General features: G+C 43.4%; 4 protein-coding genes across 4 annotated transcripts; 2 read left to right on the top strand and 2 right to left on the bottom strand.

Annotated features, from left to right (window-relative positions):
- Positions 1-6,881: 6,881 nt before the first annotated feature.
- On the bottom strand, positions 6,882-8,570 carry LOC133045149 (elafin-like). The gene is made up of 3 exons (XM_061127352.1): positions 8,458-8,570; positions 7,279-7,620; positions 6,882-7,042 (listed from the first exon to the last, which is right to left on the bottom strand). The coding sequence occupies exons 1-2, from the start codon at positions 8,537-8,539 to the stop codon at positions 7,280-7,282; spliced, it is 423 nt and encodes a 140-aa protein (XP_060983335.1). The 5' UTR covers positions 8,540-8,570; the 3' UTR covers positions 6,882-7,042; position 7,279.
- Positions 8,571-20,827: 12,257 nt separating this feature from the next.
- LOC133045148 (WAP four-disulfide core domain protein 5-like) lies at positions 20,828-28,056 on the top strand. Its single transcript, XM_061127351.1, has 4 exons — positions 20,828-21,079; positions 27,051-27,191; positions 27,285-27,425; positions 27,798-28,056. The coding sequence occupies exons 1-3, from the start codon at positions 20,995-20,997 to the stop codon at positions 27,422-27,424; spliced, it is 366 nt and encodes a 121-aa protein (XP_060983334.1). The 5' UTR covers positions 20,828-20,994; the 3' UTR covers position 27,425; positions 27,798-28,056.
- A 14,340-nt stretch (positions 28,057-42,396) lies between these two features.
- LOC133044306 (elafin-like) lies at positions 42,397-43,656 on the bottom strand. The gene is made up of 2 exons (XM_061125700.1): positions 43,575-43,656; positions 42,397-42,737 (listed from the first exon to the last, which is right to left on the bottom strand). The coding sequence occupies exons 1-2, from the start codon at positions 43,654-43,656 to the stop codon at positions 42,397-42,399; spliced, it is 423 nt and encodes a 140-aa protein (XP_060981683.1).
- Positions 43,657-55,898: 12,242 nt separating this feature from the next.
- LOC133044480 (WAP four-disulfide core domain protein 5-like) lies at positions 55,899-63,164 on the top strand. Its single transcript, XM_061125861.1, has 4 exons — positions 55,899-56,187; positions 62,162-62,302; positions 62,396-62,536; positions 62,909-63,164. Exons 1-3 carry the CDS (start codon positions 56,103-56,105, stop codon positions 62,533-62,535), a joined length of 366 nt encoding a protein of 121 aa, XP_060981844.1. The 5' UTR covers positions 55,899-56,102; the 3' UTR covers position 62,536; positions 62,909-63,164.
- The last annotated feature ends 8,006 nt before the right edge of the window (positions 63,165-71,170 follow it).

Raw genomic sequence — 71,170 nt, 5'->3', positions numbered from 1 at the left:
GAGTGTCAGCAAACCCTTCTCAGGCCACGGTCACGGCACTGGTCTGTTTCAGGTCGTGTAGGGAAGGTAACACCAAGACATTATGCTTTTCCTCTGTGCATCTTCACCGCTCTCCTCCAGTTCTGCTGGGCCTATCCTCTCTGAGATACAATTCAAGTTTAGGAAAAATCCCTTCTGATTGGCTTGACAAATCAGCTACTTAAAAGCCTGTACTCTAAATCTCATGAGCTTTGTTTTCAGTCCCACTTTGTGACGCTGAAATATTATTCAGCCAGCTTATCCCTCACCCAGCCTTCTCATCTTCAGAAACTCGGGGCCAGGACAGCAGCCAAAAGGAGCGAGAAAAGAAGCTCATCTGCAAAATATCTCAGGATCACTTTTTCTCATTCCATGGTGATTTCCACCAACACGCTTTATTATATTTAGTTCTGCTTCTTTCCTTTTTTAAGAAAAACAAAACAATTAAATTTTGTAATTTTTAAATAGGACTTTTATGTATTGATTAGATCTTCTACTGTTTTTCTATTCCTGATTTTAGAAATTTTATGGTTTTATCTTTATTATTATTTTCCTTTTAGTTGTCCTTTGGCTTACTCTGTATTTTTTTAGGTCTTTATGTTAAATTCTTGATTTTTTTCCAACATTTCATTCTATTATTCATGTATATAAATGTTATTCAGCCATGAAAAAAATAAGAAAATCTTGCCATTTGTGACAACAGAATGGACCCTGAGGACCCTAGGCTAGGTGAAATCTGTCCGAGATAGACAAACAATATGTGCACTGTTACATTTATTGCCGCATTTGTCACAAGAGCCAAGGTACACAAACAACCTAAGTGCCCATACAGGTGAATGGATAAGGACGATGTGACATATGTAGATCCATATATAATGGAATATTACTCTGCCATGAAAAAGATGAAAAGCCTGCCACCTACAACAACATGGATGGACCTTGAACCCATTATGCTAAGTGAGATAAGTCAGACAAAGACGAGTGTTGTATGATATTACTTATATACGAAATCTAAAAAGCCACACTCATATAAACAGCGAGAAAAATGGTAGTTCCAGGGTATGTGGAGGTGTAAGAGATAGATTATTTGAGGGTACAAATTTGTACAGAGTAGGAAATAAGTCCTAAAGATCTAATCCACAGTAGACTGAATATGTGGTATAATATTGTACTATGATCTTTAATTTTGCTGAGACTAGAACTTATTTCATCCACTAAAAAAAAGATAATTATGTAACATGATGGAGGCAAAAATTATTGATACAATGGCAATCATATTTCAATATATGTGTATCAAGTTAATATGTGGCACACCTTAAACTTACAGAGTTATATGTCAAATATATTTCCAGTTAAAATAAATAAAATAAATGTAAAAAGAGGAGCTGTGACAAGGCAAATAAACTGATCAGAACAGCTCAATAGAAAAGGGAACAAGGACATGAAAAGGCAGCTCATGGAGGGGGAGAAAGTGTTAACCCACACCTGAATCGATATGGAAGATGCACCATCTAATTGATCATGAAACGCCAGTTCGAAAAACATGGTTTCCACTGCATTTTACTACAATATATTTGATTCACTAACAACTTTGGGCAATTCTTTCCCTCCTCTGGGTTTTAGTTCTATCAACTGTAAAATGAGGATACTGGAGAGATTGTTGCCAAGGGCTCCATCAGTCCCTTAAACAGTGAAAGAGGCTGAAAGATTCTACAGGAGCTGTTGTTCTCAATATTGTGAATATGGAAAACACAAGGAGTCGAGATCATTGAAAAGGAAGAATAAGGGGGAGCCAAAGACCCCATTGAGAATAATTGCCTTGACATAGAGGATAATTGCCTTGACATTGAGGATAATTGCCTTAACATTGAGAATAGCTGATTCAACAAATTTGTAGAGGATCATCTCAGCCAAATTGCTTCCATCTGCACCATCTTCTCCATTTCTGTATGTTTCCATCAACATATTTCCGTGTGCTGTCCCATCACTCAAGAACATTGATCTCATCTTAGGGACTGCCCTGCATGAAACAGATTACGCAGTACTGAACACACGGTCAGGAACCCGGCTCTACATGCTGGTTGTGGACCCAGCTCGAGAGCACTCTGTGACTTTGGAAAGCCCTTCATCTTCCTCTCTGAGCTTCAAGTTTCTCATGTTTAAGTAAAGAAGTGGTTCATGATAATCTCAAAGTGTACTGCCTGTTCTAACTAGATGGAAGGCTGTGTGATCAGGGACTTGCCAAGAGCTGATAAATACCGGGTGCATGTTTCTGACGCCCAGGACTGGCACCCTGAGAAGGACGACACACATGCCCAGTGGGAAGTGAGCATCGCTGGTCCTGTTCTGGATAGGGCATCAGAAGCACTCAGAGTTTCCTGTACCCTTTGAGGGATGCGCAGTTGTTCTGCCTCAGGGATGACCAGGAAACCTCAGAGACGGGCAGAAGGCTCCCAGCCTCTGATGGGCGCTCCAGGTTGTTGGATGCTAGATGCAGCAGGTGGAAGTAGGGAGCAAGAATGAGTCCTCCCACTGGCACTGAACATTTGATGTTTGTTCTTCTCAAGCTACTGTGCATAGCTCAAAGGGCTGTGTGTGTGTGTGTGTGTGACCTTAACAGTGCCTGAAGTCACAAACCCACTTTCTGACCCTCCCCCTAACATCCTGCCTGGAGTTATTCACATGTCAGATATGCCTGTATTAGGTTCTAGGTTATTTGGAGTTTTAGTGCAAACAGCTTGAAACCCTCCACCTGCTCTGGGCTTCTATTTTACAGATGGAGTCAGTGAGGTTCAGAGAGTGTGTGGAACTTCTCTGAGTCTAAGTGGATTGGGCACAGTACTGCCTGCTTCTGAATCCAGCAAGGACAGAGAATAGCAGGTACCTGGAAGGAATATGAGGCTGGATGTCTCAATAGGAATGAAAAGACTCTCTTCTCTGCCCAGGTACAGGCTCCCGAGTCAGCAGAACCTGGTCCAAATGGGGACATGGAACTTATGGATACTTGGTCCAGAGACATGTTGCCCCATTTGGGCCCCTTATCATGATGTGAATCCCTTATTTCTTTGAGTGAATAACTCCCCCTTGACACTATACATGAATAAAATTTTTTAATGCCAGTGCACTCCACGTGTCAGAAGACAAATGTCCAGGCATCAGTCGGAATCAGAGAAATTTACATTTATAAGAGTTTGATCAAATCAGCAAGTTCCAAAGTTAGGTAGAATGAACATTGGTCTAGGAGAGAGGGAATCAGGTCTTGGTGGCCCTGATTTGCTGAGTGAAATTGGTAAAAGCATTTCTTCCTAAATTTCTCCTTGTACAACTGATATAAAACAAAAAGGGAAAGTACATCTACCCACAGACTTTTCTTTTTTATATAATTTTATTTATTTATTTATTTTTGGCTGGGATGAGTTTTCACTGCTGTGCATAGGATTTTCTCTAGTTGCAGCGAAAGGGGGCTACTCTCTAGTTGCGGTGTGGGGGCTACTCTCTAGTTGCGGTGTGCAGGCTTCTCTGCGGTGGCTTTGCTTCCTGCAGAGCATGGGCTTCAGGGCACACAGGCTCAGTGGCTGCAGCTTGTGGGCCTATTTGCCCCACTGTATGTGGGTTCCTAGATCCCGGCCCATGGATCAAACCCATGTCCCTTGCATTGGCAGGTGGACCCAAATGAACCACCAAGTGAGTCCCCTCCACAGACATTTTATTGTCCCTGACCCCTTGCTTCATCTTTTGAGCTATTTAAAACCCTAAAAGATGATTCTTGAGAGTTCCTTGGACAGCAAGGAGATCAAGTCAGTCAGTCCTAAAGTCAATGCTGAAGCTGAAGCTCCAATACTTTGGCCACCTGATGCGAAAAACTGACTCATTGGAAAAGACCGTGATGTTGGGAAAGACTGAAGGCAGGTGGAGAAGGGGGCAACAGAGGATGAGATGGTTGGGTGGCATCACTGACTCGATGGACATGAGTTTGAGCAAACTCTGGGAAATGGTTAATGATGAGGAAGCCTGGCTTGCTGCAGTCCATGGGTTCACAAAGAGTCGGTTGTGACTGAGCGACTGAACAACCCAACAACAATAACTACCACCCCTTCCTTGGATTGTTTTGTTAATCTGGTGCCAAAATCACCAAGGGAGGCTGTGCAGGGGCAAAACTATTGCATCCTTGAAAGTTGCTATGAAAGTAGAGCTTTAATGTTCTCACCATAACAACAACAACAATAAAATAGCATTACCTGAGGAGAAGGATTTATTAGCTATTCTTATTGTGGTAAATATTTTGAGTGTATACATATATCAAATCACCAGGTTATACACCTTAAACTTGTACAATGTTATATGTCAATTTTATCTCAATAAAATGGAGGAAAGAGACAAAATAAATGGGGAAAATATTTCTGTCTTCACCATACAGAATCTTCACATTCTGGAACATGTTAATTCTTTATGCAAGACTTTTTTATTTGCTATGTGAATACTTGTTTACATTTCTTTTTTACAGTTCTCCCTTCTGTCATTAACTTTATTTGTTGAGTGGTTTCATTGTGTTGGTATTAGTATTGGGAATTTTTCCCATTTTCTGATTATTGCTAGTTTATAATAAAAATAAGACTCATGGGAGTTCCCCGGGGGTCCAGTTAGGACTTGGTGCTTTCACTGCCATGGGCTGGGCCTGGGTTCAATCCTTGATTGGGGAACTGAGATCCCGTAAGCTATGTGGTGCAGCCCTATCTTAAAAATAAAATGGGATTTAGTTGCACCCCTATGTTCATATAGCCCTCTTCAAATAGCCAATACATGGAAACAACCGAAATGTCCATCAATAGATGAACAACAATAAAACCAAAAACAAATGGATAGATAAAGAAGATGTGATATACACAAAATGGAGTACTATTCAGCCATAAAACAGAATGAAATAATGCCATTTGTAGCAACTTGGGTGAACCTAGAGATTATCACACTAAATGAAGTAAGGCAGAAGGAGAAAGACAAATACTATATGATAGCACTTACATGTGGAATCTAACATATGACAAAAAGGACGTTATCTATGAAACAGAAACAGACTCACCGACACAGAGAACAGACTTATGGTTACAAAGGGGTGGGGGTGGGGAGGGATGGATTGGGAATTGGGGATTAGTAGGTGCAAACTATAATACATAGAATGAATAAACAACAAGGTCCTCCTGTATAGCACAGGGCACTATATGCAATATCCTGTGATAAACCATAATGGAAAAGCATATGAAAAAATATGTGTATGGATATATATATCTGAATCTCTTTGCTGTACAAAAGAAATGAACACAACATTGTAAATCAGTTATACTTCAATAAAAAGTTTCAAAAAAACTAGGACTTATCATCACTAACTAGCTCCGTGTCATTGGGTGATTAATGATGCTTTCTCGGCTTCAATCTTTTGTTGTTGTTGTTGTTGGCTGTGCTGTGTGGTTTGCAGGCTCTCAGTTCCCTGATCGAGGATCAAAGCCACATCCTCTGCACTGGAAGTGCAGAGTCTGACTCATTGGATTGCCAGGGAAGTCCCATGGTCTCAATCTTTTAACAAAATTAAAGAGGTGTATGTGACCCATCTGAGGGAGTTCTAATGAGAAGTAAGACAATACTTTTGACATGTTTAGTACAGGGTCTGGAAGAGACAGAACACGAAAACAGAAACCGTTCTCACCACCAGTGGTGTATTATGTTTCTCAGGCCAGAAGTTTAGGCCCTGCTCTAGTCTGTGCTCCAAGATGCGTGGTCCAGTCCATCCCCTGGAGAATCAGAGGGGAACCCTGACTCCTGGGGCTGGCGGTTGTCTAAGGGACACTGGGCTATCTCTTGCCCCAAACAAGGCCTCTGCTCCCCAACTCCCCTCTAGAATAGCCCAACACACACACACACAAGGAAGAGATGTTTCAGCACCAGAATATCAGGGCTGAACTGACATTCATTACTAGACTTCCAGCATAATTTCACCCAACTCCCCTCAAACTGAAGAGACAAAACTGAGGCTCAGAGAGAGAAAGAGATTTATCTGGAGTCATCTAGCAAGTTGGGAGGACCCGAGAGCTAGAACTCAGGTCTCCTGGCTCCCAAGTGGGGTGCCCATTGAACCCCAATGCCCCTCCCACTTCTTCCTGGAGAACTCCATTGCACAAGGACAGTGGGGCATCAGGTCATCCAAGGTTACCCAACATACGCCTTCCCGCTGTCTTCACTCCTCCAGTCTACTCTACCCCAACTTGTATGTCCTCAGAGAACTTTATTCAGCAATGAAATGGAGGATCGATGTGTCTTGCCTCCTCATTCACATCTTGAAATAGAAAGCTGGGAGACGATATTGCTTCACCCAAAGGAATTATGTGTTAATGGGGGTCATCTCAGGCGTGAACAGGTGAAATGCTTCGAGAGCAGGGGTTTCCTGGCATCTGTCTTTCTGTCTTCTTGGAGGACACAGATTTATGGGAAACATTAGAGAAAGGGAACGAGGGAGTCCGAGGTTTAGCCAGGAGGGCTGGCTGGTCACACTGGCAGGGTTGATCATAGCCAGGTCAGAAGTGGAGGTCAATGGGAAGGTTTGGGGTCTTTATTTCCCTGGTCCGAGGCCAGAGGCCAAATGTCTAGGTTTCCATCTCCTGGTGAAATGGAGGCTGTGGTTCTTGGGTTGATTTTTTGATTTCTACAGTGAACCCTAGGAACAGACCTCTTGCTCCAGCCCCTGCTCTCCTTCACACCCTAAGAACATCTGCCATGGGTCCCACTTCACTCTCCACCAGGGACAGGAAGTCTCAAACCCACACCCAGAGCTCTCAGGAGCCCAGAAGTGATAAGAGCCAGAAACAAATGGAGTTGAAAGCAGTCTTTTATTGGAAAGTTCATGAGGGAGGCAGTCCATGCTCAAGCTTGGGCCTCCTGAATGAGAGGAAGAAGGGGCAGTCTGGGAGAGGGTCGTGCGACAGGCACCGGGGCCTACCTCCCTGGGGACATCACAGGTGCAGCAAGAAGACTCTACCTGGTAGAAGAAAAGAGAGTCGGAAATGTGAGTCAGCAGGTGAAAGACTCAGAGGCAGTGGGAGGCAGGACCAAGTCTACATGTCATCCTTCTCAGGACCCCAGTTATAGCTTCTGAGACCCCTCAGCCTCTCCATCACCTTCCCATGTCCTTTCCCCCACTAGCCTAGGATCACCCTCCACTAGTCAGCCTCTCTGTGCCCTCACGGGTCACCTTTTCCTCCACCCAGTTCTCACCTCACCGGGGATCCATACAGGTCTTCCCACAAAAGCCTTCACAGCACTTCTTGGCTCCTGGGCACTGAGCATCTCTCAGACACTTGTTAGGGGGATTCCACAAGGCGCACCGGATCAGAACCCTGGGGCAAGTGCCACGCTTGAATGGAAGGCTGGCTCGTTCTTGTCCTACAATTACATCTTGTCCTTTGACTGGATCTTGACCTTTCACTGGACCTTGACCTTTCACTGGATCTTGACTTTTCACTGGATCTTGTCCTTTGACAGGCGATTGACCATTGATTGGACCCTTTCCATTGACTACAACATTTTCTTTCTTAATGCCTTGACTTTTCGGACTACCTGTTGAAAGAAATATCCCCACATTTAGACCAATGGGTCTGCTTCAAAGATCTAGTCTTTCCTCCAGGTCCAGCCACTGCTCACTGCAGTGTCCCTTAAGCTGAGGGACACTGAGACAGAGGAGGCTCACCCGGGCTAGCTGGGGTCTGCACTCTCAGATGGCTGTTCCCTGGGCTTTGGGGAAAAGGTCTATAGGTCCAGGTTTCCTATGGGTGTCCGTTTCTTCCCCTCACCCTCCATTCTGAGTCCTGGGCCCTCATGAGAGGAGTGACTTTCAGGAGATGAGGACACATGGTCATCTTTGAGGAAACTTGGTGGAAGGGCAAGGAGCTGTGAGACACATGCCAGGAGACCTGAGCTCCAGCCTGGCTCTGGAGATTGCCCTGACAATCCCTCACCTCACTCTGGATCTCAGTGTCCTGCTTTGGAAAACAAAAGTCTTCAGACTCCATGATTTCTGAGGCCCTGTTGGTTCTTAACCTCCTTTTCTAGGACTGATGACTCAGGTGCTTTGATGGAGCAAACAGACAGGGAGGAGACCCCCACACCCAGGGCCCAGATTCCTGGGGCTTCTCAACTTCATTTCATCTTCTGTCCAAGTATCAGTGCTTGAGACCAGGTCATGTTACAACACTCCTTCCACAAACAGCCCTGATTTCCCAGTCCTGAGGCAGAATGTACATGGAGTCTAGTGGGCAACTTCCTACTTCTCTGGATACACTCCAGGCTGAAGAGTGGGCTCCAGCTCTGCATGCTGCCCCTTGTCAAGACCCAGGCTGACCCTAACATCCTCTCCTTAACCCAAGCCAGCCCCACCCAGCCCACTCGTCCACTCACTTGTTATGACAGCTGCCTTTGCCACCAGCGTCCCAAGGACAAGAAGGACCACAACCTGGACCAAGAAGCTTCTGGTCTTCATGTTGTCAGGAAGGTGTATGACTGAGAGCTGTAACTAAGCCTAGTTTTATGCACCTTCAGCTTGGTCAGGTGCCAAGGGTGGGTCTGTGGTTTCACAAGGGATAAGACTTAAATTTTTTTAGTTCTACCAGAAAATATCTACCCTCATCCTGGGAGGGACCTTGGGCTCTCCCCCAGGGATTATCCACGGGGAGATATGGTGACTGTTACATCATTTCTAATAGCCCCATGAGCTGTCTCATATTCTCACAAAGAAGTCTGGCAGGCTGGTCTGTAGGCATCATCATGACCAAATTCTTTATACTTAAAGAGTATGAAGCCCAAAGGAGAGAGAGGAATCACCCACAGTCATTCAACAAGTCAGTGGTAGGTCCGGTGTACTGTTTCCATAGCCAAGGTGTTCCCCCATTACTCCCCAGCTCCTGCAAGCCCCACCCAGACCTAACTATTTACCCCTCCCAGCATCACGCTAGGCTTTTCTTTCATTCTCCCCCTGATCCCAAGGAAAACTCTCAAAGGCAAATTTGACTTGAGGTTTAATGACTAATCATAATACTTTGCTATTTCACAGGCAGTCCCTGAAGTGGACCAAGAAAGTAATAGGGAAGGTGGCATTCGACATCTGGAGTGGCATGACACTCTTGAAATCTCAGTAAGAAGACAGAAAACACCCATAAAATAAAAGGAAGAAAGTAGAAATCATCTATAAGGTGGATATCTACAGTGTATATATCCAACATGGCTTCTGCCTTTTTAGAACAGGCCCCCTGTTTCTTCCGAAGAACTCCTGGTTCTTTGTACCATCAACTTAGGAATCTGATGGGAATTTTTGATCACGAAAGCCTGACACTCAGTCACAGATCAGGGTGTGTGTGTGTCTGTGTGTCTGTGTGTGTGTGTTCTATTGACATCCTTTGTTTAAATGGACACTAAGTGGAAGTCCCTCATTTTGGTAAGGGTAGGAGAGATGAGCCTGGAAACTCCTGAAGCTGAGGTTCCAGTCTGGGGAAAGGGGAACTTTTTTTGAGAAAAATAAATCTAATTCAATTAGAAAAGCAGAGAAATGATGGTAAGAGAGGCTTCAGAAGGACCAGTCAGCCCTTCATCCCCCTTTATCTTGAGAGCAGTTCTTCCCACACTTTTCCCATAGTTTGGTTATGACCCAATAAACTGCCTAAGCTAGTCTGAGTTGGTATTTTGTCACTGTTGTAAAAGTTCAGAGTAAAAAAATGAATACCCAGAAGTTAGGTATTGTCAGGGACAGAGCCTGAAGTTTGGAAATAACAGTGAGTTCTGGGTGAGACAGGGATGAAAGCAAACTAAGTATTTTGTAGTCAAACAGTTGTTAATATCTCCATCCTTTGTTTCTTTGGACTAGGCCTCATCATGCCCACCAGTGCTGCTGAAACATTAAGGAGCTATAGCAAATACAAGGTGTTGAGGTTGACAGGCTACTTTAAAAAAAAAAAAAAAAAAAAACCCTCATCACAAAATAAATTATACCAACAAAAAAGTGTGTAGAACTGATACTCCTTAAAGAATTAAAACATTAAAATGGCAGCCTGCACTCACTTACCAAAAACAAAAAGAGACTACTTCTTGTATATATGCCATATCAACATTTATTTCTCACCAGTTTCTTCCCTGTCCATCTTCCACAAAGGTAAACACTTTCTTGGATTTTCTAATTTTCTGTTAACTCAAGCATCTTGCTCATTTCTTGCTGGGTTGTCTACCTTTTCTTCATTGTTTTGTAGAGAGAAGAAACTGTCACTCGTTACTAGTAAGAGTGTATATTCATGCAACCTGTTTGAAAATAAATTTGGCATAGCTAGTAAAATTAAACATGAGCAAAATCTTTAAATTTTTACCAATCTGATGAGAGAGAAGTGATGCACTGCTGAAGATTTTAGTTAGCATTTCTCTCAGTTCAATTCATTTCAGTCACTCAGTAGTGTCCAACTCTTGGCAACCCCATGGCCTGCAGCACGCCAGGATTCCCTGTCCTTCACCAACTCCCGGAGCTTGCTCAAACTCATGTCCATTTAGTCAGTGATGCCATCCAACCATCTCATCCTCCATTATCCCCTTCTCCTCCTGCCTTCAATCTTTCCCAGCATTAGGGTCTTTTCCAATGAATCAGTTCTTTGTATCAGGTGGCCAACATATTGGAATATCAGTCTTTACAATGAATATTCAGGACTGATTTCCTTTCAAATTGACTGGTTTGATCTCCTTGCAATCCAAGGAGTCTTCTCCAACACCACAGTTCAAAAGCATCAATTCTTCGGTACTCAGCTTTCTTTATAGTCCAACTCTCACAGCCATACATGACTACTGGAAAAACCATAGCTTTGACTAGACAGACTTTTGTCAGCAAAGCAATGTCTCTGCTTTTTAGTATGCTGTCTAGGTTGGTCATAGCTTTTTTTCCAAGGAGCAAGTGTCTTTTAATTTCATGGCTGTAGTCACCATCTGCAGTGATTTTAGAGCTCAAGAAAATAAAGGAGTACATCAAGGCTGTATATTGTCACCCTGATTATTTAACTTATATGCAGAGTACATCATGTGCAATGCTGGGCTGGATAAAGCACAAGCTGGAATCAAGATTGCCAGGAGAAATATCAGCAATCTCAGATATGCAGATGACACTTCTCTCATGGCAGAAACTGAAGAGGAACTAAGGGCCTCTTGATGAAAGTGAAAGAGGAGAGTGAAAAGGCTGGCTTAAAACTCAAGATTCAAAAAACTAAGATTATGGCATCCGGTCCCATCACTTCATGGCAAATAGATGGGACCAACAATGGAAACATTGAGAGACTTTAGCATCTCTCTATCATGAATTATTTCAAGCATTTTTCATATCTTAAAAGCTACTTATATTTCTTTATCTGAAAACATTATTTCTTTTGCTCATTTTCCTATATACTCATTAGCTTTTTTCTTCTCAATTTCTTGTACTCCTTACATATTATAGAGAAAGGTCTTTATCTGTGATATGGTTTGTAAGTAAAAATTTTAACTCATTCTTAGACCTGCTCAAAATAGCTCAGGGTGGCACTCTTTTCTCCTCTTCTCTAGATAAAGCCTACTGTTGTTTGATTATTTCTGCCCTGGACTTATGCATTTCTGCTTCATAATATCCTTAAATTGGAGAAATTGTTTCATTAATTTTTTCAATTCATGTGCCAAAAGAAAATCTAAATGCTACAAAAGGATCCTAGAAAAAATAACTTTCTAAACTGAAACTGCCACAAGAAAAAGTAGAAAACCATTGCAAAGATGGAAACAATAGTCAACAATTTTTGACCAAAAAAAGTCTTTTTACAAAAAAGACTTCTTTGTAAGCATATTCTCTAAGGCAAACAAGGAACAACTAATTCTAATATGACATAAATAGAAAATAAGAAACAATTCCTAGCATGTCATATGAAGTAAACATAATCTTGATAACAGAGCTTAATACGGACTTATATCAATTATATGTCAATAAAGCTGTTTAAAAATAAAATTATCAACAAGGATTTTATGAAAAAGAAAGATTTTAAGTAAATGTTATTCATAGAACATAGATTCATGAACACAAAAATCAACTGTGTTCATAAAATTGGAAACAGATCTTAAAAATAAATGGAAAAAAAAGAAACAGATCTACAGATAATTGTTAGAATCAATGAGAATTTATTACAATGGATGCATACAAAGGAAATATACAAAACTCAATGGTACTACATAAATCAACAACACAAATCAGCAAATGAAATTTCAATAATTTTTATAATCATATAAAATATGAAGAGTTTATACATACACATAATAGATTTTGTACAGAATCACTACAAAGAAAATTGTAAAACTTTAGAGAGAGACATATTTTAACACCCGCAAATCAGAAATGTATACCATGTTCATGGATTGCAAGACTCAATATGATAAGTATGCCAATTCTCTTCAAATTGATTTTCAGTCTCAATGCAATCAAACCCCCAGGAAAGTTTTTGCAAAAGTAAACCAAGAGAAACTTGGCAATGCAATTCTGAAATGCATACAGAAAATGCAAAAGGCAAGGTAGCCAAAATACTCTTGAAGAAGAATAATTTACTAAGACTTGATGTAGGACATATCAAGTTTTATTTTAAAGCTGTAATAATTATGATAAAGTGGTATTACCACAACCATAGACAGATATGCAAAAGAAAAAAATAGAGTCACCAGACAGATGACTTGCACATAATGAGAGTATGTTTCTAACTTGGCTATAGTAAACAAATATCGCTACTGTCATATTAAGAAGGCTGCACATCATAATATTAATATACTTTCCCTAAGTGGTTGAAGGAGGATACAGATTAAGAAGGCAGGATAGAAGAAAGGAGAAGAAAAATAAATAAGTAAATGTTGCTTTATTAGAAAACTCATCATGTCTGATGGGATCCTGTTACATTTATAAATATATTACCAAAAAATGAATATCACTAGATCACTAACTTCCAGTGATGTCCATGCAATCTTACCAACAGAAAAAAAAGTTGGAGAGTACTATGTGGGTTTTGATATTTCAGTTGAACATAGAACTCCTGTATATGAAAATACTTATGTGTGAAAAAGGAAAAGTGTTTGAAGGAATAGCCACTGCTATGAATACTGGTTACATGATGATGAGGGGAGAGGAAAGAGAACAAGCATGAGTAGCTCTGCCTTTATCCATATTACTTTCTAATTTTTTTCTTGTTACAACAGTCAAAGAAAGTTCACTTAACAATTAAGAAGAAAGGGAATTTTATTTGAACCAGACTGAGGATTATAACCTGGAAGAGAGACTCTCAGAAAGCTCTGAGAAACTGTTCCACCAGGTGCAAGTTGAAGGCACAGTCATACACATTTTCAAGATAAAGGATCATACATCAAAATGACATCCTGATATCTTATACAAAGTTCACCAAGGACACATAGTGCAGGTAAGCCCGGAAAAAGAGAGTGGGAAGTCCATGATCCCCCGCAGAGTTGGGAAAGAATGCTATCCTTTGAAGAAATTATATTGCTGATGTCAGAAGAAAGGCGAAAATGTTATCTTTATGGTCAAGCAGATGCTCCTATCTTCGAGGACGTTTGTTTAATATGTAATGCAGGCACACACTACACATTAGGGAGGGAGGGAAGAGGCCCAAACGGATGCAGAGAGAGAATTTTGTGCTTAATTTTTTCTTATCCTGCCTGGAATCAAGAATTTTATTTCATCACAGCAAAAATTTCTTATGATCTGAACATATCAAATAAAGAAAATTAAAATTCATAATTTGTTGTTGTTGTTTAGTCGCTAAGTTGTGTCCAACTCTTTTGCAACCTCACGGAGTGTAGCCCCCCCAGGCTCCTCTGTCCATGGGATTTCTCAGGCAAGAATACTGGGGAGGGTTGCCATTTCCTTCTCCAAGGGATCTTCCCAACCCAGGAATCAAACTCACATCTCCTGCATTGGCAGGCAGATTCTTTACCACTGAGCCACCAAAATTCATTATGGGTTAGAATAAAGCACTCAAATAATCACTTGAGTGGAGAAAACAGGGTAATTGAGAGTTTCTTCGAAAGAAATAATCATTAATGTAAGTGTTTCGAAGGGATGTTTAAAATATGTCATAATGTAAAAGGAAAACAGTGCATCAATCAGAGGCCGTCAAAAGAAATCACCTAGGTAGTTCAAGCAGAGAAAGAATTTCAGCTATTGTATAAGCACATCCCATTGTAAGAACCAAAATCACGTGTGAAATCCTGGATATGAAAGAGTCTGGGAAAAGATAGGCATTTGATTTACAACCCCTGCAGGAAGGCATTCTGGGAGCAGCTGAAATGCGTGCAGGTGGAGACACTGCACAGTACCTGCCATTCCCCAGCTCCCTCCCACACTTACACGGCCAGTTAGAAACTCTTCACCTCTCAGAAGGCAAAGCTTGCCCACTTGAGTGGGAGCTGAAGTGAGTGGGTCTGAGAATAAGCCAGGCAGGACACAAGAGCTGGGAGATATGAATAAAATCACTAGAGAAGAATGCAGGGTATTTATGAGAGCAGTCGTTACCTTGCAATGCTGGAGTAATATCTCTTAGTGGCCAGGGCTGACGGTGGAGCCCTCCTCTCTCAGACAAGTACCTAAGAAAGAGAAGTCCACCTGTGTGTTACGAGAACTGCAACAGAGGAGGGGGCCCTTGAGCTAAATTAAGAAACTTATTACTTCCAACCCTTCCCACTCAAATAAGATACTCCTCTCAAAAGGTAGTCCCTGACTCTGATTTTAAAATAAGAAAGAAATTTGGAAATCATATAAGTTGTATAAAGAGACTCCTTTTTAAAACAACAGAAATGAGAAGCAAACCTTAAAAGCATTTGAAAGAGGAGTTTTAAAATCCCAGGTAAAATGTCACCACAAGGCTGAGAAAACTTATAAACTAAAATAGATTTTTAAAACTAGTGAAGCAAATTAAAGGTATGAAGAGAAGTGAAAGTCGCTCAGCCATGTCCAACTCCACTACCCCATTGATTGTAGCCCACCAGGCTTCTCTGTCCATGGAATTCTCCAGGCAACAATACTGGAATAGGCAGCGTTTCCTTCTCCAGGGCACCTTCCCAACCAAGGGATTGAACCCAGGTCTCCCACACTAAAGGCAGATTCTTTACCATCTGAGCCACCAGGGAAGCCCATAGGTATCAGGAACCATCATAAGACAGAAATATAGAAACTCAAAGAGGAGATAGCAAGGTAACAGGAAGATGTGAAATAGAATCTGATGGGAGAAGAGAATTGAAGAAAAGGACAAAACTATTTCATAAATAAGGACTAAGTAAAGTAAGGAAGAAAAAGGGAAACATAGGAAAAGCATATAACAGAAAATAAAACTAAAGAAAGAAGTAGCTTAAAAACACAGTCTTAAATATTAAAAAGTCAATGAAGGTCCACCAGACATGAAAATCAAGTCCTACCAGGAAGAAAACCAAGTCAAAAACAGAAATTATTTAAAACAATGTTTGAGGAAAATATTTCTGAAATCAAAGACTTCAGTCTACATATTAAAAGCTCACATTATAGTAAACATAAGATGAATGAAAGTAAAAATTGTGGTCTTTCAAGATAAAAATAGAAGCCTTTGGGAGGCCAACACTCTCCCTTCCAACTAAAAAGGAAACAAAATCTTAAAAAACCAGGTTGTAAGATAGCAATGCTCAATGCCAGAAAATAGTGAAGCAAAACTTAGACTCTCTATGACAGAAAATATGCACTGATGAATTTCATACAACTAATTTGTCTTTGACCTAAATATATTTCCATATGTTCAAGAACTCAAGAAATATTGTTTCTGAGAACTTTCCTGGGGAGTTTCCAAGAGACAAGATTTATTCAATCAAGAAATATTTGCGGAAATTAGGAACATGATTTTTATTGAGTACTGAACATTTTAATTGTGGAATTAAGTCTGATGAAGGAGTAATAAATAGTATGTAAATATGACCTTCTGTGATAATGTACAAATACCAAAACTTCCATCAGATAGGAGGATGATGGAAAGAGGTAGATCAAAGAATAAGTCCACTGACTGCTTTATATATAATAGCTTCAAGTCAAAGGATATTTAAAACACATATGGTTCAACAAAATTAAAAACTTGTGCATCAAAGGATCCTACCAGGAGAGTGAGAAGATCCTGCTGAGAAGAAGAAACAAACCAGGTCTCTGATAAGGGCCTGTGACCCAGACTATACGAAGATCTCTCACCACTCCACATTCAAAAGTGAACACCCCAATTTAAAAATGGGCAAAGAACTTAGACATTTCTCTGAAGATACACAAGTGGCCAGTGAGCACCAGGAAAAGATGCTCAACATCATTAGTCCTTCAGTTCAGTTCAGTCGCTCAGTTCTGTCCGACTCTTTGTGACCCCATGAATCACAGCACGCCAGGCCTCCTGGTTCATCACCAACTCCCGGAGTTTACTCAAACTCATGTCCATTGAGTCGGTGATGCCATCCAGCCATCTCATCCTCTGTCATCCCCTTCTCCTCCTGCCCCGGATCCCTCCCAGCATCAGGGTCTTTTCAAATGAGTCAGCTCTTCCCATCAGGTGGGCAAAGTATTAGAGTTTCAGCCTCAGCATCAGTCCTTACAATGAACACTCAGGACTGATCTCCTTTAGGATGGACTGGTTGGATCTCCTTGCAGTCCAAGGGACTCTCAAGGGTCTTTTCCAACAACACAGTTCAAAAGCATCAGATTTTTGGTGCTCAGCTTTCTTCACAGTCCAACCCTCACATCCATACACGACCACAGGAAAAACCATAGCCTTTATTAGACAGACCTTTGTTGGCAAAGTAATGTCTCTGCTTTTTAATATGCTGTCTAGGTTGGTCATAACTTTCTTCCAAGAAGTGTCTTTTAATTTCATGGCTGCAATCACCATCTGCAGTGATTTTGGAGCCCCCCAAAATAAACTCTGACACTGTTTCCACTGTTTCCCCATCTATCTGCCATGAAGTGATGGGACCAGATGTCATGATCTTAGTTTTCTGAATGTTGAGCTTTAAGCCAACTTTTTCACTCTCCTCTTTCACTTTCATCAAGAGGCTCTTTAGTTCTTCTTCCCTTTCTGCCATAAGGGTGGTGTCATCTGCATATCTGAGGTTATTGATATTTTTCCCAGGAAGGTTGATTCCAGCTTGTGCTTCTTCCAGCCCAGCGTTTCTCATGATGTACCCTGCATATAAGTTAAATAAGTAGGGTGACAATACACAGCCTTCACGTACTTGTTTTCCTATTTGGAACCAGTGTGTTGGTCCATGTCCAGTTCTAACTCTTGCTTCCTGACCTGCATATAGGTTTCTCAAAAGTGGGTCAGGTGGTCTGGTATTCCCACCTCTTTCAGAATTATCCACAGTTTACTGTGATCCACAAAGTCAAAGGCTTTGACATAGTCAATAAAGCAGAAATTAGTCATTAGGCAGATGATAATCAAAACCAGAAGATACCACTTCATACCCAATAGTGTGATTATAAGAAAGAAACATTTAATGGAAAATGACAAGCATCGGCTAGGAGGTGAAGAAATTGGAACCCTTGTGCATTGCTGGGAAGAAGGTAAAATGGTGTAAACTCTGTGGAAAACAGCCTGACAGTTCCTCCAAAAGGTCAGCATAGAATCACCAGATGACTCAGCAATTCCACTCCCAGATGTATATGTAAAAGAACTGAAAGCAGGAAGTTCTGGTCCATGACTGAGACACAGGAGGCTCCTCAACTCACCTCCACCCCTGCTCACACAAAGTTGACAGCTACAACACAAAGCCATTGAAAGAAATCCAGTAATGAGGTGAGCCAGTGCTACAGATTGGGCAAGCAAGAAAATACTCACATTGGAGAGGGTCTTGGCACACCCTCAAGCCACGAAGAACAAAGAAGGCGGCTTGGACAATTACAAGGGTTCAAGAAACAACCAATGGCTTGGGAAGGTGAGACAATGAGGTTCCTCTCCTATATGTGGTCACGTGGTCAAGACTGGAAGACATTGCTATTTGATCTCATTCCCAGAAGCCAGTACAGACAGTGGAGGAAAATGAAGTCTCCACATTGGGTCTTTCACGTTTGAAAATCCCTTCCCCACACCTGCAGGTAGCTCCCTACTGGGCACACCCACGTTCACTGCAGGCTCCAACCCAACCACCGACCCTCAGCTCTGCTCCACCAACCCTCAGCTCTGCTAGCGCTGCCAATCCACCTCATTATGTCCCAAGAATATCAGAAAGTGTTGCTGCAGCAGTTTACTGGGAGGTCCCTGCTCTTTATGCATCTCTCCTGTTGGAGTCTGAGATTCAGCTCCACTGGCAGGCACTCCATCTGCCTGGCTGGCATAGTTACCTCCTTCCTGTGGTCTCTTTTGAGAAATAAATGATAAGGCAAAACACCCTGAGTCTCTGATATGTTAGAATAACTTACTGGCATGAGCCATCCTCTCAGTTCAGTTCACTTCAATAGCTCAGTCGTGTCCGACTCTTTGCAAACCCATGGACTGCAGCTTGCCAGGCCTCCCTGTCCATCACCAACTCCCGGAGTTTACCCAAACTCATGTCCATTGAGTCAGTGATGCCATCCAACCATCTTATCCTCTATCATCCCCTTCTCCTCCTGCCTTCAATCTTTTCAAGCATCAGGGTCTTTTCACATGAGTCAGCTCTTCACATCAGGTGGCCAAAGTATTGGAATTTCAGCTTCAACAGCAGTCCTTCCAATGAACACTCAGGACTGATCTTTAGGATGGACTGGTTGGATCTCCTTGCAGTCCAAGGGACTCTCAAGAGTCTTCTCCAACACCACACTTCAAAAGCATCAATTCTTCGGCACTCAGCTTTCTTTACAGTCACCTCTCACAGCCGTACATGACTACTGGAAAAACCATAGCCTTGACTAGATGGACCTCTGTTGACAAAGTAATGTCTCTGATTTTTAATATGCTATTTATGTTGGTCATAACTTTCCTTCCAAGGAGTAAGTCTCTTTTTACTTCATGGCTGCAATCACCATCTGCAGTGATTTTGGAGCCCAGAAAAATAGTCTGCCACTGTTTCCCCATCTATCTGCCACGAAGTGATGGGACCAGATGCCATGATCTTAGTTTTCTGAATGTTGAGCTTTAAGCTAACTTTTTCACTCTCCTCTTTCACTTTCATCAAGAGCCTCTTTAGTTCTTCATTGCTTTCTGCCATAACAGTGGTGTCATCTGAATATATGAGGTTATTGATATTTCTCCTGGCAATCTTATTTCCAGCTTGTGCTTCACACAGTCCAGCGTTTCTCTAGACAATAATAATTTGGGGGTAGGGAAGACTTAAGAGGTGGCAGGAATCTACAGTGGAAGGGGGACCTTCCTAGACAGACCCCAATGACCTCATGGCTCTGCTGTCTATGCACTGGTCTCGCAGTCCTGTTCCAAGGAGGTGCCAAGGAAGTTCAAGTTCCAGAACAATGGCCTGGAAGTCAGTCTCAGCTTTGCCCTGAACTTGCTGTGTGACCTCAGGAGAATAACTCTCCTTCTCTGAGCTTCAGTTTGGGGGTTCGATTTTTATTGAGCTTGCTTGTGAGCAACAGCCAAGTAGTCTGTGTAGTTGGTAATCAGGAATAAAAATCAGCCTCATAAAACTTTCCTTCTAAAGAAAGCTGCCAAGGGGATGCCAGAATTCCCAAAGTCACATCAGATCATGAACTACAGGGCCACTCTTTTCCTGAGAGCTTAGAAGACAGCATGAGGTTAAACCCCTGCGAGCACATCCTGACTGTGAGGGTTGTCCTGGACTGGAACACTCTCTTCCCTTCTCAGGGTCAGAGAAGGGATTGCCTCACTTCCGAGAACAGGATGGGAATCATGGAGAAGCGATGTTCCCATGGAGAAGATGTCCCAGGCTAGTTAAGAATTATCTGTGTCCTTGAGTTAAGAATTAACTGTGTTCCTCCCATCTACAGCCAACTGATCTCTCATCTTTCAGACAGGAGGGTGGGGAGAATGTCCCTGATCTCCTCCCGTTCTGGTGAGTTATTCAGGTTCAGTGCATTTCCACTTGGGGCCCCTTAGGACTCTGAGTGCCACTTATCTCTTTTCCACCAAACACAGGAGCTGGATAATGTGAAATCTAGGTGGGAGGGCGGGGGTGGGGGGCGGGTTGGCTGAGATGATCTTTTGCTCAGGATCCCTTAGGGCCAGGGAAGGAGTCCCAGAGGCCACCTTCATCCTCTGTGACTAGCCACAGCAGCCAAACCTAAAGCCTCACTCTGTCCACCTCTGATAGCTCAGCCAGCTCCAGGCAGAGGGCAGTTCTACCAGATGCCACTGGAGGTGATCTTACCAAAGGCAGAGTGGTCTCTCCCTCACATCTACCAGAGCCCACGAGGAGAGACCAGGGCTGGCCCCACTCACCGTGCCAGCCTGGGCCAGCCATCTCCAGCAGAGAGCGCTGACCCTAATTAGAATGCTTCCCTTCACAGGTCTCAGAGCTCTGCAAACCCTTCCTGGACATTCAAAGCTGACTTCTATCCTCCACCTAAGCCACTGCTGGGACTTCAAGATGTTAGAGACCCAGGAAGGGGACCATCTGACTCATCAACTCTCACCCTTTATACAAATGAGAAAAACTGAAGTCCAAACACAAAAAAGGCTTGTCCATGTCACAACCCAAATTGGCGATACAGGCAGGACTGGATCCCAGCCCTGGACACCCAGGGCGGGTCCTCACCCATCATCCATTCTTGCACAAGCACCCTTGCACGGTGGCTCTTGGGCAGGGCGTGGGGCCAGGAAGAGGCAGACACATAGCACTCTGTTTATCCCCTCTTCTTCCTCCCTTAACTCAGTTGCTCTAGCCTCCCCAAGGTTATAGGTGTTAATCTGGGGGCCTCTGGATTCTACTTTATCAGGTGTCAGCAACAGAAACATGAGGGCCCAGAGCCTCCTTCTCCTGGTGGCCCTCCTGGGTTTGGGGAGCCAGTTACCTGCTGCCTTGGGCAGGAGGAAGGGAGGTGAGTATGGGTACGTTCCTATGTTCCAAGGACAGGGCTGGTTTCTACCTTTTAGGAGAGAATAAGAGTTTGGGGAAAGGCAGGCAATGAAGTGTAAGTTGTGTGTGTGTGTGTGTGTGTGTGTGTGTGTGTGTGTGTGCATGTGCCCGCTTCTTAGTACTTCCAGCAGCTTGTCTCTTGTCTGTACATCTTCATGCCTGTCAGCCTGCTTGCATGTGCAGCTGTAAATGTTTTCTTGCCAGTTTCCCAGTGCTTGCCTGTCCACACATCTGACTGTAGGATTGTCTTCACACTCATGCGTCTACCTCTAGTTATATGTGTAGCATTGTGCCCGCTTTTTGGTGTGACCTGCATCTGCCCATGTATCCCTAGGGACGACCACACACATGTGTGTCTGAGCCTGCATGGGCGTCCTAGTGAGAACACGTGTCTTCCTGTGCCTCTGCCGACGGTGGGAGTGGACGGTTGGTCCCTGTTCTTGGTGTCTCCATGGGGGTGTCTGGACCTGTGGGTCTGCAAGGCAGGGAGATGATCTTTTTTGTCATCCTCCATGGCGAACTAGGTCTGGTCTGGCCTCCTGACCATCTTGTTTGTGTCCTGCTCCAGGCTTCTCAGTCTCCTAGCCCAATCTGTGAAAGGGTCTCCGGAGTTGAGTACGGGGCGTGGTCTCTGGGATCCGGGGTTGTCGAAAGGAAGTTCTACCTACCCTACCTCTCTCCTCCTCTGCCTCCTTTAAAAGGCTGAGTCTGATGACTGTGGCTTTGTAGTAGAGACTGAATTCAGGAAGGTTGATTCCTCCCAGCCCATTCTTCTTTCTCAAGATTGCTTTGGCTATTCGAGGTTTTTTGTATTTCCATGCAAATTGTGAAATTATTTGTTCTAGTTCTCTGACAAATACCTTTGGTAACTTGATAGGGAGTGCATTGAATCTATAGATTGCTTTGGGTAGTATACTCATTTTCACTATATTGATTCTTCTGATCCATGAACACAGTATATTTCTCCATCTACCTGTATCCTCTTTGATTTCTTTCATCAGTGTTTTATAGTTTTCTATATATAGATCTTTTGTTTCTTTTTAGGTAGATTTATTCCTAAGTATTTTATTCTTTTTGTTGTAATGGTGAATGGAATTGTTTCCTCAATTTCTCTTTCTGTTTTCTCATTGTTAGTGTATAAGAATGCAAGGGATTTCTGTGTGTTAATTTTATATCCTGCAACTTTACTATATTCATTGATTAGCTCTAGTAATTTTCTGGTGGAGTCTTTAGGGTTTTCTATGCAGAGGATCATGTCATCTGCTAACAGTGAGAGTTTTACTTCTTCTTTTCCAATCTGGATTCCTTTTATTTCTTTTTCTGCTCTGATTGCTGTGGCCAAAACTTACAAAACTATATTGAATAGTAATGGTGGGAGTGGGCACCCTTGTCTTGTTCCTTACTTTAGGGGAAATGCTTTCAATTTTTCACCAGTGAGGATAATGTTTGCTGAGGGTTTCTCATATATAGCTTTTATTATGTTAGGTATGACCCTTCTATTCCTACTTTCTGGAGGGTTTTGATCATAAATGGGTGTTGAATTTTGTCAAAGGCTTTTTCTGCATCTATTGAGATAATCATATCATTTTTATGTTTCAATTTGTTTGTGTGGTGTATTACATTGATTGATTTGTGGATATTGAAGAATCCTTGCATCCCTGGGATAAAGCCCACTTGGTCATGATGTATGATCTTTTTAATATGTTGTTGGATTCTGTTTGCTAGAATTTTGTTAAGGATTTTTGCATCTATGTTCATCAGTGATATAGGCCTATAGATTTCTTTTTTCATGGCATCTTTGTCAGGTTGTGATATTAAGGTGATAGTGGCCTCATAGAAAGAGTTTGGAAGTTTACCTTCCTCTGCAATTTTCTGGAAGAGTTTGAGTAGGATAGGTGTTAGTTCTTCTCTAAATTTTTGGTAGAATTCAGCTGTGAAGCCGTCTGGTCCTGGGCTTTTGTTTATTGGAAGATTTCTGATTACAGTTTCAATTTCCTTGCTTGTGATGGGTCTGTTGAGATTTTCTATTTCTTCCTGGTTCAATTTTGGAACATTGTACTTTTCTAAGAATTTGTCCATTTCTTTCAACTTGTCCATTTTATTTGCATATAGTTGTTGATAATAGTCTCTTATGATCCTTTGTATTTCTGTGTTGTCTGTTGTGATCTCTCCATTTTCATTTCGAATTTTGTTGATTTGATTTTTCTCCCTTTGTTTCTTGATGAGTCTGGCTAATGGTTTGTCAATTTTATTTACCTTCTCAAAGAACCAGCTTTTGGTTTTGTTGATTTTTGCTATGGTCTCTTTTGCTTCTTTTGCATTTATTTCTACCCTAATTTTTAAGATTTCTTTCCTTCCACTAACCCTGGGGTTCATAATTTCTTCCTTTTCAAGTTGCTTTAGGTGTAGAGTTAGGTTATTTCTTTGACTTTTTTCTTGTTTCTTGAGGTAAGCCTTTATTGCTGTGAACCTTCCCCTTAGCACTGCTTTTACAGTGTCCCATAGGTTGTGGGTTGTTGTGTTTTCATTATCATTCATTTCCAGGCATATTTTGATTTCTTTTTTGATTTCTTCTGTGATTTGTTGGTTGTTCAGCACCGTGTTGTTCAGCCTCCATATGCTGGAATTTTTAATAGTTTTTCTCCTGTAATTGACATCTAATCTTACTGCATTGTGGTCAGAAAAGATGCTTGGAATGATTTCAATTTTTTTCAATTTACCAAGGCTAGATTTATGACCCAGGATGTGATCTATCCTGGAGAAGTTTCCCTGTGCACTTGAGAAAAAGGTGAAATTCATTGTTTTGGGATGTAATGTCCTATAGATATCAGTTAGGTCTAACTGGTCTATTGTATCATTTAAAGTTTGTGTTTCCTTGTTAATTTTCTGTTTGGTTGATCTATCCATAGGTGTCAGTGGAGTATTAAAGTCTCCCACTATTATTGTGTTATTGTTAATTTCCCCTTTCATACTTGTTAGCATTTGTCTCACATATTGCGGTGCTCCTCTGTTGGGTGCATATATTTTATGATTGTTATATCTTCTTCTTGGACTGATCCATTGATCATTATGTAGTGTCCATCTTTGTCTCTTTTCATAGCCTTTGTTTTAAAGTCTATTTTTTCTGATATGAGTATTGCTACTCCTGCTTTCTTTTGGTCTCTATTTGCATGGAATATATTTTTCCAGCCCTTCACTTTCAGTCTGTATATGTCCCTTGTTTCGAAGTGGGTCTCTTGTAGACAACATATATATGGGTCTTGTTTTTGTATCCAGTCAGCCAGTCTAAGACAGAAATACAGATCAATGGAACAAAATAGAAAGCCCAGAGATAAATCCACACACCTATGGACACCTTATCTTTGACAAAGGAGGCAAGAATATACAATGGAGAAAAGAAAATCTCTTCAACAAGTGGTTCTGGGAAAACTGGTCAACCACTTCACAAAGAATGAAACTAGAACACTTTCTAACACCATACACAAAAATAAACTCAAAATGGATTAAAGATCTAAAAGCAAGACCAGAAGCTATAAAACTCCTAGAGGAAAACATAGGCAAAACACTCTCTGACATAAACAACAGCAGGATCCTCTATGACCCACCTACCAGAATATTGGCAATAAAAGAAATAATAAACAAATGGGACCTAATTAAAATTAAAAGCTTCTGCACAACAAAGGAAACTATAAGCAAGGTGAAAAGACAGCCTACAGAATGGGAGAAAATAATAGCAAATGAAGCAATGGACAAAGAATTAATCTCAAAAATATACAGGCAACTCCTGCAGCTCAATTCCAGAAAAATAAATGACCCAATCAAAAAATGGGCCAAAGAACTAAACAGACATTTCTCCAAAGAAGACATGCAGATGGCTAACAAACACTTGAGAAGATGCTCAACATCACTCATTATCAGAGAAATGCAAATTAAAACCACAATGAGGTACCATTATACACCAGTCAGAAAGGCTGCTATCCAAAAGTGTACAAGCAATAAATGCTGGAGAGGGTGTGGAGAAAAGGAACCCTCTTACACTGTTGGTGGGAATGCAAACTAGTATAGCCACAATGGAGAACAGTGTGGAGATTGCTTAAAAAACTGGAAATAGAACTTCCATATGACCCAGCAATCCCGCTGCTGGGCATGCACAGTGAGGACACCAGATCAGAAAGAGACACATGTACCCCAATGTTCATCGCAGCACTGTTTATAATAGCTAGGACATGAAAGCAACCTAGATGCCCATCAGCAGATGAATGGATAAGAAAGCTGTGGTACATATACACAATGGAATATTACTCAGCCACTAAAAAGAATACATTTGAATCAGTTCTGATGAGATGGATGAAACTGGAGCTTATTATACAGAGTGAGGTAAGTCATAAAGAAAAACAACAATACAGTATACTAGCGCATATATATGGAATTTAGAAAGATGGTAACGATAACCCTGTATGCAAGACAGCAAGAGAGACACAGATGTATTGAACAGTCCTTGGACTCTGTGGGAGAGGGCAAGGGTGGGATGATGTGGGAGAATGGCATTCACACATGCAAATTATCATATGTGAAATGAATCACCAGTCCAGGTTTGATGCATGATACAGGATGTTCAGGGCTGGTCCACTGGGATGACCCAGAGGGATGGAATGGGTAGGCAGGTGGGAGAGAGGTTCAGGATGGGGAACACATGTACACCCATGGAGGATTCAAGTCAATGTATGGCAAAACCAATACAATGTTGTAAATAAAATAAATTAATTAATTAATTAAAAAAAAATAAAAGGCTGAGTCTGACCTGTCAAAAGATGGGAGAGGCTGGGGCTGCAAAGATAGTCAGACAGGTGCCTCCCCACCCAGGCGATGCCTCCACCTCCATCCCTTCTGGGCCTGTAACACTCTGCCCATGCTGGTGTGTGTATATGACTGTGTCTCTGTGTATATGTCTGTGAGTGGGGAGCCTGGACTTGGAGAGAAGGTTATGGAAGGCAGATGCAAACTTGAGAGTAATACACGGGGCAAAAAACAGGGCCTGCAAAGAGAAGCAGCTTGGAGCTGATCAGGAGCCACCAAGTGGAAACAGGGTACAAGAAGACACCAGACAGATGCGATGGGGCCAGACCAGGCACGGTCTAGTTGCCCAGGTGCAGATTTTGAACTTCATTGTTTTTTTTTCCTCAGCCTTTTAAGTCATCTGAGTCTCAAACAAATCCTAAGAGGATTCAGTCTAGCTTCCCATTTCACAGACAGAAAACTGACGCTTGGAGTACAAACCAAACTAAAACAACAACAACAAAAAAGCCTTGCCGGCCATTTACAACAGCATGGATGGACCTTGAGGGCATTATGCTAAATGAAATAAATCAGACAGAGAAAGATAAATACTGTATGGTATCATCTTAAAAAAATGAAGCTCATAGATACAGAAAACAGTTGGTGGTTGTTGCCAAAAGTAGGGTGTAGGGGTGGGAGTGAAATGGGTGAAGGGGGTCAAAATGTACACACTTCCAGATATAAAATAAGTCACAAAGATATAATGTACAGCCTGGTGACTGCAGTTAATAATGCTACAATTCACATTTGGATGTAGCTGAAAGAATTGATCTTAAAAGTTCTCATCACAAGAAAAAAAATTATAACTATGTATGGTGACCGACATTAACAAGACACTGTGGTGATCATTCTGCAGGACACACAAAAATAAATCATCACGTTGCACACCTGAAAGTGATATATTACATTTCACTTTAGATGTCAATAAAAAAATAAAGAAAAAACAAGCAAGTCCATTCCAAAATTTAAAAAAAAAATTGCAAACGATGGGCAAAGAAGTATGGAGTGGAGAATTTAGATGGCGCAATCCCCAGGACAGCGCTTATACTGAATTCTGAACTGCCTCCAGCGGCAAAATCTGGGGAGTTCTCTTACAGAGAAGTCTGGGGGCTGCCCACCGGATGACGGGCCCTGCCTCCTCTCGGTGCCTGACCAGTGTCTGCACGACAGCCAGTGTCCCTCAGGGATGAAGTGCTGTCGCCAAGCGTGCTTCCTCCAGTGCGTGCGGAAGGTCTCAGGTAAGGGTCCCTCTCCACCGTGCTGACCGCCAGCCAGACCCCAAGCCCCAGGGCCGGCGCACCGGCAGGACTCCCCCGGTCCCTGTGTTGCAGTTAAGATGGGGAGATGCCCCGAGGACCGTCAGCGCTGCCTGAGCCCCGTGCAGCACCTCTGCTCCAAGGACTCGGACTGCCAGGGCCGCAAGCGGTGCTGCCTGGGTGCCTGCGGCCGGGACTGCAGAAACCCTGTCTGAGGTAGGGCTGTGTGTGCCTCGGGCCAGCTCCTTCCCTGTCTGAGCCCCAGCCCTAAGAGATCCCTCGAGTTCAGCCAGCTGAACAGGAACCTTCCCAGAAGCCTGGGCCTCCTGTGGCCAGCCCTGGAGAAGTGGATGGGGTGGGAGGGGTTCTCCTAGCATCACAGAGGAACCGGGTGTCCCTGTTCTCTTGCTGAACTAGTATCACCTGGACCACGGCCCTAACGCTCTGAGCTTCAGTTTGCCCCTGTGAAGGAGGGTGGGGGGTCCTGCCCTCCTGGGTGGGCTGATGGGGTCTGGATGGGGGAATCAGACCCAGAACCCAGAGCTTTATTATGGAAAGGGGGTTAACCTTTTCCTTGTCTCTCCTCAGGCTAATTCTGGCTTAGGATCCATAACTCGGAACCTCGGGATGGGGTTCTCTGCAGGAAGATATGAAGATGGGTGGGGTCTGGGACCCAGCAACCCAGACAGAAGCCCCTCTGCCAGTGGAAATTCCAACCTTAATAAACTCTGTTCTAGAAGAATTTTCCAAACGTCAATCTGTTCACAATGTTCGCCATACTTGCAAAATAGCATCATGATATTTTGTGTATTGCCTGTACTCCTATTGACCTAATGTTTTTCTTCCAAGGGACTCACTTTTGTATAAAAATAAATTTACTTGAGAAGAAAAACTGGATATCACTATTTTAAATGGGATAAACGGGGTCACTTCTCACAAACAGAATGTAAGTGTAAAAGCAGATACAACTAAAGCAATTAACTTCCATGTAAGTAAATCATGTCTGATTAAATGATATGAAATAATAATATTAGATTCTGGCTAGATACTGCCACCTGCCTGTGAGCCTGAAGCCTGCTCTCTGTCTCTGTTGTGATGAAGGATGATTATCGAGGGATAAAGAGATGTTAAAGTCACAGATCTCTAATCTGGGATATTCTTGCTGCTATACTCAGGATTGAAAAGAACTTTCTCAATGCAAGAGTCACTGTCGTACGATGTTCCATCCAGACACACCCTAAGATCATTTCAAATTGCTCCACATTTGGGGAAATGTTGTCTGAACAGTTGAGATGCCATTATTTATGGGTGGGACTAACTCTACCATTGCATAATAAGTCACTGGCCTCTATTTCTTGTAGGCCTGGTCCATGGCCAGAGCTTAATGAGTGGGGGTGTTAAGGGAATGACAGCCATCCCAAGTGGCACTAGTGGTAAAGAACCTGCCTGCCAGTGCAGGAGATATAAGAGATTAGGGTTCGATCCCTGGGTAGGGAAGATGCCCTGCAGAAGGAAAATGGCAACCCACTCCAGCATTCTTGCCTGCAGTATCCCATGGAGAGGGGAGCCTGGTGGGTTACAGTCTATAGGATAGCAAAGAGTCAGACACTACTGAAGCGACTTAGCGTGCGTGCACACAGACACACACACACACACACACACACACACACAAACACACAGAGCCATCCCAACGGACATTCCAGAGAGTGATCCCCAGCAGACAGCAAGCAGGAAAAGAGGGAGGTCCATCCTACAACCAGAGGGAAATGAATTCTGCCAACCTCTGTGAGCTGGAAAAGAACCTCAAACCCCAGATGAGAACCACGACCCTGGCTGACATCTAACTTCAACCTAGTAAAATGCTGAGTAGAGAATCCAGCCATGTCGTGCTCAGATTTCTGATCCACAGAAATTATGAGGTGATTAATTTCATATTTCTTCAAGTTGCTAGGGAGACCAAGTTCCAATCCCTGGTTGGGGAACTAGATCCCACATGCCACAGCTAAGAGTTTGCATGAAGTGAAGTGAAGTCGCTCAGTTGTGTCCGACTCTTTGAGACCCTATGGACTATAGCCTACCAGGCCCCTCCATCCTTGGGATTTTCCAGGCAAGAGTACTGGAGTGGGTTGCCATTTCCTTCTCCAGGGGACCTTCTCAACCCAGGGATCGAATCTAGGTCTCCTGCATTGCAGGCGGGCACTTGACCTTCTGAGCCACCAAGGAAGCCCTGGTGTTTGCATGCTGTAACTAAAAAAAAGAAAAAAGAACCCTGCATGTTGCAAGTAAAAGAGCCCACATGTGGGGCATCCCTGGTGGTTCAGATCGTAAAGATTCCACTCGCCGCAGCTAAGACCTGGTACAGACAAATAAATAAATATTAAAAACAATCAACCCCCCCAAACAAATACCTGGATTTTGAAGACTTAGCACAAAAATGAAAATGTAAAATATATCATTCATAATTTCTTTATTGATTCCATGTTGAAATTATTTTAATAATATTGGGGTGAAATAAAATATAGAAGTAAGACTAATGTTACCCCTTTCTATTTACTGTTTTTAAAAGTTGCCTTAAAAAAATTTAAAGTCTATTTATGGCTCACATTACATCTATCAGACCGCGATGGCCTAGAGGACTCAGAGGTGACCTTGAGCAAGTCACCTCACCTTTCAAAGCCTTACATTTCTTATCTGCAACATTGGAATAATAATAATAGTGCCTATGTCACAAACATTTTTCAGTTTAAAAGATGAGGTCTATAGAATATTGGAACCAAGGTAAGTGCTCAATAAATAAATCGTCATTATTAACAACAATATCTGTAAAGTAGGAAACCTTTCTTGTATGGTCCTAATCTTCAGGACCAGGCACACAGTAGGTGTTTAATGAAAGCTTGTGAGTCACACACCTTGACAAAGCTCTTTGGCAGGGTTCTGTCTTACCCTTGCCACAGTGAATCAGGAATCTGTGGGCAGGTGAGGACACTGAATTTCGGGGGCAAAATGATTTGTTTCAGGCTTCCCTGTTTCAACATGTCCTTGCTGAAATATGGGAATATGTGAGTCCCCATCCCAGGTCCACAAGGTCTAGCTAAGTGCCCTGAGCAAGTGACACTTGTGAAACAGGGAAGAGAAGACCCTGTCGGCAAGAACTTAGATAAGTCACCTAAAGCCCAGCCCCTGGCCCATATTAAGCACTCAACTAATGAAGCTATTATTCCTGCTGTCCTCTAGGGACCCCCCACCAAATTACCCCTCATCCCCTGGCCTCTGACTTGGTGAGGATGTCTGGACTGTGGGGGCCCAGTCTCCACACACCCCGCTTCTTCTCTCAACCGAGTCAGGAATAGAAAGCACCGCTTCCGGGCTCCCTCCCCGGGCAGCGGCAGCGATCAATAGACCTCAGCCACCGGGGACGGAGGAAGGTTGGGCAGAGGCTGCAGGCTGCAGAGGCGGAGAGGGGCTGCGGGGCAGAGCGATCCCGCCAGAAAGCGGCTCTCCAGCCTCTGCACCTTCGGGAACCACGCGGCCCGCACGGCCCGCGGGCGCCCTGGAAAGGCCCCTACAGGTACCGGACCTCCCTTGCGGGGCGGGAAGCGAAGGCGAGGTTAGGGGAAGGGGCGTGGGCTTCAAGAATGGGAAGCCAGGCTGCCCCGGGGATCCCAGTGCCCGAGGCCCCACGATGAGAACTCCCTCAAGGAGTGAGCAGCGTGGAACTGGCTGAGCTTTGAGGCTGTCCCATTGGCTCATCTGTACAGAAGGAGTTGAAAATCTCCCAATCAGGGTTAGTCGAGGGATTAAACTCAGTGAAGAGTATCTAGAGCCCAGAGAAGTGACTAGCACATACTAGGTGCTCAAAATTAATATATGGAGCGTCTTGAATCAAAAAGTCTAGTCTCCAGTCTCAACTGTGCCATGGGCTAGCTGGGTAATAATTTTCAGCAAATCATTTAATCTTTCTTACTGATATTCAGATTCTTGTCAGAGAAGGTTCGTTAAATGATTCATCCTGTTTCATAGAGCAGGAAGGTGAGTTATAGGCAAAAGGGGAAAGGATTTGCCCACAGTCATGTGCCTAATGGGTGATGGAACTGGATTAGAAACCCCATCTTTTTAATCCAAGTCCAGTAGAGGCATAGGAGCTACATCACATATGTATTTATTGTGCACGAATTATGTGCCAGTAATGGTGCTGCCCATAAACAATTTGCCTCATTTAATCCTCCAAACTTCTCATAGAACCTAAGATGTTCCCCAGTTCACAGATGAGAAAACCGAAGCTCAGAGAGGGGCCTGATTCTGGTCAAGGTCAACAGTTAGTAAATGGCAGACACAGAATTTGAACCCAAGTCTAATGAGGGAAGTGTGATGAACTGACATTTATTGAGCATCTATTGTGTTCCAGAGGCCTCTGCACACGTACTCACAATAACTCTTCACCGGAATGTATTATCTCCATTCTGTAGATAAGGGAGCTAAAACCCAGAGCTGCAGGAGACTGGCCAGAGGTCACACAAGTGACAGAGGTAAGGAAGAAATCCCCACCTACTTAGACACCAGGCCTAGGGTGAGTGAAAGGTACTCTGCGTGCTTCCTGTCAGGCACTGGGCCAGTGGCTGGATACACACTCAGTCTCCGGTCCACCCTGAGAAGCAGGCATTACTGAAGCCACAGCCCAGATGAGATTACTGAGGGTCAGGAGGTGAGTCACTAGCCCTTGAATCCAGCAGAGCTTGGAGACAGTGAGTAGTGGAAGGATCTAACATTTCCTGAGTATCCGCTAAGGCTGATCATGTCCATAACCTACCTTAATCCTCCAGCTTTTGAGAGCAGGTGCTATTGTCTGCATTGTGAATTGTGCATCCTGCCAAAAATAGAAATCTGGAGAAAAGCATCTTCTTCAAGGCTCCAGATGCATCGGGGTGGCAATAAACCCACCTGCCTAACTCTAGGAGACAGTAAAACAGGTGAATGACTTTTCATACCACTTCTGGAGCCAGGCCTGCTAAAGGCATTAGATCATTTAATATTTTTGACCACTCTTTTTAATAGTTGACAGAAGCTCTGAAAGGTGACATGACTTGCTTATGGTCACACAAGAGTTCAAAATTCAGTCAGGTTGAATCTTATGGTTGCTGTGTAGTCACTAAGTTGTATCTGACACTTTGGGACCCTATGGACTATAGCCCGCCAGGCTCCCCTGTCCATGGGATTTTCCAGGCAATCTACTGGAGTGGGTTGCCATGCCCTCCTCCAGGGCATCTTCCTGACCCAGGAATCAAACCCATGTCTCCTGCATTAGCAGGTGGATTCTTTACTGCTGAGCCCCCACGGAAGCCCTCTGACAGACTCTACAGATGTTTTAAAAAGTCTAAGCCAATGCTTCGCAATCCTGACCGTGCATCAGAATCACCCTCCAAACTTGTTGAAACGCACACTGCTGAATCTCCTCCCCTGAGTTTGTGATTCAGCAAGTCCCCAGCAGGCTAAGAATATGCTGCATCTTTGACAAATCCCCAAGTGATGGTGACTCTGCTAGCTCAGGGAACGCACCTTAAGACCTTCTGGTCTAAATTGATTCTCCCAATAACCCTAGATAGTAAGCATTACTATCCCATTGTGTAAAAGAGGTAACTGAGGTTCAAAGTACTGGCTTGTCCAAGATCCCGTAGGAATGCTCAGGTGTGCGAAAATCCAGGTTTGGGCAAGGAGACATACTGTATGGGCAGCCAGCAGGTGCCAGGACATCCTGCCTTCAATAGCTCTCATCATCCAAGGTACAGCTCAGCATTTCCTTTATGTAAATGAAGGAGGCGGACTCGGTGATTTGGCCAAAGACCCCCCCAGTCGGGGAATGAGAGATATTCAAACCCAAGCCTGACTCTTGAGGCCAGAGGGCACCTGACACTGTGCACCTATGGCATACCAGATGCTTGACATGGAGCCTCCAACATGCCTGGCTGGTGGATGGCGCGGGGAGGGAATTTAGACCTGGTCTTTGGGGAAGGGGCCAGGCACTAGGGCTTCCCTGATGACTCAGATGGTAAAGCATCTGCCTGCAATGCACACAGGGTTGGGAAGATCCCCTTGAGAAGGAAATGGCAACCCACTCCAATATTCTTGCCTGGAAAATTCCATGGGTGGGGGAGCCTGGTAGCCTATAGTCCATGGGATGGCAGAGTTGGATGCGACTGAGCAACTTTACTGGTTCCCTGGATAGAGGGACTTCCCTGATGGTCCAGTGGCTAAGAACTCCACGCTCCCTATGCAGAGGGCCTGGGTTCAATCCGCAGTCAGGGAACTAGATCCCAAATGCTGCAGCTAAACATCCCAAGCGCTTCAACTAACACCCTGAGCAATCGAATAAATTAAAAAATAAAATGGGTAGAAAAATGATTCAGATCCATTAAAAATGACCTTATGAAAGAAACTACTGCTAAGAGAGAAACTGGTAAAAGAGAAATCCGATAAGAGAAGGCACGTTCCAGGGCTTTGCCATGGTGACCAGGGAGTGTGGCTTCTGTTTCAGAGGTGGCAACATTTGTGATGTCCCATTTCTAACCGCCAATGTGAAGACTCTCTGGAGTTTCACGGGGAGCAGGCAGAGGGTATCTGATGTTTGTTGACTGCCCATTGTATTTTGGTACCTCCCTTTTGAGTTCATACCTGAGTCTTTTTAAAAAAAATTTTTTTATTTACTTGGCTGTATTGAATCTTAGATGTGGCAGGTGGGTTCTTCTATTTTGGCAGGATCTTTAGTTGTGGCATGCGGGAACTTTAGTTGCAGCATTCAAGCTCTTAGATGCGGCATGTGGGATCTAGTTCCTTGACCAGGGATTGAACCCGGGTCCCCTGCATTGGGAGCATGGAGGATTAGCCCCTGGAACACCAGGGAAGTCCCCATACTTGAGTCTTGAGGGACATTCTGGACTCCTGCTGCAGACACTGAACAAATCATGCTTCACCCTGACAGCTAGGGCTGCACTAAGATGCCTGGCAAATCTGATGCTCCTACCTGACACTTAGATCTCCACTGAGTGACTCTAAGCAGCAAGGACCAAAGGGCAGCCTTTCTCAGGGCAATGCAGTACTTTCCTCCACAGCAGCACCCAGTCAGGGACCACTGGGGGCTGTGGTGAGTGTCCAGGACAGAGTAAAGGTGTTCACATCGCACAGTTGTTGAGCTGTGGTTGGCTGTGATCACGCTGCCTGGACGCTCATTCTTACAGTGCCCTGAGCCTGAAGCCCCATAACTCTATGATCCACGCTTTGCAAAGTACATTCTCAAGGGAGCAGAAGCTGAGACAGAGTTAGCAGTGCAAGTTTCATGGCAAAGCAACATCTGTGAAAGGGAAGGAGAGGATGCAGGACTAGGTACCAGGAGCATCACATTGCTGACCTGATCACATCCCTGCCAGCCCCCTGGGGCAGCTCTGGAGTAAGGATTTTCCATAGTGGGGGTCCTCCATTAGGCAGAAAAGGAAAGAGCCTTGAAAGACAGCCTTACTCTGTTCCTGGCCAGGGGCTTCCCCGGGTATAGTGTGATCTCAGCTCAAGTATCAGGTGTCTGAAAGGCACTTCCTGTCCGTGATCAAGTAACACACTCCTCGCAGCTGGGTGGCGAGCTGCTTCTTGAAGGAGCTCTGAGCTGCACACCTCCTTCTGCTCTGGGGATCCACACCTCCGTTCACACTGGGGAACAGCTCTGGTGGGCTCTCTTCCCGTAGGAAATCATAGAGGGTGGGGGTCCGTGGGGCAGACTACAGCCCCAGTCCCTGCTGCAGGTGCTCGCCATCGTCATCACCCCTCCTCATCACCCCATTCGTCTCCTTGTCCTCAGCTACCATCAGAGCTACTCTCAGTGGCTTAGCTGGTGGTGTGACCCAAACCCTCATCCTGAGTGTCAGCAAACCCTTCTCAGGCCACGGTCACGGCACTGGTCTGTTTCAGGTCGTGTAGGGAAGGTAACACCAAGACATTATGCTTTTCCTCTGTGCATCTTCACCACTCTCCTCCAGTTCTGCCGGGCCTGTCCTCTCTGAGATGCAATTCAAGTTTAGGAAAAATCCCTTCTGATTGGCTTGACAAATCAGCTACTTAAAAGCCTGTACTCTAAATCTCATGAGCTTTGTTTTCAGTCCCACTTTGTGACGCTGAAATATTATTCAGCCAGCTTATCCCTCACCCAGCCTTCTCATCCTCAGAACCTCGGGGCCAGGACAGCAGCCAAAAGGGGCGAGAAAAGAAGCTCATCTGTGAAATATCTCAGGATCACTTTTTCTCATTCCATGGTGATTTCCACCAACACGCTTTATTATATTTAGTTCTGCTTCTTTCTTTAAAAAGAAAAGAACTAATGAAATAGCTCGTGGTCTCACTATTTTGTAGTGTTTAAATAGGACTTTTATTTATTGATTATATCTTCTACTGTTTTCCTATTCCTGATTTTAGAAATTTTAATTATCTTTTTTATTATTTTCCTTTTAGTTCTCCTTTGGTTTACTCTGTATTTTTTTTTTAGGTCTTTATGTTAAATTCTTGATTTTTTTCCAACATTTCATTCTATTATTCATGTATATAAATGTTATTCAGCCATTAAAAAATAAGAAAATCTTGCCATTTGTGACAACAGGATGAATCCTGAGGACCCTAGGCTAGGTGAGATCAGTCCGAGATAGACAAACAATATGTGCACTGTTACATTTATTGCCGCATTTGTCACAAGAGCCAAGGTACACAAACAACCTAAGTGCCCATAGAGGTGAATGGATAAGGACGATGTGACATATGTAGATCCATATATAATGGAATATTACTCTGCCATGAAAAAGATGGAAAGCCTGCCACCTACAACAACATGTATGGACCTTGAACACATTATGCTAAGTGAGATAAGTCAGACAAAGACGAGTGTTGTATGAAACTACTTATATACGAAATCTAAAAAGCCACACTCATATAAACAGAGAGAAAAATGGTTCTAGGGTATAGGGAGGTATAAGAGATGGATTATTTGAGGGTACAAATTTGTAAAGAGTAGGAAATAAGTCCTAAAGATCTAATCCACAGTAGACTGAATAAGTACAATAATATTGTATTATGATCTTTAAATTTGCTGAGACTAGAATTTATTTCATCCACTAAAAAAAAGATAATTATGTAACATGATGGTGACACTAATTATTGATACAATGGCAATCATATTTCAATATATGTGTATCAAGTTAATATGTGGCACACATTAAACTTACCGAGTTATATGTCAAATATATTTCCATTTAAAATAAATAAAATAAATGTAAAAGGAGGAGCTGTGACAAGGCAATTAAACTGATCAGAACAGCTCAATAGAAAAGGGAACAAGGACATGAAAAGGCAGCTCATGGAGGGGGAGAAAGTGTTAACTAACACCTGAATCGATATGAAAGATGCACCATCTCATTGATCATGAAACGCCAGTTTGGAAAACATGGTTTCCATTGCATTTTACTACAATATATTTGATTCACTAACAACTTTGGGCAATTCTTTCCCTCCTCTGGGTTTTAGTTCTATCAACTGTAAAATGAGGAAGCTGGAGAGATTGTCGCCAAGGGCTCCATCAGTCCCTTAAACAGTGAAAGAGGCTGAGAGATTCTACAGGAGCTGTTGTTCTCAATATTGTGAACCTGGAAAACACAAGGAGCTGAGATCATTGAAAAGGAAGAATAAGGGGGAGCCAGAGACCCCATTGAGAATAATTGCCTTGACACTGAAGATAACTGCCTTGACATTGAGGATAATTGCCTTAACATTGAGAATAGCTGATTCAACAGATTTGTAGAGGATCATCTCAGCCAAATTGCTTCCATCTGCACCATCTTCTCCATTTGTATACGTTTCCATCAACATATTTCCGTGTGCTGTCCCATCACTCAAGAGTATTGATCTCATCTTAGGGACTGCCCTGCAGGAAACAGATTACGCAGTAGTGACAACACGATCAAGAAGTTAGTTCTACATCTTAGTTGTGGACCCAGCTGGAGAAGACGCTGTGACTTTGGAAAGCCCGTCATCTTCCTCTCTGAGCCTCAGGTTTTTCATGTTTAAGTAAAGAAGTGGTTCATGATCATCTCAAAGTGTACTGCCTGTTCTAACTAGATGGAAGGCTGTGTGATCAGGGAAGTTGAAAGAGCTGATAAATACCGGGTGCATGTTTCTGACGCCCAGGACTGGCACCCCAAGAAGGACGACACACAGGCCCAGTGGGAAGAGAGCATCGCTGGTCCTGTTCTGGATAGGGCATCAGAAGCACTTAGAGTTTTCTGTAACCTTTGAGTGATGCTCAGCTGTTCTGCCCCAGGGATGACCAGGAAACCTCAGAGACGGGCAGAAGGCTCCCAGCCTCTCATGGGCGCTCCAGGTTGTTGGCTGCTAGATCCAGCAGGTGGAAGTAGGGAGCAAGAATGAGTCCTCCCACTGGCACTGAACATTTGATGTTTGTTCTTCTCAAGCTACTGTGCATAGCTCAAAGGGCTGTGTGTGTGTGTGTGTGTGTGTGTGTGTGTGTGTTTGTGATCTTAACAGTGCCTGGAAGTCACAAACCCACTTTCTGACCCTCCCCCTGACTTCCTGCCTGGAGTTATTCACATGTCAGATATGCCTGTATTAGGTTCTAGGTCATTTGAGTTTTAGTGCAAAGAGCTTGAAAACCTCCACCTGCTCTGGGCTTCTCTTTTACAGATGGAGTCAGTGAGGTCCAGAGAGTGTGTGGAACTTCTCTGAGTCTAAGTGGATTGGGCACAGTACTGCCTGCTTCTGAATCCAGCAAGGACAGAGAATAGCAGGTACCTGGAAGGAATATGAGGCTGGATGTCTCAATAGGAATGAAAAGACTCTCTTCTCTGCCCAGGTACAGGCTCCCAAGTCAGCAGAACCTGGTCCAAATGGGGACATGGAACTTATGGATACTTGGTCCAGAGACATGTTGCCCCATTTGGGCCCCTTATCATGATGTGAATCCCTTATTTCTTTGAGTGAATAACTCCCCCTTGACACTATACATGAATAAAATTTTTTAATGCCAGTGCACTCCACGTGTCCAGAAGACAAATGTTCAGGAAGCAGTCGGAATCAGAGAAATTTACAGGAATTTGATCAAATAAGCAATTTCCAAAGTTAGGTAGAATGAACATTGGTCTAGGAGAGAGGGAATCAGGTCTTGGTGGCCCTGATTTGCTGAGTGAAATTGGTAAAAGCATTTCTTCCTAAATTTCTCCTTATACAACTGATATAAAACAAAAAGGGAAAGTACATCTACCCACAGACTTTTCCTTTTTATATAATTTTGTTTATTTATTTATTTTTGGCTGCGATGAGTCTTCACTGCTGTGCATAGGCTTTTCTCTAGTTGCAGCAAAAGGGGGCTACTCTCTAGTTGCGGTATGGGGCTACTCTCTAGTTGCGGTGTGCAGGCTTCTCTGCGGTGGCTTTGCTTCCTGCAGAGCATGGGCTTCAGGGCACACAGGCTCAGTGGCTGCAGCTTGTGGGCCTATTTGCCCCACTGTATGTGGGTTCCTAGATCTCAGCCCATGGATCAAACCCATGTCCCTTGCATTGGCAGGTGGACCCAACTAAACCACCAAGTAGGTCCCCTCTAAAGACATTTTATTGTCTCTGACCCCTTGCTTCATCTTTTGAGCTATTTGAAACCCTAAAAGATGATTCTTGAGAGTTTCTTGGACAGCAAGGAGATCAAATTAGTCAATCCTAAAGTCAATGCTGAAGCTGAAGCTCCAATACTTTGGCTGCCTGATGCGAAGAAATGACTCGTTGGAAAAGGCCCTGATGCTGGGAAAGACTGAAGGCAGGAGGAGAAGGGGGCAACAGAGGATGAGATGGTTGGGTGGCATCACTGACTCGATGGACATGAGTTTGAGCAAACTCTGGGAAATGGTTAATGATGAGGAAGCCTGGCTTGCTGCAGTCCATGGGGTCACAAAGATCAGTCGTGACTGAGCAACTGAATGACCGAAGAATAATAACAACCACCCCTCCTTGGATTGTTTTGTTAATCTGGTGCCAAAATCACCAAGGGAGGCTGTGCACAGGCAAAACTAATGCATCCTTGAAAGTTGCTATGAAAGTAGAGCTTTAATGTTCTCACCATAACAACAACAATAAAATAGCCATTACCTGAGGAGAAGGATTTATTAACTATTCTTATTGTGGCAAATATTTTGCAGTGTATACATATATCAAATCACCAGGTTATACACCTTAAACTTATACAATGTTTATGTCAATTTTATCTCAATGAAACGTAAGAAAGAGACAAAATCAAAAGGGTAAATATTTCTGTTCTTCACTATACAGAATCTTCACATTCTGGAACATGTTAATTCTTTATGCATAACTTTTTTATTTGCTATGTGAATACTTGTTTACATTTCTTTTTTACAGTTCTCCCTTCTGTCATTAACTTTATTTGTTGAGTGGTTTAATTGTGTTGATATTAGTATCGGGAATTTTTCCCATTTTCTGATTATTGCTAGTTTATAATAAGAATAGAATTCATGGGACTTCCCTGGGGGTCCAGTTAGGGCTTGGTGCTTTCACTGCGGTGGGCTGGGCCTGAGTTCAATCCTTGATTGGGAAACTGAGATCCCGTAAGCTATGTGGTGCAGCCAAAAACTTAAAATAGGATTTAGTTGCGCCCCTATGTCCATAAAGCCCTCCTCAAATAGCCATTACATGGAAACAACCTAAATGTCCATCAATAGATGAACAACAACAAGAACAAAACAATGGATGGGTAAAGAAGGTGTGATATACACAAAATGGAGTGCTATTCAGCCATAAAACAGAATGAAATAATGCCATTTGTAGCAACTTGGGTGAACCTAGAGATTATCACACTAAATGAAGTAAGGCAGAAGGAGAAAGACGAATACTATATGATAGCACTTACATGTGGAATCTAACATATGACAAAAGGACGTTATCTATGAAACAGAAACAGACTCACCGACACAGAGAACAGACTTATGGTTACAAGGGGGTGGGGTGGGGAGGGATGGATTGGGAATTGGGGATTAGTAGGTGCAAACTATAATACATAGAATGAATAAACAGCAAGGCCCTCCTGTATAGCACAGGGCGCTATATGCAATATCCTGTGATAAACCATAATGGAAAAGCATATGAAAAAATATGTGTATGGATATATATATCTGAATCTCTTTGCTGTACAAAAGAAATGAACACAACATTGTAAATCAGTTATACTTCAATAAAAAGTTTCAAAAAAACTAGGACTTATCATCACTAACTAGCTCCGTGTCATTGGGTGATTAATGATGCTTTCTCGGCTTCAATCTTTTGTTGCTGTTGTTGTTGGCTGTGCTGTGTGGTTTGCAGGATCTCAGTTCCCTGATCGAGGATCAAAGCCACATCCTCTGCACTGGAAGTGCAGACTCTGACCCATTGGATTGCCTGGGAAGTCCCATGGTTTCAATTTTTTAACAAAATTAAAGAGGTGTATGGGACCCATCTGAGGGAGTTCTAATGAGAAGTAAGACAATACTTTTGACATGTTTAGTACAGGATCTGGAAGAGACAGAACACGAAAACAGAAACCGTTCTCACCACCAGTGGTGTATTATGTTTCTCAGGCCAGAAGTTTAGGCCCTGCTCTTGTCTGTGCTCCAAGATGCGTGGTCCAGTCCATCCCCTGGAGAATCAGAGGGGAACCCTGGCTCCTGGGGTGGGGGTTGTCTAAGGGACACTGGGCTATCTCTTGCCCCCAACAAGGCCTCTGCTCCCCAACTCCCCTCTAGAATAGCCCAACACACACACACACGAGGAAGAGATGTTTCAGCACCAGAATATCAGGGCTGAACTGACATTCATTACTAGACTTCCAGCATAATTTCACCCAACTCCCCTCAAACTGAAGAGACAAAACTGAGGCTCAGAGAGAGAAAGAGATTTATCTGGAGTCATCTAGCAAGTTGGGAGGACCCTAGAGCTAGAACTCAGGTCTCCTGACTGCCAAGTGGGGTGCCCATTGAACCGCAATGCCCCTCCCACTTCTTCCTGGAGAACTCCATTGCACAAGGACAGTGGGGCATCAGGTCATCCAAGGTTACCCAACATACGCCTTCCCGCTGTCTTCACTCCTCCAGTCTACTCTACCCCAACTTGTATGTCCTCAGAGAACTTTACTCAGCAATGAAATGGAAGATTGATGTGTCTTGCCTCCTCATTCACATCTTGAAATAGAAAGCTGGGAGACGATATTGCTTCACCCAAAGGAATTGTGTGTTAATGGGGGTCATCTCAGGCGTGAACAGGTGAAATGCTTCGAGAGCAGGGGTTTCCTGGCATCTGTCTTTCTGTCTTCTTGGACGATACAGATTTATGGGAAACATTAGACAAAGGGGAGGAGGGAGTCAGAGGTTTAGCCAGGAGGGCTAGCTGGTCACACTGGCAGGGTTGATCATAGCCAGGTCAGAAGTGGAGGTCAATGGGAAGGTTTGGGGGTTTATTTCCCTGGTCCGAGGCCAGAGGCCAAATGTCTAGGTTTCCATCTCCTGGTGAAATGGAGGCTGTGGTTCTTGGGTTGATTTTTTGATTTCTACAGTGAACCCTAGGAACAGACCTCTTGCTCCAGCCCTTTCTCTCCTTCACACCCTAAGAACATCTGCCATGGGTCCCACTTCACTCTCCACCAGGGACAGGAAGTCTCAAACCCACACCCAGAGCTCTCAGGAGCCCAGAAGTGATAAGAGCCAGAAACAAATGGAGTTGAAAGCAGTCTTTTATTGGAAAGTTCATGAGGGAGGCAGTCCATGCTCAAACCTGGGCCTCCTGAATGAGAGGAAGAAGGGGCAGTCTGGGAGAGGGTCGTGCGGCAGGCACCGGGGCCTACCTCCCTGGGGACATCACAGGTTCAGCAAGAAGACTCTACCTGGTAGAAGAAAAGAGAGTCGGAAATGTGAGTCAGCAGGTGAAAGACTCAGAGGCAGTGGGAGGCAGGACCAAGTCTACATGTCATCCTTCTCAGGACCCCAGTTAGAGCCTCTGAGACCCCTCAGTCTCTCCATCACCTTCCCATGTCCTTTCCCCCACTAGCCTAGGATCACCCTCCACTAGTCAGCCTCTCTGTGCCCTCACGGGTCACCTTTTCCTCCACCCAGTTCTCACCTCACCGGGGATCCATACAGGTCTTCCCACAAAAGCCTTCACAGCACTTCTTGGCTCCTGGGCACTGAGCATCTCTCAGACACTTGTTAGGGGGATTCCACAAGGCGCACCGGATCAGAACCCTGGGGCAAGTGCCACGCTTGAATGGAAGGCTGGCTCGTTCTTGTCCTACAATTAGATCTTGTCCTTTGACTGGATCTTGACCTTTCAGTGGACCTTGACCTTTCACTGGATCTTGACTTTTCACTGGATCTTGTCCTTTGACAGGCGATTGACCATTGATTGGACCCTTTCCATTGACTACAACATTTTCTTTCTTAATGCCTTGACTTTTCGGACTACCTGTTGAAAGAAATATCCCCACATTTAGACCAATGGGTCTGCTTCAAAGATCTAGTCTTTCCTCCAGGTCCAGCCACTGCTCACTGCAGTGTCCCTTAAGTTGAGGGACACTGAGACAGAGGAGGCTCACCCGGGCTAGCTGGGGTCTGCACTCTCAAATGGCTGTTCCCTGGGCTTTGGGGAAAAGGTCTATAGGACCAGGTTTCCTATGGGTGTCCGTTTCTTCCCCTCACCCTCCATTCTGAGTCCTGGGCCCTCATGAGAGGAGTGACTTTCAGGAGATGAGGACACATTATCATCTTTGAGGAAACTTGGTGGAAGGGCAAGGAGCTGTGAGACACATGCCAGGAGACCTGAGCTCCAGCCTGGCTCTGGAGATTGCCCTGACAATCCCTCACCTCACTCTGGATCTCAGTGTGCTGCTTTGGAAAACAAAAGTCTTCAGACTCCATGATTTCTGAGGCCCTGTTGGTTCTTAACCTCCTTTTCTAGGACTGATGACTCAGGTGCTTTGATGGAGCAAACAGACAGGGAGGAGACCCCCACACCCAGGGCCCAGATTCCTGGGGCTTCTAAACTTCATTTCATCTTCTGTCCAAGTATCAGTGCTTGAGACCAGGTCATGTTACAACACTCCTTCCACAAACAGCCCTGATTTCTCAGTCCTGAGGCAGAATGTACATGGAGTCTAGTGGGCAACTTCCTACTTCTCTGGATACACTCCAGGCTGAAAAGTGGGCTCCAGTTCTGCATGCTGCCCCTTGTCAAGACCCAGGCTGCCCCTAACATCCTCTCCTCAACCCAAGCCAGCCCCACCCAGCCCACTCGTCCACTCACTTGTTATGACAGCTGCCTTTGCCACCAGCGTCCCAAGGACAAGAAGGACCACAATCTGGACTAAGAAGCTTCTGGTCTTCATGTTTTCAGGAAGGTGTATGACTGAGAGCTGTAACTAAGCCTAGTTTTATGCACCTTCAGCTTGGTAAGGTGCCAAGGGTGCGTCTGTGGTTTCACAAGGGATAAGACTTAAATTTTTTTAGTTCTACCAGGAAATATCTCCCTCATCCTGGGAGGGACCTTGGGCTCTCCCCCAGGGATTATCCACGGGGAGATATGGTGACTGTTACATCATTTCTAATAGCCCCATGAGCTGTCTCATATTCTCACAAAGAAGTCTGGCAGGCTGGTCTGTAGGCATCATCATGACCAAATTCTTTATACTTAAAGAGTATGAAGCCCAAAGGAGAGAGAGGAATCACCCACAGTCATTCAACAAGTCAGTGGCAGGTCTGGTGTACTGTTTCCATAGCCAAGGTGTTCCCCCATTACTCCCCAGCTCCTGCAAGCCCCACCCAGACCTAACTATTTACCCCTCCCAGCATCACGCTAGGCTTTTCTTTCATTCTCCCCCTGATCCCAAGGAAAACTCTCAAAGGCAAATTTGACTTGAGGTTTAATGACTAATCATAATACTTTGCTATTTCACAGGCAGTCCCTGAAGTGGACCAAGAAAGTAATAGGGAAGGTGGCATTCGACATCTGGAGTGGCATGACACTCTTGAAATCTCAGTAAGAAGACAGAAAACACCCATAAAATAAAAGGAAGAAAGTAGAAATCATCTATAAGGTGGATATCTACAGTGTATATATCCAACATGGCTTCTGCCTTTTTAGAACAGGCCCCCTGTTTCTTCCGAAGAACTCCTGGTTCTTTGTACCATCAACTTAGGAATCTGATGGGAATTTTTGATCACGAAAGCCTGACACTCAGTCACAGATCAGGGTGTGTGTGTGTGTGTGTGTCTGTGTGTGTGTGTTCTATTGACATCCTTCGTTTAAATGGACACTAAGTGGAAGTCCCTCATTTTGTAAGGGTAGGAGAGATGAGCCTGGAAACTCCTGAAGCTAAGGTTCCAGTCTGGGAAAAGGGGAACTTTTTTTGAGAAAAATAAATCTAATTCAATTAGAAAAGCAGAGAAATGATGATAAGAGAGGCTTCAGAAGGACCAGTCAGCCCTTCATCCCCCTTTATCTTGAGAGCAGTTCTTCCCACACTTTTCCCATAGTTTGGTTATGACCCAATAAACTGCCTAAGCTAGTCTGAGTTGGTATTTTGTCACTGTTGTAAAAGTTCAGAGTAAAAAAAATGAATACCCAGAAGTTAGGTATTGTCAGGGACATAACCTGAAGTTTGGAAATAACAGTGAGTTCTGGGTGAGACAGGGATGAAAGCAAACTAAGTATTTTGTAGTCAAACAGTTGTTAATATCTCCATCCTTTGTTTCTTTGGACTAGGCCTCATCATGCCCACCAGTGCTGCTGAAACATTAAGGAGCTATAGCAAATACAAGGTGTTGGAGTTGACAGGCTACTTTAAAAAAAAAAAAAAAAAAGTCATCACAAAATAAATTATACCAACAAAAAAGTGTGTAGAACTGATACTCCTTAAAGAATTAAAACATTAAAATGGCAGCCTGCACTCACTTACCAAAAACAAAAAGAGACTCCTTCTTGTATATATGCCATATCAACATTTATTTCTCACCAGTTTCTTCCCTGTCCATCTTCCACAAAGGTAAACACTTTCTTGGATTTTCTAATTTTCTGTTAACTCAAGCATCTTGCTCATTTCTTGCTGGGTTGTCTACCTTTTCTTCATTGTTTTGTAGAGAGAAGAAACTGTCACACGTTACTAGTAAGAGTGTATATTCATGCAACCTGTTTGAAAATAAATTTGGCATAGCTAGTAAAATTAAACATGAGCAAAATCTTTAAATTTTTACCAATCTGATGAGAGAGAAGTGATGCACTGCTGAAGATTTTAGTTAGCATTTCTCTCAGTTCAGTTCAGTTCATTTCAGTCACTCAGTAGTGTCCAACTCTTGGCAACCCCATGGCCTGCAGCATGCCAGGATTCCCTGTCCTTCACCAACTCCCGGAGCTTGCTCAAACTCATGTCTGTTTAGTCAGTGATGCCATCCAACCATCTCATCCTCCATTATCCCTTCTCCTCCTGCCTTCAATCTTTCCCAGCATTAGGGTCTTTTCCAATGAATCAGTTCTTTGTATCAGGTGGCCAACATATTGGAATATCAGTCTTTACACTGAATATTCAGGACTGATTTCCTTTCAAATTGACTGGTTTGATCTCCTTGCAGTCCAAGGAGTCTTCTCCAACACCACAGTTCAAAAGCATCAATTCTTCGGTGCTCAGCTTTCTTTATAGTCCAACTCTCACAGCCATACATGACTACTGGAAAAACCATAGCTTTGACTAGACAGACTTTTGTCAGCAAAGCAATGTCTCTGCTTTTTAGTATGCTGTCTAGGTTGGTCATAGCTTTTCTTCCAAGGAGCAAGTGTGTTTTAATTTCATGGCTGCAGTCACCATCTGCAGCGATTTTAGAGCTCAAGAAAATAAAGGAGTACATCAAGGCTGTATATTGTCACCCTGATTATTTAACTTATACGCAGAGTACATCATGTGCAATGCTGGGCTGGATAAAGCACAAGCTGGAGTCAAGATTGCCAGGAGAAATATCAGCAACGTCAGATATGCAGATGACACCTCTCTCATGGCAGAAACTGAAGAGGAACTAAGAGCCTCTTTATGAAAGTGAAAGAGGAGAGTGAAAAGGCTGGCTTAAAACTCAAGATTCAAAAACCTAAGATTATGGCATCCGGTCCCATCACTTCATGGCAAATAGATGGGACCAACAATGGAAACATTGAGAGACTTTAGCATCTCTCTATCATGAATTATTTCAAGCATTTTTCATATCTTAAAAGCTACTTATATTTCTTTATCTGAAAACATTATTTCTTTTGCTCATTTTCCTATATACTCATTAGCTTTTTTCTTCTCAATTTCTAGCACTCCTTACATATTATAGAGAAAGGTCTTTATCTGTGATATGGTTTGTAAGTAAAAATTTTAACTCATTCTTAGACCTGCTCAAAATAGCTCAGGGTGGCACTCTTTTCTCCTCTTCTCTAGATAATGCCTACTGTTGTTTGATTATTTCTGCTCTGGACTTATGCATTTCTGCTTCATAATATCCTTAAATTGGAGAAATTGTTTCATTAATTTTTTCAATTCATGTGCCAAAAGAAAATCTAAATGCTACAAAAGGATCCTAGAAAAAATAACTTTCTAAACTGAAACTGCCACAAGAAAAAGTAGAAAACCATTGCAAAGATGGAAACAATAGTCAACAATTTTTGACCAAAAAAAGTCTTTTTACAAAAAAGACTTCTTTGTAAGCATATTCTCTAAGGCAAACAAGGAACAACTAATTCTAATATGACATAAATAGAAAATAAGAAACAATTCCTAGCATGTCATATGAAGTAAACATAATCTTGATAACAGAGCTTAATAAGGACTTATATCAATTATATGTCAATAAAGCTATTTAAAAATAAAATTATCAACAAGGATTTTATGAAAAAGAAAGATTTTAAGTAAATGTTATTCATAGAACATAGATTCATGAACACAAAAATCAACTGTGTTCATAAAATTGGAAACAGATCTTAAAAATAAATGGAAAAAAAAGAAACAGATCTACAGATAATTGTTAGAATCAATGAGAATTTATTACAATGGATGCATACAAAGGAAATATACAAAACTCAATGGTACTACATAAATCAACAACACAAATCAGCAAATGAAATTTCAATAATTTTTATAATCATATAAAATATGAAGAGTTTATAAATACACATAATAGATTTTGTAAGGAATCACTACAAAGAAAATTAGAAAACTTTAGAGAGAGACATATTTTAACACCCGCAAATCAGAAATGTATACCATGTTCATGGATTGCAAGACTCAATATGATAAGTATGCCAATTCTCTTCAAATTGATTTTCAGTCTCAATGCAATCAAACCCCCAGGAAAGTTTTTGCAAAAGTAAACCAAGAGAAACTTGGCAATGCAATTCTGAAATGCATACAGAAAATGCAAAAGGCAAGGTAGCCAAAATATTCTTGAAGAAGAATAATTTACTAAGACTTGATGTAGGACATATCAAGTTTTATTTTAAAGCTGTAATAATTATGATAAAGTGGTATTACCACAACCATAGACAGATATGCAAAAGAAAAAAATAGAGTCACCAGACAGATGACTTGCACATAATGAGAGTATGTTTCTAACTTGGCTATAGTAAACAAATATCGCTACTGTCATATTAAGAAGGCTGCACATCATAATATTAATATACTTTCCCTAAGTGGTTGAAGGAGGATACAGATTAAGAAGGCAGGATAGAAGAAAGGAGAAGAAAAATAAATAAGTAAATGTTGCTTTATTAGAAAACTCATCATGTCTGATGGGATCCTGTTACATTTATAAATATATTACCAAAAAATGAATATCACTAGATCACTAACTTCCAGTGATGTCCATGCAATCTTACCAACAGAAAAAAAAGTTGGAGAGTACTATGTGGGTTTTGATATTTCAGTTGAACATAGAACTCCTGTATATGAAAATACTTATGTGTGAAAAAGGAAAAGTGTTTGAAGCAATAGCCACTGCTGTGAATACTGGTTATATGACGATGATGGGAGAGGAAAGAGAACAAGCATGAATAGCTCTGCCTTTATCCATATTACTTTTTATTTTTTTCTTGTTACAACAGTCAAAGAAAGTTCACTTAACAATTAAGAAGAAAGGGAATTTTATTTGAACCAGACTGAGGATTATAACCTGGAAGAGAGACTCTCAGAAAGCTCTGAGAAACTGTTCCACCAGGTGCAAGTTGAAGGCACAGTCATACACATTTTCAAGATAAAGGATCATACATCAAAATGACATCCTGATATCTTATACAAAGTTCACCAAGGACACATAGTGCAGGTAAGCCCGGAAAAAGAGAGTGGGAAGTCCATGATACCCCACAGAGTTGGGAAAGAATGCTATCCTTTGAAGAAATTATATTGCTGATGTCAGAAGAAAGGCGAAAATGTTATCTTTATGGTCAAGCAGATGCTCCTATCTTTGAGGACGTTTGTTTAATATGTAATGCAGGTACACACTACACATTAGGGAGGGAGGGAAGAGGCCCAAACGGATGCAGAGAGAGAATTTTGTGCTTAATTTTTTCTTATCCTGTCTGGAAACAAGAATTTTATTTCATCACAGCAAAAATCTCTTATGATCTGAACATATCAAATAAAGAAAATTAAAATTCATAATTTGTTGTTGTTGTTTAGTCGCTAAGTTGTATCCAACTCTTTTGCAACCTCACGGAGTGTAGCCCCCCCAGGCTCCTCTGTCCATGGGATTTCTCAGGCAAGAATACTGGGGAGGGTTGCCATTTCCTTCTCCAAGGGATCTTCCCAACCCAGGGATCAAACTCACATCTCCTGCATTGGCAGGCAGATTCTTTACCACTGAGCCACCAAAATTCATTATAGGTTAGAATAAAGCACTCAAATAATCACTTGAGTGGAGAAAACAGGGTAATTGAGAGTTTCTTCGAAAGAAATAATCATTAATGTAAGTGTTTCGAAGGGATGTTTAAAATATGTCATAATGTAAAAGGAAAACAGTGCATCAATCAGAGGCCGTCAAAAGAAATCACCTAGGTAGTTCAAGCAGAGAAAGAATTTCAGCTATTGTATGAGCACATCCCATTGTAAGAACCAAAATCACGTGTGAAATCCTGGATATGAAAGAGTCTGGGAAAAGATAGGCATTTGATTTACAACCCCTGCAGGAAGGCATTCTGGGAGCAGCTGAAATGCGTGCAGGTGGAGACACTGCACAGTACCTGCCATTCCCCAGCTCCCTCCCACACTTACACGGCCAGTTAGAAACTCTTCACCTCTCAGAAGGCAAAGCTTGCCCACTTGAGTGGGAGCTGAAGTGAGTGGGTCTGAGAATAAGCCAGGCAGGACACAAGAGCTGGGAGATATGAATAAAATAAAAAGAGAAGAATGCAGGGTATTTATGAGAGCAGTCGTTACCTTGCAATGCTGGAGTAATATCTCTTAGTGGCCAGGGCTGACGGTGGAGCCCTCCTCTCTCAGACAAGTACCTAAGAAAGAGAAGTCCACCTGTGTGTTAGGAGAACTGCAAAGGAGGGAGCCCTTGAGCTAAATTAAGAAACCTATTACTTCCAACCCTTCCCACTCAAATAAGATACTCCTCTCAAAAGATAGTCCCTGACTCTGATTTTAAAATAAGAAAGAAATTTGGAAATCATATAAGCTGTATAAAGAGACTCCTTTTTAAAACAACAGAAATGAGAAGCAAACCTTCAAAGCAGTTGAAAGAGGAGTTTTAAAATCCCCAGTAAAATGTCACCACAAGGCTGAGAAAACTTATAAACTAAAATAGATCTTTAAAACTAGTGAAGCAAATTAAAGGTATGAGGAGAAGTGAAAGTCACTCAGCCGTGTCCAATCTGCTACCCCATGGATTGTAGCCCACCAGGCTTCTCTGTCCATGGAATTCTCCAGGCAACAATACTGGAATAGGGAGCGTTTCCTTCTCCAGGGGACCTTCCCAACCAAGGGATTGAACCCAGCTCTCCCACACTAAAGGCAGATACTTTACGATCTAGCCACCAGGGAAGCCCATAGGTATCAGGAACCATCATAAGACAGAAATATAGAAACTCAAAGAGGAGATAGCAAGGTAACAGGAAGATGTGAAATAGAATCTGATGGGAGAAGAGAATTGAAGAAAAGGACAAAACTATTTCATAAATAAGGACTAAGTAAAGTAAGGAAGAAAAAGGGAAACATAGGAAAAGCATATAACAGAAAATAAAACTAAAGAAAGAAGTAGCTTAAAAACACAGTCTTAAATATTAAAAAGTCAATGAAGGTCCACCAGACATGAAAATCAAGTCCTACCAGGAAGAAAACCAAGTCAAAAACAGAAATTATTTAAAACAATGTTTGAGGAAAATATTTCTGAAATAAAAGATTTGAGTCTACATATTAAAAGCTCACATTATAGTAAACATAAGATGAATGAAAGTAAAAATTGTGGTCTTTCAAGATAAAAATAGAAGCCTTTGGGAGGCCAACACTCTCCCTTCCAACTAAAAAGGAAACAAAATCTTAAAAAACCAGGTTGTAAGATAGCAATGCTCAATGCCAGAAAATAGTGAAGCAAAACTTAGACTCTCTATGACAGAAAATATGCACTGATGAATTTCATACAACTAATTTGTCTTTGACCTAAATATATTTCCATATGTTCAAGAACTCAAGAAATATTGTTTCTGAGAACTTTCCTGGGGAGTTTCCAAGAGACAAGATTTATTCAATCAAGAAATATTTGCGGAAATTAGGAACATGATTTTTATTGAGTACTGAACATTTTAATTGTGGAATTAAGTCTGATGAAGGAGTAATAAATAGTATGTAAATATGACCTTCTGTGATAATGTACAAATACCAAAACTTCCATCAGATAGGAGGATGATGGAAAGAGGTAGATCAAAGAATAAGTCCACTGACTGCTTTATATATAATAGCTTCAAGTCAAAGGATATTTAAAACACATATGGTTCAACAAAATTAAAAACTTGTGCATCAAAGGATCCTACCAGGAGAGTGAGAAGATCCTGCTGAGAAGAAGAAACAAACCAGGTCTCTGATAAGGGCCTGTGACCCAGACTATACGAAGATCTCTCACCACTCCACATTCAAAAGTGAACACCCCAATTTAAAAATGGGCAAAGAACTTAGACATTTCTCTGAAGATACACAAGTGGCCAGTGAGCACCAGGAAAAGATGCTCAACATCATTAGTCCTTCAGTTCAGTTCAGTCGCTCAGTTCTGTCCGACTCTTTGTGACCCCATGAATCACAGCACGCCAGGCCTCCTGGTTCATCACCAACTCCCGGAGTTTACTCAAACTCATGTCCATTGAGTCGGTGATGCCATCCAGCCATCTCATCCTCTGTCATCCCCTTCTCCTCCTGCCCCGGATCCCTCCCAGCATCAGGGTCTTTTCAAATGAGTCAGCTCTTCCCATCAGGTGGGCAAAGTATTAGAGTTTCAGCCTCAGCATCAGTCCTTACAATGAACACTCAGGACTGATCTCCTTTAGGATGGACTGGTTGGATCTCCTTGCAGTCCAAGGGACTCTCAAGGGTCTTTTCCAACAACACAGTTCAAAAGCATCAGATTTTTGGTGCTCAGCTTTCTTCACAGTCCAACCCTCACATCCATACACGACCACAGGAAAAACCATAGCCTTTATTAGACAGACCTTTGTTGGCAAAGTAATGTCTCTGCTTTTTAATATGCTGTCTAGGTTGGTCATAACTTTCTTCCAAGAAGTGTCTTTTAATTTCATGGCTGCAATCACCATCTGCAGTGATTTTGGAGCCCCCCAAAATAAACTCTGACACTGTTTCCACTGTTTCCCCATCTATCTGCCATGAAGTGATGGGACCAGATGTCATGATCTTAGTTTTCTGAATGTTGAGCTTTAAGCCAACTTTTTCACTCTCCTCTTTCACTTTCATCAAGAGGCTCTTTAGTTCTTCTTCCCTTTCTGCCATAAGGGTGGTGTCATCTGCATATCTGAGGTTATTGATATTTTTCCCAGGAAGGTTGATTCCAGCTTGTGCTTCTTCCAGCCCAGCGTTTCTCATGATGTACCCTGCATATAAGTTAAATAAGTAGGGTGACAATACACAGCCTTCACGTACTTGTTTTCCTATTTGGAACCAGTGTGTTGGTCCATGTCCAGTTCTAACTCTTGCTTCCTGACCTGCATATAGGTTTCTCAAAAGTGGGTCAGGTGGTCTGGTATTCCCACCTCTTTCAGAATTATCCACAGTTTACTGTGATCCACAAAGTCAAAGGCTTTGACATAGTCAATAAAGCAGAAATTAGTCATTAGGCAGATGATAATCAAAACCAGAAGATACCACTTCATACCCAATAGTGTGATTATAAGAAAGAAACATTTAATGGAAAATGACAAGCATCGGCTAGGAGGTGAAGAAATTGGAACCCTTGTGCATTGCTGGGAAGAAGGTAAAATGGTGTAAACTCTGTGGAAAACAGCCTGACAGTTCCTCCAAAAGGTCAGCATAGAATCACCAGATGACTCAGCAATTCCACTCCCAGATGTATATGTAAAAGAACTGAAAGCAGGAAGTTCTGGTCCATGACTGAGACACAGGAGGCTCCTCAACTCACCTCCACCCCTGCTCACACAAAGTTGACAGCTACAACACAAAGCCATTGAAAGAAATCCAGTAATGAGGTGAGCCAGTGCTACAGATTGGGCAAGCAAGAAAATACTCACATTGGAGAGGGTCTTGGCACACCCTCAAGCCACGAAGAACAAAGAAGGCGGCTTGGACAATTACAAGGGTTCAAGAAACAACCAATGGCTTGGGAAGGTGAGACAATGAGGTTCCTCTCCTATATGTGGTCACGTGGTCAAGACTGGAAGACATTGCTATTTGATCTCATTCCCAGAAGCCAGTACAGACAGTGGAGGAAAATGAAGTCTCCACATTGGGTCTTTCACGTTTGAAAATCCCTTCCCCACACCTGCAGGTAGCTCCCTACTGGGCACACCCACGTTCACTGCAGGCTCCAACCCAACCACCGACCCTCAGCTCTGCTCCACCAACCCTCAGCTCTGCTAGCGCTGCCAATCCACCTCATTATGTCCCAAGAATATCAGAAAGTGTTGCTGCAGCAGTTTACTGGGAGGTCCCTGCTCTTTATGCATCTCTCCTGTTGGAGTCTGAGATTCAGCTCCACTGGCAGGCACTCCATCTGCCTGGCTGGCATAGTTACCTCCTTCCTGTGGTCTCTTTTGAGAAATAAATGATAAGGCAAAACACCCTGAGTCTCTGATATGTTAGAATAACTTACTGGCATGAGCCATCCTCTCAGTTCAGTTCACTTCAATAGCTCAGTCGTGTCCGACTCTTTGCAAACCCATGGACTGCAGCTTGCCAGGCCTCCCTGTCCATCACCAACTCCCGGAGTTTACCCAAACTCATGTCCATTGAGTCAGTGATGCCATCCAACCATCTTATCCTCTATCATCCCCTTCTCCTCCTGCCTTCAATCTTTTCAAGCATCAGGGTCTTTTCACATGAGTCAGCTCTTCACATCAGGTGGCCAAAGTATTGGAATTTCAGCTTCAACAGCAGTCCTTCCAATGAACACTCAGGACTGATCTTTAGGATGGACTGGTTGGATCTCCTTGCAGTCCAAGGGACTCTCAAGAGTCTTCTCCAACACCACACTTCAAAAGCATCAATTCTTCGGCACTCAGCTTTCTTTACAGTCACCTCTCACAGCCGTACATGACTACTGGAAAAACCATAGCCTTGACTAGATGGACCTCTGTTGACAAAGTAATGTCTCTGATTTTTAATATGCTATCTATGTTGGTCATAACTTTCCTTCCAAGGAGTAAGCCTCTTTTTACTTCATGGCTGCAATCACCATCTGCAGTGATTTTGGAGCCCAGAAAAATAGTCTGCCACTGTTTCCCCATCTATCTGCCATGAAGTGATGGGACCAGATGCCATGATCTTAGTTTTCTGAATGTTGAGCTTTAAGCTAACTTTTTCACTCTCCTCTTTCACTTTCATCAAGAGCCTCTTTAGTTCTTCATTGCTTTCTGCCATAACAGTGGTGTCATCTGCATATCTGAGGTTATTGATATTTCTCCCGGCAATCTTATTTCCAGCTTGTGCTTCATCCAGCCCAGCGTTTCTCTAGACAATAATAATTTGGGGGTAGGGAAGACTTAAGAGGTGGCAGGAATCTACAGTGGAAGGGGGACCTTCCTAGACAGACCCCAATGACCTCATGGCTCTGCTGTCTATGCACTCGTCTCGCAGTCCTGTTCCAAGGAGGTGCCAAGGAAGTTCAAGTTCCAGAACAATGGCCTGGAAGTCAGTCTCAGCTTTGCCCTGAACTTGCTGTGTGACCTCAGGAGAATAACTCTCCTTCTCTGAGCTTCAGTTTGGTGTTTTGATTTTTATTGAACTTGCTTGTGAGCTACAGCCAAGTAGTGTGTGTAGTTTGTAATCAGGAATAAAAATCAGCCTCATAAAACTTTCCTTCTAAAGAAAGCTGCCAAGGGGATGCCAGAATTCCCAAAGTTACATCAGATCATGAACTACAGGGCCACCCTTTTCCTGAGAGCTTAGAAGACAGCATGAGTTTAAACCCCTGCGAGCACATCCTGACTGTGAGGGTTGTCCTGGACTGGAACACTCTCTTCCTTTCTCAGGGTCAGAGAAGGGATTGCCTCACTTCCGAGAACAGGATGGGGATCATGGAGAAGCGATGTTCCCATGGAGAAGATGTCCCAGCCTAGTTAAGAATTATCTGTGTCCTTGAGTTAAGAATTAACTGTGTTCCTCCCATCTACAGCCAACTGATCTCTCATCTTTCAGACAGGAGGGTGGGGAGAATGTCCCTGATCTCCTCCCGTTCTGGTGAGTTATTCAGGTTCAGTGCATTTCCACTTGGGGCCCCTTAGGACTCTGAGTGCAACTTATCTCTTTTCCACCAAACACAGGAGCTGGATGATGTGAAATCTAGGTGGGAGGGCGGGGGTGGGGGGCGGGTTGGCTGAGATGACCTTTTGCTCAGGATCCCTTAGGGCCAGGGAAGGGGTCCCAGAGGCCACCTTCATCCTCTGTGACTAGCCACAGCAGCCAAACGTAAAGCCTCACTCTGTCCACCTCTGATAGCTCAGCCAGCTCCAGGCAGAGGGCAGTTCTACCAGATGCCACTGGAGGTGATCTTACCAAAGGCAGAATGGTCTCTCCCTCACATCTACCGGAGCCCAAGAGGAGAGACCAGGGCTGGCCCCACTCACCGTGCCAGCCTGGGCCAGCCATCTCCAGCAGAGAGCGCTGACCCTAATTAGAATGCTTCCCTTCACAGGTCTCAGAGCTCTGCAAACCCTTCCTGGACATTCAAAGCTGACTTCTATCCTCCACCTAAGCCACTGCTGGGACTTCAAGATGTTAGAGACCCAGGAAGGGGACCATCTGACTCATCAACTCTCACCCTTTATACAAATGAGAAAAACTGAGGTCCAAACACAACAAGGCTTGTCCATATCACAACCCAAATTGGCGATACAGGTAGGACTGGATCCCAGCCCTGGACACCCAGGGCGGGTCCTCACCCATCATCCATTCTTGCACAAGCACCCTTGCACGGTGGCTCTTGGGCAGGGGGTGGAGCCAGGAAGAGGCAGACACATAGCACTCTGTTTATCCCCTCTCCTTCCTCCCTTAACTCAGTTGCTCTAGCCTCCCCAAGGTTATAGGTGTTAATCTGGGGGCCTCTGGATTCTACTTTATCAGGTGTCAGCAACAGAAACATGAGGGCCCAGAGCCTCCTTCTCCTGGTGGCCCTCCTGGGTTTGGGGAGCCAGTTACCTGCTGCCTTGGGCAGGAGGAAGGGAGGTGAGTATGGGTAGGTTCCTATGTTCCAAGGACAGAGCTGGTTTCTACCTTTTAGGAGAGAATAAGAGTTTGGGGAAAGGCAGGCAATGAAGTGTAGGTTTTGTGTGTGTGTGTGTGTGTGTGTGTGTGTGTGTGTGCATGTGCCCACTTCTTAGTACTTCCAGCAGCTTCTCTCTTGTCTGTACATCTTCATGCCTGTCAGCCTGCTTGCATGTGCAGCTGTAAATGTTTTCTTGCCAGTTTCCCAGTGCTTGCCTGTCCACACGTCTGACTGTAGGATTGTCTTCACACTCATGCGTCTACCTCTAGTTATATGTGTAGCATTGTGCCCGCTTTTTGGTGTGACCTGCATCTGCCCATGTATCCCTAGGGACGACCACACACATGTGTGTCTGAGCCTGCATGGGCGTCCTAGTGAGAACACGTGTCTTCCTGTGCCTCTGCCGACGGTGGGAGTGGACGGTTGGTCCCTGTTCTTGGTGTCTCCATGGGGGTGTCTGGACCTGTGGGTCTGCAAGGCAGGGAGATGATCTTTTTTGTCATCCTCCATGGCCAACTAGGTCTGGTCTGGCCTCCTGCCCATCTTGTTTGTGTCCTGCTCCAGGCTTCTCAGTCTCCTAGCCCAATCTGTGAAAGGGTCTCCGGAGTTGAGTACAGCGCGTGGCCTCTGGGATCCGGGATTGTCGAAAGGAAGTTCTACCTACCCTACCTCTCTCCTCCTCTGCCTCCTTTAAAAGGCTGAGTCTGATGACTGTGGCTTTATAGTAGAGACTGAATTCAGGCAGGTTGATTCCTCCCAGTCCATTCTTCTTTCTCAAGATTGCTTTGGCTATTCGAGGTTTTTTGTATTTCCATGCAAATTGTGAAATTATTTGTTCTAGTTCTCTGACAAATACCTTTGGTAACTTGATAGGGAGTGCATTGAATCTATAGCTTGCTTTGGGTAGTATACTCATTTTCACTATATTGATTCTTCTGATCCATGAACACAGTATATTTCTCCATCTACCTGTATCCTCTTTGATTTCTTTCATCCGTGTTTTATGGTTTTCTATATATAGATCTTTTGTTTCTTTTTAGGTAGATTTATTCCTAAGTATTTTATTCTTTTTGTTGTAATGGTGAATGGAATTGTTTCCTCAATTTCTCTTTCTGTTTTCTCATTGTTAGTGTATAAGAATGCAAGGGATTTCTGTGTGTTAATTTTATATCCTGCAACTTTACTATATTCATTGATTAGCTCTAGTAATTTTCTGGTGGAGTCTTTAGGGTTTTCTATGCAGAGGATCATGTCATCTGCTAACAGTGAGAGTTTTACTTCTTCTTTTCCAACCTGGATTCCTTTTATTTCTTTTTCTGCTCTGATTGCCATGGCCAAAACTTCCAAAACTATATTGAATAGTAATGGTGGGAGTGGGCACCCTTGTCTTGTTCCTTACTTTAGGGGAAATGCTTTCAATTTTTCACCAGTGAGGATAATGTTTGCTGAGGGTTTCTCATATATAGCTTTTATTATGTTAGGTATGGCCCTTCTATTCCTACTTTCTGGAGGGTTTTGATCATAAATGGGTGTTGAATTTTGTCAAAGGCTTTTTCTGCATCTATTGAGATAATCATATCGTTTTTATGTTTCAATTTGTTTGTGTGGTGTATTACATTGATTGATTTGTGGATATTGAAGAATCCTTGCATCCCTGGGATAAAGCCCACTTGGTCATGATGTATGATCTTTTTAATATGTTGTTGGATTCTGTTTGCTAGAATTTTGTTAAGGATTTTTACATCTATGTTCAGCAGTGATACAGGCCTATAGATTTCTTTTTTGGTGGCATCTTTGTCAGGTTTTGATATTAAGGTGATAGTGGCCTCATAGAAAGAGTTTGGAAGTTTACCTTCCTCTGCAATTTTCTGGAAGAGTTTGAGTAGGATAGGTGTTAGTTCTTCTCTAAATTTTTGGTAGAATTCAGCTGTGAAGCCGTCTGGTCCTGGGCTTTTGTTTGTTTGAAGATTTCTGATTACAGTTTCAATTTGCTTGCTTGTGATGGGTCTGTTGAGATTGTCTATTTCTTCCTGGTTCAATTTTGGAACATTGTACTTTTCTAAGAATTTGTCCATTTCTTTCAACTTGTCCATTTTATTTGCATATAGTTGCTGATAACAGTCTCTCATGATACTTTGTATTTCAGTGTTGTCTGTTGTGATCTCTCCATTTTTGTTTCTATTTTTGTTGATTTGATTTTTCTCCCTTTGTTTCTTGATGAGTCTGGCTAATGGTTTGTCAATTTTATTTACCTTCTCAAAGAACCAGCTTTTGGTTTTGTTGATTTTTGCTACGGTCTCTTTTGCTTCTTTTGCATTCATTTCTACCCTAATTTTTAAGATTTCTTTCCTTCCACTAACCCTGGGGTTCATAATTTCTTCCTTTTCAAGTTGCTTTAGGTGTAGAGTTAGGTTATTTATTTGACTTTTTTCTTGTTTCTTGAGGTAAGCCTGTATTGCTGTGAACCTTCCCCTTAGCACTGCTTTTACAGTGTCCCATAGGTTGTGGGTTGTTGTGTTTTCATTATCATTCATTTCCAGGCATATTTTGATTTCTTTTTTGATTTCTTCTGTGATTTGTTGGTTGTTCAGCACCGTGTTGTTCAGCCTCCATATGCTCGAATTTTTAATAGTTTTTCTCCTGTAATTGACATCTAATCTTACTGCATTGTGGTCAGAAAAGATGCTTGGAATGATTTCAATTTTTTTCAATTTACCAAGGCTAGATTTATGACCCAGGATGTGATCTATCCTGGAGAAGTTTCCCTGTGCACTTGAGAAAAAGGTGAAATTCATTGTTTTGGGATGTAATGTCCTATAGATATCAGTTAGGTCTAACTGATCTATTGTATCATTTAAAGTTTGTGTTTCCTTGTTAATTTTCTGTTTGGTTGATCTATCCATAGGTGTGAGTGGAGTATTAAAGTCTCCCACTATTATTGTGTTATTGTTAATTTCCCCTTTCATACTTGTTAGCATTTGTCTCACATATTGCGGTGCTCCTCTGTTGGGTGCATATATTTTACTATTGTTATATCTTCTTCTTGGACTGATCCATTGATCATTATGTAGTGTCCATCTTTGTCTCTTTTCATAGCCTTTGTTTTAAAGTCTATTTTTTCTGATATGAGTATTGCTACTCCTGCTTTCTTTTGGTCTCTATTTGCATGGAATATCTTTTTCCAGCCCTTCACTTTCAGTCTGTATATGTCCCTTGTTTCGAGGTGGGTCTCTTGTAGACAACATATATATGGGTCTTGTTTTTGTATCCAGTCAGCCAGTCTAAGACAGAAATATAGATCAATGGAACAAAATAGGAAGCCCGGAGATAAATCCACACACCTATGGACACCTTATCTTTGACAAAGGAGGCAAGAATATAAAATGGAGAAAAGAAAATGTCTTCAACAAGTGGTTCTGGGAAAACTGGTCAACCACTTGGTAAAGAATGAAACTAGAACACTTTCTAACACCATACACAAAAATAAACCCAAAATGGATTAAATATCTAAAAGCAAGACCAGAAGCTACAAAACTCCTAGAGGAAAACATAGGCAAAACACTCTCTAACATAAAAAACAGCAGGATCCTCTATGACCCACCTACCAGAATATTGGAAATAAAAGAAATAATAAGCAAATGGGACCTAATTAAAATTAAAAGCTTCTGCACAACAAAGGAAACTATAAGCAAGGTGAAAAGACAGCCTACAGAATGGGAGAAAATAATAGCAAATGAAGCAATGGACAAAGAATTAATCTCAAAAATATACAGGCAACTCCTGCAGCTCAATTCCAGAAAAATAAATGACCCAATCAAAAAATGGGCCAAAGAACTAAACAGACATTTCTCCAAAGAAGACATGCAGATGGCTAACAAACACTTGAGAAGATGCTCAACATCACTCATTATCAGAGAAATGCAAATTAAAACCACAATGAGGTACCATTATACACCAGTCAGAAAGGCTGCTATCCAAAAGTGTACAAGCAATAAATGCTGGAGAGGGTGTGGAGAAAATGGAACCCTCTAACACTGTCGGTGGGAATGCAAACTAGAACAGCCACAATGGAGAACAGTGTGGAGATTGCTTAAAAAACTGGAAATAGAACTTCCATATGACCCAGCAATCCCGCTGCTGGGCATGCACAGTGAGGACACCAGATCAGAAAGAGACACATGTACCCCAATGTTCATCGCAGCACTGTTTATAATAGCTAGGACATGAAAGCAACCTAGATGCCCATCAGCAGATGAATGGATAAGAAAGCTGTGGTACATATACACAATGGAATATTACTCAGCCACTAAAAAGAATACATTTGAATCAGTTCTGATGAGATGGATGAAACTGGAGCTTATTATACAGAGTGAGGTAAGTCATAAAGAAAAACAACAATACAGTATACAAGCGCATATATATGGAATTTAGAAAGATGGTAATGATAACCCTGGATGCAAGACAGCAAGAGAGACACAGATGTATTGAACAGTCCTTGGACTCTGTGGGAGAGGGCAAGGGTGGGATGATGTGGGAGAATGGCATTCACACATGCAAATTATCATATGTGAAATGAATCACCAGTCCAGGTTTGATGCATGATACAGGATGTTCAGGGCTGGTCCACTGGGATGACCCAGAGGGATGGAATGGGTAGGCAGGTGGGAGAGAGGTTCAGGATGGGGAACACATGTACACCCATGGAGGATTCAAGTCAATGTATGGCAAAACCAATACAATGTTGTAAATAAAATAAATTAATTAATTAATTAAAAAAAATAAAAGGCTGAGTCTGACCTGTCAAAAGATGGGAGAGGCTGGGGCTGCAAAGATAGTCAGACAGGTGCCTCCCCACCCAGGCGATGCCTCCACCTCCATCCCTTCTGGGCCTGTAACACTCTGCCCACGCTGGTGTGTGTATATGACTGTGTCTCTGTGTATATGTCTGTGAGTGGGGAGCCTGGACTTGGAGAGAAGGTTAGGGAAGGCAGATGCAAACTTGAGAGTAATACACGGGGCAAAAAACAGGGCCTGCAAAGAGAAGCAGCTTGGAGCTGATCAGGAGCCGCCAAGTGGAAACAGGGTAGACGAAGAGACCAGACAGATGGCCTGGGGCCAAATCAGGCACGGTCTAGTTGCCCAGGTGGAGATTTTGAACTTCGTTGATTTTTTTTTTCCTCTGCCTTTTATGTCATCTGAGTCTCAAACCAATCCTAAGAGGATTCAGTCTAGCTTCCCATTTCACAGACAGAAAACTGACGCTTGGAGTACAAACCAAACTAAAACAACAACAACAACAAAAAAAGCCTTGCCAGACATTTACAACAGCATGGATGGACCTTGAGGGCATTATGCTAAAAGAAATAAATCAGACAGAGAAAGATAAATGCTGTATGGTATCATCTTAAAAAAATCAAGTTCATAGATACAGAAAACAGTTGGTGGTTGTTGCCAAAAGTAGGGTGTAGGGGTGGGAGTGAAATGGGTGAAGGGGGTCAAAATGTACACACTTCCAGATATAAAATAAGTCACAAAGATATAATGTACAGCCTGGTGACTGCAGTTAATAATGCTACAATTCACATTTGGATGTAGCTGAAAGACTTGATCTTAAAAGTTCTCATCACAAGAAAAAAAATTATAACTATGTATGGTGACCGATGTTAACAAGACACTGTGGTGATCATTCTGCAGGACATACAAAAATAAATCATCACTTTGCACACCTGACTGATATATTACATTTCACTTTAGATGTCAATAAAAAAATAAATAAAAAACAAGCAAGTCCATTCCAAAATTTAAAAAAAAAAATTGCAAACGATGGGCAAAGAAGTATGGAGTGGAGAATTTAGATGGTGCGATCCCCAGGACAGCGCTTATACTGAATTCTGAACTGCCTCCAGCGGCAAAATCTGGGGAGTTCTCTTACAGAGAAGTCTGGGGGCTGCCCACCAGATGACGGGCCCTGCCTCCTCTCGGTGCCTGACCAGTGTCTGCACGACAGCCAGTGTCCCTCAGGGATGAAGTGCTGTCGCCAAGCGTGCTTCCTCCAGTGCGTGCGGAAGGTCTCAGGTAAGGGTCCCTCTCCACCGTGCTGACCGCCAGCCAGACCCCAAGCCCCAGGGCCGGCGCTCCGGCAGGACTCCCCCGGTCCCTGTGTTGCAGTTAAGATGGGGAGATGCCCCGAGGACCGTCAGCGCTGCCTGAGCCCCGTGCAGCACCTCTGCTCCAAGGACTCGGACTGCCAGGGCCGCAAGTGGTGCTGCCTGGGTGCCTGCGGCCGGGACTGCAGAAACCCTGTCTGAGGTAGGGCTGTGTGTGCCTCGGGCCAGCTCCTTCCCTGTCTGAGCCCCAGCCCTAAGAGATCCCTCGAGTTCAGCCAGCTGAACAGGAACCTTCCCAGAAGCCTGGGCCTCCTGTGGCCAGCCCTGGAGAAGTGGATGGGGTGGGAGGGGTTCTCCTAGCATCACAGAGGAACCGGGTGTCCCTGTTCTCTTGCTGAACTAGTATCACCTGGAGCACGGCCCTAACGCTCTGAGCTTCAGTTTGCCCCTGTGAAGGAGGGTGGGGGGTCCTGCCCTCCTGGCTGGGCTGATGGGGTCTGGATGGGGGAATCAGACCCAGAACCCAGAGCTTTATTATGGAAAGGGGGTTAACCTTTTCCTTGTCTCTCCTCAGGCTAATTCTGGCTTAGGATCCATAACTCGGAACCTCGGGATGGGGTTCTCTGCAGGAAGATATGAAGATGGGTGGGGTCTGGGACCCAGCAACCCAGACAGAAGCCCCTCTGCCAGTGGAAATTCCAACCTTAATAAACTCTGTTCTAGAAGAATTTTCCAAACACCAATCTGTTCACAATGTTCGCCATACCTGCAAAATAGCATCATGATATTTTGTGTATTGCTGTACTCCTATTGACCTAATGTTTTTCTTCCAAGGGACTCACTTTTGTATAAAAATAAATTTACTTGAGAGGAAAAACTGGATATCACTACTTTAAACGGGATAAACGGGGTCACTTCTCACAAACAGAATGCAAGTGTAAAAGCAGATACAACTAAAGCAATTAACTTCCATGTAAGTAAATCATGTCTGATTAAATGATATGAAATAATAATATTAGATTCTGGCTAGATACTGCCACCTGCCTGTGAGCCTGAAGCCTGCTCTCTGTCTCTATTGTGATAAAGGATGATTAACGAGGGATAAAAAGATGTTAAAGTCACAGATCTCTAATCTGGGATATTCGTGCTGCTATACTCAGGATTGAAAAGAACTTTCTCAATGCAAGAGTCACTGTCGTACGATGTTGCATCCAGACACACCCTAAGATCATTTCAAATTGTTCCACATTTGGTGAAATGTTGTCTGAACAGTTGAGATGCCATTATTTATGGGTGGGACTGACTCTACCATTGCATAATAAGTCACTGGCCTCTATTTCTTGTAGGCCTGGTCCATGGCCAGAGCTTAATGAGTGGGGGTGTTAAGGGAATGACAGCCATCCCAAGTGGCACTAGTGGTAAAGAACCTGCCTGCCAGTGCAGGAGATATAAGAGATTAGGGTTCGATCCCTGGGTAGGGAAGATGCCCTGCAGAAGGAAAATGGCAACCCACTCCAGCATTCTTGCCTGCAGTATCCCATGGAGAGGGGAGCCTGGTGGGTTACAGTCTATAGGATAGCAGAGTCAGACACTACTGAAGCCACTTAGCGTGCCTGCACACAGACACACACACACACACACACACAAACACACAGAGCCATCCCAACGGACATTCCAGAGAGTGATCCCCAGCAGACAGCAAGCAGGAAAAGAGGGAGGTCCATCCTACAACCAGAGGGAAATGAATTCTGCCAACCTCTGTGAGCTGGAAAAGAACCTCAAACCCCAGATGAGAACCACGACCCTGGCTGACACCTATCTTCAACCTAGTAAAATGCTGAGTAGAGAATCCAGCCATGTCGTGCTCAGATTTCTGATCCACAGAAATTATGAGGTGATTAATTTCATATTTATTCAAGTTGCTAGGGAGACCAGGTTCCAATCCCTGGTTGGGGAACTAGATCCCACATGCCACAGCTAAGAGTTTGCATGAAGTGAAGTGAAGTCGCTCAGTTGTGTCCGACTCTTTGAGACCCCATGGACTATAGCCTACCAGGCCCCTCCATCCTTGGGATTTTCCAGGCAAGAGTACTGGAGTGGGTTGCCATTTCCTTCTCCAGGGGACCTTCTCAACCCAGGGATCGAATCTAGGTCTCCTGCATTGCAGGCGGGCACTTGATCTTCTGAGCCACCAGGGAAGCCCTGGTGTTTGCATGCTGCAACTAAAAAAAAGAAAAAAGAACCCCGCATGTTGCAAGTAAAAGAGCCCACATGTGGGGCATCCCTGGTGGTTCAGATCGTAAAGATTTCACACGCCACAGCTAAGACCTGGTACAGACAAATAAATAAATATTAAAAACAATCAACCCCCCCAAACAAATACCTGGATTTTGAAGACTTAGCACAAAAATGAAAATGTAAAATATATCATTCATAATTTCTTTATTGATTCCATGTTGAAATTATTTTAATAATATTGGGGTGAAATAAAATATAGTAGTAAGACTAATGTTACCCCTTTCTATTTACTGTTTTTAAAAGTTGCCTTAAAAAAATTTAAAGTCTATTTATGGCTCACATTACATCTATCAGACAGTGATGGCCTAGAGGACTCAGAGGTGACCTTGAGCAAGTCACCTCAACTTTCAAAGCCTTACATTTCTTATCTGCAAGATTGGAATAATAATAATAGTGTCTATGTCACAAACATTTTTCAGTTTAAAAGATGAGGTCTATAGAATATTGGAACCAAGGTAAGTGCTCAATAAATAAATCGTCATTATTAACAACAATATCTGTAAAGTAGGAAACCTTTCTTGTATGGTCCTAATCTTCAGGACCAGGCACACAGTAGGTGTTTAATAAAAGCTTGTGGGTCACACTCCTTGACAAAGCTCTTTGGCAGGGTTCTATCTTACCCTTGCCACAGTGAATCAGGAATCTGTGGGCAGGTGAGGACACTGAATTTCGGGGGCAAAATGATTTGTTTCAGGCTTCCCTGTTTCAACATGTCCTTGCTGAAATATGGGAATATGTGAGTCCCCATCCCAGGTCCACAAGGTCTAGCTAAGTGCCCTGAGCAAGTGACACTTGTGAAACAGGGAAGAGAAGACCCTGTCGGAAAGAACTTAGATAAGTCACCTAAAGCCCAGCCCCTGGCCCATGTTAAGCACGCAACTAAGGAAGCTATTATTCCTGCTGTCCTCTAGGGACCCCCCACCAACTTACCCCTCATCCCCTGGCCTCTGACTTGGTGAGGATGCCCGGGCTGTGGGGGCCCAGTCTCCACACACCCCGCTTCTTCTCTCAACCGAGTCAGGAATAGAAACCACCGCTTCCGGGCTCCCTCCCCGGGCAGCGGCAGCGATCAATAGACCTCAGCCACCGGGGACTGAGGAAGGTTGGACAGAGGCTGCAGGCTGCAGAGGCGCAGAGGGGCCGCAGGGCTGAGCGATCCCGCCGGAAAGCGGCTCTCCAGCCTCTGCGCCTTATGAAACCACACGGCCCGCGGGCGCCCTGGAAAGGCCCCTACAGGTACGGGACCTCCCTTGGGGGGCGGGAAGCTAAGGCGAGGTTAGGGGAAGGGGCGTGGGCTTCAAGAATGGGAAGCCAGGCTGCCCCGGGGATCCCAGTGCCCGAGGCCCCACGATGAGAACTCCCTCAAGGAGTGAGCAGCGTGGAACTGGCTGAGGTTTGAGGCTGTCCCATTGGCTCATCTGTACAGAAGGAGTTGAAAATCTCCCAGTCAGGGTTAGTCGAGGGATTAAACTCAGTGAAGAGTATCTAGAGCCCAGAGAATTGTCCAGCACATACTAGGTGCTCAAAATTAATATATGGAGCGTCTTGAATCAAAAAGTCTAGTCTCCAGTCTCAACTGTGCCATGGGCTAGCTGGGTAATAATTTTCAGCAAATCATTTAATCTTTCTTACTGATATTCAGATTCTTGTCAGAGAAGGTTCGTTAAATTATTCATCCTGTTTCATAGAGCAGGAAGGTGAGTTCTAGGCAAAAGGGAAAAGGATTTGCCCACAGTCATGTGCCTAATGGGTGATGGAACTGGATTAGAAACCCCATCTTTTTAATCCAAGTCCAGTAGAGGCATAGAGGCTGTATCGCATATGTATTTCTTGTGCACGAATTATGTGCCAGGAATGGTGCTGCCCATAAACAATTTGCCTCATTTAATCCTCCAAACTTCTCATAGAACCTAAGATGTTCCCCAGTTCACAGATGAGAAAACCGAAGCTCAGAGAGGGGCCTGATTCTGGTCAAGGTCAACAGTTAGTAAATGGCAGACGCAGAATTTGAACCCAAGTCTAATGAGGGAAGTGTGATGAACTGACATTTATTGAGCATCTATTGTGTTCCAGAGGCCTCTGCACACGTACTCACAATAACTCTTCACCGGAATGTATTATCTCCATTCTGTAGATAAGGGAGCTAAAACCCAGAGCTGCAGGAGACTGGCCAGAGGTCACACAAGTGACAGAGGTAAGGAAGAAATCCCCACCTACTTAAAAACCAGGCCTAGGATGAGTGAAAGGTACTCTGCGTGCTTCCTGTCAGGCACTGGGCCAGTGGCTGGATACACACTCAGTCTCTGGTCCACCCTGAGAAGCAGGCATTACTGAAGCCACAGCCCAGATGAGATTACTGAGGGTCAGGAGGTGAGTCACTAGCCCTTGAATCCAGCAGAGCTTGGAGACAGTGAGTAGTGGAAGGATCTAACATTTCCTGAGTATCTGCTAAGGCTGAGCATGTCCATAACCTACCTTAATCCTCCAGCTTTTGAGAGCAGGTGCTATTGTCTGCATTGTGAATTGTGCATCGTGCCAGAAATAGAAATCTGGAGAAAAGCATCTTCTTCAAGGCTCCAGATGCATCGGGGTGACAATAAACCCACCTGCCTAACTCTAGGAGACAGTAAAACAGGTGAATGACTTTTCATACCACTTCTGGAGCCAGGCCTGCTAAAGGCATTAGATCATTTAATATTTTTGACCACTCTTTTTAATAGTTGACAGAAGCTCTGAAAGGTGACATGACTTGCTTATGGTCACACAAGAGTTCAAAATTCAGTCAGGTTGAATCTTATGGTTGCTGTGTAGTCACTAAGTTGTATCTGACACTTTGGGACCCTATGGACTATAGCCCGCCAGGCTCCCCTGTCCATGGGATTTTCCAGGCAATCTACTGGAGTGGGTTGCCATGCCCTCCTCCAGGGCATCTTCCTGACCCAGGAATCAAACCCATGTCTCCTGCATTAGCAGGTGGATTCTTTACTGCTGAGCCCCCACGGAAGCCCTCTGACAGACTCTACAGATGTTTTAAAAAGTCTAAGCCAATGCTTCGCAATCCTGACCGTGCATCAGAATCACCCTCCAAACTTGTTGAAACGCACACTGCTGAATCTCCTCCCCTGAGTTTGTGATTCAGCAAGTCCCCAGCAGGCTAAGAATATGCTGCATCTTTGACAAATCCCCAAGTGATGGTGACTCTGCTAGCTCAGGGAACGCACCTTAAGACCTTCTGGTCTAAATTGATTCTCCCAATAACAATAGATAGTAAGCATTGCTATCCCATTGTGTAAAAGAGGAAACTGAGGTTCAAAGTACTGGCTTGTCCAAGATCCCGTAGGAATGCTCAGGTGTGCGAAAATCCAGGTTTGGGCAAGGAGACATGCTGTATGGGCAGCCAGCAGGTGCCAGGACATCCTGCCTTCAATAGCTCTCATCATCCAAGGTACAGCTCAGCATTTCCTTTATGTAAATGAAGGAGGCGGACTCGGTGATTTGGCCAAAGACCCCCCCAGTCGGGGAATGAGAGATATTCAAACCCAAGCCTGACTCTTGAGGCCAGAGGGCACCTGACACTGTGCACCTATGGCATACCAGATGCTTGACATGGAGCCTCCAACATGCCTGGCTGGTGGATGTCGCGGGGAGGGAATTTAGACCTGGTCTTTGGGGAAGGGGCCAGGCACTAGGGCTCCCTGATGACTCAGATGGTAAAGCATCTGCCTGAAATGCACACAGGGTTGGGAGGATCCCCTTGAGAAGGAAATGGCAACCCACTCCAATATTCTTGCCTGGAAAATTCCATGGGTGGGGGAGCCTGGTAGCCTATAGTCCATGGGATGGCAGAGTTGGATACGACTGAGCAACTTTACTGGTTCCCTGGATAGAGGGGCTTCCCTGATGGTCCAGTGGCTAAGAACTCCACGCTCCCTATGCAGAGGGCCTGGGTTCAATCCGCAGTCAGGGAACTAGATCCCACATGCTGCAGCTAAACATCCCAAGCGCTTCAACTAACACCCTGAGCAACCGAATAAATTAAAAAATAAAATGGGTAGAAATATGATTCAGATCCATTAAAAATGACCTTATGAAAGAAACTACTGCTAAGAGAGAAACTGGTAAAAGAGGAATCCGATAAGAGAAGGCACGTTCCAGGGCTTTGCCATGGTGACCAGGGAGTGTGGCTTCTGTTTCAGAGGTGGCAACATTTGTGATGTCCCGTTTGTAACCGCCAATGTGAAGACTCTCTGGAGTTTCACGGGGAGTACGCAGAGGGTATCTGATGTTTGTTGACTGCCCACTGTATTTTGGTACCTCCCTTTTGAGTTCATACCTGAGTCTTTTTAAAAAAATTTTTTTTATTTACTTGGCTGTATTGAATCTTAGATGTGGCAGGTGGGTTCTTCTATTATGGCAGGATCTTTAGTTGTGGCATGCGGGAACTTTAGTTGCAGCATTCAAGCTCTTAGATGTGGCATGTGGGATCTAGTTCCTTGACCAGGGATTGAACCCGGGTCCCCTGCATTGGGAGCATGGAGGATTAGCCCCTGGAACACCAGGGAAGTCCCCATACTTGAGTCTTGAGGGACATTCTGGACTCCTGCTGCAGACACTGAACAAATCATGCTTCACCCTGACAGCTAGGGCTGCACTAAGATGCCTGGCAAATCTGATGCTCCTACCTGACACTTAGATCTCCACTGAGTGACTCTAAGCAGCAAGGACCAAAGGGCAGCCTTTCTCAGGGCAATGCAGTACTTTCCTCCACAGCAGCACCCAGTCAGGGACCACTAGGGGTTGCGGTGAGTGTCTAGGACAGAGTAAAGGTGTTCACATCGCACAGTTGTTGAGCTGTGCTTGGCTGTGATCACGCTGCCTGGACGCTCATTCTTACAGTGCCCTGAGCCTGAAGCCTCATAACTCTATGATCCACGCTTTGCAAAGTACATTCTCAAGGGAGCAGAAGCTGAGACAGAGTTAGCAGTGCAAGTTTCATGGCAAAGCAACATCTGTGAAAGGGAAGGAGAGGATGCAGGACTAGGTACCAGGAGCATCACATTGCTGACCTGATCACATCCCTGCCAGCCCCCTGGGGCAGCTCTGGAGCAAGGATTTTCCATAGTGGGGGTCCTATATTAGGCAGAAAAGGAAAGAGCCTTGAAAGACAGCCTTACTCTGTTCCTGGCCAGGGGCTTCCCTGGGTATAGTGTGATCTCAGCTCAAGTATCAGGTGTCTGAAAGGCACTTCCTGTCTGTGATCAGCTAACACACTCCTCGCAGCTGGGTGGCGAGCTGCTTCTTGAAGGAGCTCTGAGCTGCACACCTCCTTCTGCTCTGGGGATCCACACCTCCGTTCACACTGGGGAACAGCTCTTGTGGGCTCTCTTCCCGTAGGAAACCATAGAGGGTGGGGGTCCGTGGGGCAGACTACAGCCCCAGTCCCTGCTGCAGGTGCTCGCCATCGTCATCACCCCTCCTCGTCACCCCATTCGTCTCCTTGTCCTCAGCTACCATCAGAGCTACTCTCAGTGGCTTACCTGGTGGTGTGACCCAAACCCTCATCCTGAGTGTCAGCAAACCCTTCTCAGGCCACGGTCACGGCACTGGTCTGTTTCAGGTCGTGTAGGGAAGGTAACACCAAGACATTATGCTTTTCCTCTGTGCATCTTCACCGCTCCCCTCCAGTTCTGCCGGGCCTGCCCTCTCTGAGATGCAATTCAAGTTTAGGAAAAATCCCTTCTGATTGGCTTGACAAATCAGCTACTTAAAAGCCTGTACTCTAAATCTCATGAGCTTTGTTTTCAGTCCCACTTTGTGACGCTGAAATATTATTCAGCCAGCTTATCCCTCACCCAGCCTTCTCATCCTCAGAACCTCGGGGCCAGGACAGCAGCCAAAAGGGGTGAGAAAAGAAGCTCATCTGTGAAATATCTCAGGATCACTTTTTCTCATTCCATGGTGATTTCCACCAACACGCTTTATTATATTTAGTTCTGCTTCTTTCTTTAAAAAGAAAAGAACTAATGAAATAGCTCGTGGTCTCACTGTTTTGTAGTGTTTAAATAGGACTTTTATTTATTGATTATATCTTCTACTGTTTTCCTATTCCTGATTTTAGAAATTTTAATTATCTTTTTTATTATTTTCCTTTTAGTTCTCCTTTGGTTTACTCTGTATTTTTTTTTTTTTAGGTCTTTATGTTAAATTCTTGATTTTTTTCTAACATTTCATTCTATTATTCATGTATATAAATGTTATTCAGCCATTAAAAAATAAGAAAATCTTGCCATTTGTGACAACAGGATGAATCCTGAGGACCCTAGGCTAGGTGAGATCAGTCCGAGATAGACAAACAATATGTGCACTGTTACATTTATTGCCGCGTTTGTCACAAGAGCCAAGGTACGGAAACAACCTAAGTGCCCATAGAGGTGAATGGATAAGGACGATGTGACATATGTAGATCCATATATAATGGAATATTACTCAGCCATGAAAAAGATGGAAAGCCTGCCACCTACAACAACATGTATGGACC

Source organism: Dama dama, chromosome 23, assembly GCF_033118175.1.
Source record: "Dama dama isolate Ldn47 chromosome 23, ASM3311817v1, whole genome shotgun sequence".
In the NCBI taxonomy this organism is placed as follows: Eukaryota; Metazoa; Chordata; class Mammalia; order Artiodactyla; family Cervidae; genus Dama; species Dama dama.
Note: the sequence above shows the minus strand (reverse complement) of the source record. Positions and strands in the feature narration are given on the sequence as shown.

Bases quoted from the DNA above. Each gene is read 5' to 3' on its own strand.
- LOC133045149 (XM_061127352.1), bottom strand. From the start codon at position 8,539: ATGAAGACCAGAAGCTTCTTGGTCCAGGTTGTGGTCCTTCTTGTCCTT. The intron at 7,621-8,457 runs GTGAGTGGACGA...TTCTTTCAACAG, and splicing joins AAAGGCAGCTGTCATAACAA to GTAGTCCGAAAAGTCAAGGC.
- LOC133045148 (XM_061127351.1), top strand. From the start codon at position 20,995: ATGAGGGCCCAGAGCCTCCTTCTCCTGGTGGCCCTCCTGGGTTTGGGG. The intron at 21,080-27,050 runs GTGAGTATGGGT...GTTCTCTTACAG, and splicing joins CTTGGGCAGGAGGAAGGGAG to AGAAGTCTGGGGGCTGCCCA. The intron at 27,192-27,284 runs GTAAGGGTCCCT...CCTGTGTTGCAG, and splicing joins GTGCGTGCGGAAGGTCTCAG to TTAAGATGGGGAGATGCCCC.
- LOC133044306 (XM_061125700.1), bottom strand. From the start codon at position 43,656: ATGAAGACCAGAAGCTTCTTAGTCCAGATTGTGGTCCTTCTTGTCCTT. The intron at 42,738-43,574 runs GTGAGTGGACGA...TTCTTTCAACAG, and splicing joins AAAGGCAGCTGTCATAACAA to GTAGTCCGAAAAGTCAAGGC.
- LOC133044480 (XM_061125861.1), top strand. From the start codon at position 56,103: ATGAGGGCCCAGAGCCTCCTTCTCCTGGTGGCCCTCCTGGGTTTGGGG. The intron at 56,188-62,161 runs GTGAGTATGGGT...GTTCTCTTACAG, and splicing joins CTTGGGCAGGAGGAAGGGAG to AGAAGTCTGGGGGCTGCCCA. The intron at 62,303-62,395 runs GTAAGGGTCCCT...CCTGTGTTGCAG, and splicing joins GTGCGTGCGGAAGGTCTCAG to TTAAGATGGGGAGATGCCCC.